Here is a 67,843-nt window from a genome sequence, read left to right as displayed (position 1 = left end):
GGGCGATTCTATACGGCCCTTCCCAATTCGGGGCGAGCTTTCCTTGCTCGGTCGGTTGAGAAGCCTCGGCTCTCCTGAGGACGAGGTCCCCTACTTTGAAGAGCTTGGGCTTGACTCTGGAGTTGTAGTATTGGGCCGTTCGCTGTTGGTATCTTGCCATGCGGACCCGGGCGACCTCTCGTGTCTCTTCGACGAGGTCCAAGTTGCTCCTGAGCTGGGAGGAATTGGTGTCGGGGTCATAATGCTCCACCCTTGGAGAAGGCAGGCCGATCTCCAACGGGATGACGGCCTCAGTGCCGTATGCTAGGTTGAAGGGGGTCGCTCCCGTGGGCAGTCGGAACGTGGTCCGGTACGCCCAAAGGACATTGTACAAGTCCTCGACCCACTGTCCTTTGGACCGATCAAGCCTAGCCTTGAGTCCCTGCAAAATAGTGCGGTTAGTTACCTCAGTTTCTCCGTTTGTCTGGGGGTGAGCAACCGAGGTGAGGCGGTGATCAATGCCGAGCTCGGAGCAAAATTCCCTGAAATGAACATTGTCAAATTGTCGACCATTGTCGGATATAAGGATACGGGGTAGTCCGAATCTGCAGATTATGGACTTCCACACGAAGTCCCGCATCTTTTGCTCGGTGATCCGGGCGACGGGTTCGGCCTCGACCCATTTGGTGAAGTAGTCGATGGAGACGACCAGGAACTTTCTTTGTCCGGAGGCTTGGGGAAAGGGCCCCAGGATGTCGATCCCCCATTGGGCAAATGGCCAGGGGGCGATAATAGAAGTCAGCAGGGCCGAAGGTCGGCGCTGGATATTGGCGTTTCGCTGGCACCGATCGCATTTCCGGACGAAATCCATCGTATCCTTCTGGAGTGTGGGCCAGTAATATCCTTGCCGCAGGATCTTGTGGGCCAGTGCCCGACTCCCCATGTGATTTCCGCAGATCCCTTCATGGACCTCTCGGAGGGCATAGTCCGCCTCGGAGGAGCGGAGGCATCTAAGAAGGGGAGAAGTGAATGATCGACGATAAAGTCTATTCTCGTACAGGACATACCGGGGGGCTTGGCGCTTGATTCGGCGAGCCTCCGTCTCGTCATGAGGTAGGGTCCCGTCTTGGAGGTAGCAGACGAGCCCATCGATCCAGCTTGGCTCGGAGTCGATGCACATGGTAGGCTCGGGTTCCTCCATGCTGGGGATCTGAAGATACTCGAGCATTGTTCCCTTGGGAAGCTCGCTCATGCGGGAGGTTGCCAATTTGGACAGCTGGTCTGCCCTGAAGTTTTCCGCCCTGAGAATGTACTGAATATTGAAAGAATTCAGGGCAGACGTAAGTTCCCGCACCTTTTGGAGATACTTTTGCATGGATGGCTCTTTAGCTTCAAAGTCTCCTTGGATCTGGTTCACTACTAGCTGGGAGTCGCTGAAGGCCGTCAGGTCTTCCACTTTCAGTTCTTTCGCCAGCTTGAGCCCGGCGATGAGAGCCTCATACTCGGCCTCATTGTTCGAGGCCGGGAATTCGAGGCGCAAGGCTTGCTCGGCCACTACTCCGTCTGGACTGGTGAGGATGAGTCCGGCTCCGCTACCTCCCGAGGTTGAAGACCCGTCCGAGTGCAGGACCCATGGCTGCCTCGGGGCTTCCTCCGCAGATACGGGTGGCAACTCGGGGTCGTCCGGCAGAGTACACTCCACGATGAAGTCAGCGAGTATTTGGGCCTTGATAGCCGGCCTGGGCCGATACTCGAGGTCAAATTCCCCGAGCTCAACCGCCCATTTGGCGATCCTCCCCGCACGATCCGACCTTTGCAATATTTGCTTCATAGGCTGGTCGGTCAATATAGCTATTGTGTGGGCTTGGAAGTAAGGCCTGAGTCTCCGAGCCGAGATGATGAGAGCGAAGATGGTCTTCTCAAGTTTAGAATATCGGGTCTCAGCATCCCTGAGAACCCGGCTGATGTAATAGACCGGCTTTTGGAGCTTGTCCTCTTCCCGGACGAGGACTGAGCTCACTGCAGCTGGGGAGACGGACAAGTATAAATAAAGGACCTCGCCCTTCTGGGGCTTGGTGAGCAGCGGGGGAGAGGCCAGAAGGCTCCGGAGCTCTTCAAAGGCTCGCTGGCATTCTTCTGACCACCGGAAGTCTTTCGGCCGTTTGAGGCTCTTGAAGAAAGGAAGGCAGCGCTCGGCTGATCGAGAGACGAACCTTCCCAAGGCGGCAACTCGCCCTGCGAGCCGCTGCACCTCCTTAACTGTCTTCGGAGGCGACATCTCTTGCAGTGCCCGGATTTTCTCCGGTTGGCTTCAATTCCGCGCTGGGTCACTATGAAACCCAGGAACTTGCCCGAGGTGACCCCGAACGCACATTTCGCCGGGTTGAGCTTCATTTTGTATCTTCTGAGCTTGACGAATGTCTCGTCGAGATCGGCTATGTGGTGTTCCGCCGCTCGGCTTTTCACCAGTATGTCGTCCACGTAGACTTCCATATTTCGGCCGATCTGGTCTTTGAAAATTTGGCTGACCAGTCTCTGATAGGTGGCCCCAGCGTTTTTCAGGCCAAAGGGCATCACCTTGTAGCAGTAGGTGCCCTTGTCGGTGATGAAGGCCGTCTTCTCCTCGTCTTCTGGCGCCATTCGGATTTGATTGTACCCTGAAAAGGCGTCCATAAAAGTTAGCAGTTGGTGCCCTGAAGTAGAGTCGACGAGCTGGTCGATGCTTGGAAGGGGAAAGCTGTCTTTCGGGCAGGCCTTGTTCAGGTCGGTGTAGTCCACGCACATACGCCATTTCCCGTTGGCCTTCTTTACGAGGACTACGTTGGCGAGCCAGTCCGGGTAGGAGACCTCCCGGATGAAGCCGGCTCCGAGGAGTTTGTCCACCTCCTCGGCCGCAGCACGTTGCCGTTCCGGGGCGGAGCCCCTTTTCTTCTGCTTTACAGGCCTGCTGGTTGGCCTCACCTGGAGTCGGTGAACCATGACCTCAGGGTCAATTTCCGGCACGTCCGCAGGCGACCAGGCGAAGACGTCAGCATTGTCCCGCAGGAAGCTGACGAGGCGATCCCTCTCGCGGGCGCCGAGGCCGGAGCCGACCTGCACGGTTAGCTCGGAAAAATTTTCTTTTAGTGGAACTTGAACAAGAAGCTCACCGGGCTCTACTTGCTTCTTCCAGAGGGTGTCCCTCGCATCGAGGGTTTCTATAGGCAATGAAGGGCCCGTTGGCTGAATTGTCGCCTCGGTCGGTTGCTTTACTCCGTGGGCCGCCGTGTAGCATTGCTTGGCGACCAGCTGGTCTCCTCGGACCTCGCCTACTCCTTGGCCGGTGGGGAACCGCATGAGCAGATGGTGGGTTGAAACTACGGCTCGAAGGGCATTCAGCCCTGGCCGCCCAAGGATGGCGTTGTAGACCGAGGGCAGTCGGACCACCAGAAAGTCCGTCCTCACAGTGCTCTCCCGGGGGGCGAGGCCAACTGTGACAAGGAAGCTGGTCTCACCTTCGACCGGGACCGAATCTCCGGTGAACCCGACCAGTGGGGCGTTGATCCTCCAGAGATGTCCTTCTGTCAACCCCATTTTTTGGTAGGCATGATAATACAAAATGTTTGCTGAGCTCCCATTGTCAACTAGAACACGCTTTACATCAAACTTATTTACAATCATTGAGATGACCACAGCGTCATCGTGAGGGGTCTCGACCCCTTCTAAGTCCTCGTCCGAGAACGAGATGACTTCATCAGTGCGTGGGCGTTTCGGGGGTGCTCCCGGGGCGGCTGCTCCTGCTGAGGCCCTTCCAATCATGTTGATGGTGCCGGCAATGGGCCTGTTGTCGTCCGGATTTTCGGTTGGTACGACATCCTCCGCCGGCCTCCTTTCCTCGCGCCGGTTTCTCACGAACCGGTTGAGTACTCCTCAATGGATGAGTGCTTCTATCTCGTCCCGGAGCTGGAAGCAGTCCTCCGTGTCGTGCCCACGGTCTCGGTGGAAGCGACAGTACTTCCTGGGATTACGGGGAAATCCCGTGTCTCGCATAGGCGGCGGGGGTCGGAAGAAGTCCCGACCCTCGATTTCCATCAGGATCTCGGCCCGGGGGGCGTTGACGGGTGTATAGTTCTCGTACCTCCCCGGGTACATCCGAGGCCGTGGTGGGGACCTCGGTCGAGGAGGGGTCCTCTGCTGAGGTCGCCCCTGCTGACGGGGCGGGCTCCTCAGTCTGGGGAGATTTTTCTTTCGACGGGGGGATCGACTCCTTTGTCGGTCGCGCTCCTCACGGCGCTTCTTCTGCTTCTTAGAGGCGGGCTCAATTGCTCCCCGCCTAGAGGCAACTGCCTCCTCGGCCTTGGCATACTTTCGGGCCCGGGCCAACATTTCGGTGAAGTCGGCCGGGAAGCTCTTCTCGATGGAGAAGAGGAATCGGTAGGAGCGAACCCCAGTCTTCAGAGCCGACATGGCTATCGACTGGTCTAGCTCGCGAACCTCCCATGTGGCGGCGGTGAAGCGGTCCAGGTATTCCTTGAGGGACTCCCCCTCTTTCTGTTTGATGTCGAGGAGGGAGTCTGACGTCCGTCGCTGGCACCGGCTGGCAGCAAAGTTGGTGGCGAACTGCCTGCCGAATTGCTCAAAAGAGGACACCGTGTTCGGCTTCAGTCCAGAAAACCAAAGCCGAGCGGTCCCTCGGAGGGTTGCTGGGAAGGCCTTGCAAAGTATGGCCTCCGAGGACCCTTGTAGGGCCATGAGGGCCCGATAGCTCTCCAAGTGGTCGAGAGGGTCGGTGATTCCGCTGTAGGGCTCCATCTGAGGCATTTTGAACCTCGCAGGAACCGGCTCATCCTCGATCCGGCTGGAGAAGGGGGACTTGGTAGTGAACTCAAAGTCTCCCTCTTGCCTCGCCTTCTTGCTGTGGAGTGCCGCGATCTGGCGCTCCAGATGCTCAACTTTTCGGTCGAGCTCCCCTGCCTGCGGAATTGTTGCCGTGGTTTGCACCGGCTCACGGCGGTCCGGAGCTGACTCAGCCTCAGAAGGCTGGAGTCTTCTGTCGAGATCTTCCCCCGGCAGCTCTCTTTGGGGGGAAGTCCGCTCCTCGTTATTGGCTCTGGAGGAGCCATGTAAATTCTGGCCGGGGAGAACCGGGCCGTTGGGAGGAAATTCCGGCGGGAACTGGGCCCGCGGGGGAAGCGTTGGTAAAGCTTCCTCGCGTCGCAGGCCCTGAACGGCGGCGGCCAGGGCCTGGACTTGCTGTACTAAGGCGTTGAACTGTTCCGGCTGGACCTGAGGAATTGGGTCAGCCGGAGTTGGAGAATTCTGGACGGAGCGTCCAGGACTTTGCGGGGGACGCCGGGAGACGTTGGAGGCTCCCTTACTTCTCAACTTCATGACTGCTACTCGGGCCCTTCCTCTAGCGCCAACTGTTGCTGGAAATTGGACCCGGGGGCAATCTTCGGTCGAGTGAGAGGGAGCAGCGGGTCACCACGGCGGGGCGGCGACCAGTCGGCGGGCGGCGTCCTCCGCTTGGGGTGGCCGGAGAGAGGGAGCTGGGGGTCCTCACGGCGGGGCGGCGATCCGTCGGCGAGCGGCGTCCTCCGTTTGGTGTGCCTGCAAACAAGCCGGTGGCCGGGTCTTCCGGCGCCGGCCCTCCGACGCTCAAGTCAGGGAGGGGGCAAATAGTGTTGAAGAGGAGATAAAGTGTTTGTAGAGCGTGTAATTTTCCCCCCCCTGCCTAAGAAGCCAAGGTTCCCTTTTATAGGCGGGGGTCGGTGTACCTGTGATGTAACGGGGCGAAGCCGTAGTACGGCTTGGCATGTTGTCCAGGTCGGCGCACGGTCAGGCGAATTATTACATCGATGTCGGCGGTGAGGTCGTCGTACGACCTGAATTGGGGCGCTGCCAGGCGAATTATTGCATCGGTGTCGGGGGTATGGCCGAGATCGGGGACTTATCATGGTTGACTAGACTCTGCTGGGCTAACTTGCCGTGGAGAGCCGAGGATCCGTAGATGTCAGGAGCCATGCGCATTAATTGTGGAGTAAGCCGGAGATCCGCATTAATTGTCGAGTAAGCCGGAGATCCGCATTAATGGTGGAGTAAGCCGGAGATCCACATTAATTGTAGAGTGAACCGGAGGGTTACAGCGGCTATGCGCAATAAATGCTGAAGCAGTGGCAGGGTATGGTCCTCAGTTGGACCTCGGGGGAGTACGGCCGTAGTAGGTGGCTGACAAGGGTAGACCTTGAGCATCAAGATTTTCCTAGGTCGGATGTCTTGAGGTCGGGCGTTCCGAGGTCGGACGCCGACTTCGGCTGTTCAGGGTCGGCGATTGTGCGGCTTCTTGGGGGCATTCGTGTCACTTGGGGGAAAAATCTTATTCCCCCAACATAAATCAATACATAATTTTCAGAATATGTTGTTTGTCAATATACAATACAGGATCGGGTGGTGCATACTTAGCAAATTAGTCATCTACCGACCCAAAACATACCTCCAAACAAATTGATATACAATTTTCGGAACATCATGTTCATCAGTATGCACTACATAATCAGATGATATACACTCGTCGACTTTATAATACATACCGCAAGCTTTTTTTGATATACACCTAGTAATGTTCCAATACACACTTTCAAATAAGTCGATACACTTTTTCGAACATATTTTTTACCAGTACATACTATATGGTCAGATGGTACGCATTAAGCATATTAGTCATCTAGCAAACCAATACGCATTTCTAGATAAATCAATGCAAAGTTTTGAAAATATGATATTCATTTGTACTGGTATATAGTATATAATTTTCTAGCTTTGTCTATATATATATATATATATATAGCATTTTTTAGATTTTATGAACGCTTAGGTGCAAAAATTCTGAAAAGGAGATGGATTTAGAGGAGAAAGAGAGTTGGAAAGGAAAAAGATCTCATGGATGGAAGAGATGACTTGATGAGAAAAAAAGACAGATAAAGAGGCTTGATGAGAAAGAAAAGGGATGACATGCGCGATTTTTTTTTTAATTTTAATCATTAGAATGACAACTTTGTTAGTAAGGGAAGTTCCTAGTTTTTGGCTTTTTTAAAATAAATACTAGAAATACGGTAAAAAAGAAAATCTGACTTATATTATTTTGTTTCACCAATCATGGCCACCGGTTCATATGATCTTGCACCTAGTGCATGCTTGATGAATGAGGCTCACGGGAATCGGCAGCTATTGGCTACAAACACGGCCACATGGTGCATGTTGTGTAAGCAATAATTTCTCCTAGAAATGATCCCGCATAACTCTAACCCTACCCGACAGCAAATACATATTTCACTCCGTTCCTCCCTAATAATCCCGGCATGCGCAGCCAAGGAGAGGAGGCAGACCCCTGCCCACTTATACCAGTCTTCATCCTCTTTTCAGATTTCTTGGCTGCAACTGTTAAGCTCGAAAAAAGGCTGCGCAGGTGAAAAACTCTGCTAAAAGACTTTCCAAAAATGGCTTGAATCTCACAAAAGAAGGAGAGGAGTAGGCCACTGCCAGGGAACAAAAGAAACGATCGATCCTGCTACTTCGGTTGAATCTCACATGGCGGACCTAGAAACTATTGAGGAAATAGGGGCAGAACTGGAGGTTCAACTTTACCAGTGTCGATGATTTCGACAAAGGAAGCACCGGTCTCGTTGTAAACAATGGCTGCGATTAGTTTGACAGAAGTTTTCAGTTTTTTGATTTTTTTTTTTCCAAGCAAGACTCTCCCAAAGATATTATTTGAATGCTTGGCCCTGTAAACAAACCAGAGCATGCCTACATAAACTTAGATATCACACCTAGACTCCTAGATATCGAGCAGCATGCAGTCACAGACCTGGACATCAATGAAGGCATCTTTTGCATCTACAGTATCAACAATCAAGGCGAGCAATACCAAGCGAAGCATACTTGTTTCTAAATGCCATCTGCCCCTGATAACAAGCTATCATCCATGGCCCAGTTCAACCTGCATGCCATAAGAATCATATACAAGCAGTCGCCTTCTTTTACAGGAGGAAAAATTTCACGGACAAGAAAAACCACCCTACGCAAAATGGTCCGTAGCAAACACCGCGCCCGCCCGCCCCATCCACAATTCTTTATCCGGACCCACCAGTCATAATGACTACCAGATCCCGTCGTGTTCGACATGGGTAGATTGCTGCATCATTTCTCTGAAGTGATTGATGCCGACTCAAACGGCAATTCAAAAAAAAAAAAAAAAGTAAATAAATGAATGCTTCACAGACCTGACAGAATCTGGTAATAAAATTATATCATTCGGATAGGGAAAAAAATACCACTTCAGCAAAGGATATCAACCAATTGCTACAACATATTGATTAACCAAAAGAAAAGGAAAAAAATTCTAACATTCCCATGATGATCTTAACCATGTCATTAAGGTGGCTGATGATCGCATACCTGCAGTACCTGCTCCGATCAGAGACTTGCAGACTGAACTGTTAAAAATCCTAGTAATAAGTGGCAACCAAAAAAATGCAGAGGTAGCCCTGTATAAAGGAATAACTCGGAAATCACATTTCATTGCCAGCATTTAAAAAAACACAAGATGATGGGTTTAATAGAGTGGCATCAAAAACAAGATTATTCAGAGACATCAACATTGGAGTCACCACCTTTTTATACCACTAGACGCACAAGCTGCAAGATATTAGTTTTGCTCTTCATTATTCCTTAAAAGTAAAAAAGATTGGCAAATGACCATATCTCCACTGTGGAGTAACCATTATTCTCCACCAGACGTGAACAACAATATAGAGCATGATCTACACAACGGCTCAATCTAAATCAAACAGACCTGCAGTAGAACTGAAGTGAGGGGATCAACTGTCCTCCAAAAAGATCATCTCTGTGCCGGCTCCACTGTCCGCACATTTGGACCAGTCATTCCTTCAAATCTGTCCTTGGTTATCTCCACAAAATGACCGATCATTTCATGAAACTGCTTCAGACCAGACAAGGGAAGGATGATTGATGAGCGATCTGCACCAGCAACCTGCATTTGTATACGGCAAGGAAGTCATGATGTTTTGTCACTGGTAAAAACAATGAAATTGATAATAGCTATTCATTGAATACTCCAGGTACCTCAGATATCCTCAAGAAATGGCCCCTATTATTGCTACCTAAATCAAAGAAGAACCTCTTTTGATCTACCCTAATTACTTTAGACATCCCCATGCCTCCAATATCCTCCTGAGGAGGCAATTCAACCAATCGGTCAACATTTAACTCTGACCCAGAGGCTGACTGTGCACTATGGCCTGATATAAATCCAGCCCCAACATCATCTGAAAGTCCTGGAAGTCGCTCTGGTGGTTCCATATGTTGCTGTTTTGGTATTATAAGAAACAATTGACAAAAGTAAGGAGAAGCTCAGAAAAAAACACCATGCAGGGAACCTTGGCACAAAACCATTCACTCAGCATTTACCTGATTTGGTACAATGAAAAGTCGGGAAGCTTCTTCATTAATCTCTAGCAAAATGTTCCTAAATGCTGCCCATCCTTCTTCGCCTGAGCTTCCGGCTGGAACAATGATTGTACTACGATTTCTGTTGACAGATGCCTCTGAAATCTAAACAAGAAGTAAATATATTAGTTTTATATGATAGATTGTATAACCTCTATCAAATCAACAGTTTGGATGTCTGTTGGCCTACCCAGGCACACAAGTATCCTCCAGCATGTCCATTAGAAATGAAGATGATGCTAACTACAACCTTGAAATCATATACAGCATTTCCCATCTCACAACTAGGATATTTATATTGGATAAGGTTTCTCATTTCCCTAGGGTTATGGGTTCAGAAAAGGTCTGAGAAATCCTACAATAAAGATCATTTTTCTGATATTATTTGGCTGAAAGGGGGGCGGAATTCCATAAGCACAACTTAGTTTGTTGCTGCATAGACCATGGACGGTGACTCATACTGTCCCCACCAACGCAATAGCATATTTTAAGGGGTCCCTCTAAAATTACTTAGGTATCAGAATATGCTTTAAAGCATGGTAGATTAAGCATGAAGCAAAGTTTTCTAACTCAGTTTTGGTAGATTGAGCATGAAGCTAAGTTTTGTAACTCAGTTTTGGTAGATTGAGCATGAAGCTAAGTTTTGTAACTCAGTTTTGGATTCAGTCCTCCTCTAAGTATAGTTTCAGTTTCAGCACTTCCGCTCTGAGATCCGGAGTTCCAGCCAACCAATCTTTATAATTTTTCTAACTTGCTTTTTTGTTGCTAATTTCCTATATTTGCTCTGATGTTTACGTCCAACTAAACTTTTTACTAAGCATATTTCATTTTATTTTAATAACTCGTCTAAGCAAGAAAAACCATTTGAGAATATTTTATGATAATCCCTTTTAACAATCCATTTAAGCAAGAAAAGATAAATCCACAGAAAAACACATTTATTTCACTACTTCGTTTTAACATATCATTTTATTCTAAAAGATGAGAACAGAAAACAAATTTAAGCAGAAAAAGGATGGTAGGAAATTAGAAACACACAACACTTTCTAATTAACAAAGATACACATCAAGATTGCATCTTGCTCATTATAACAACAAAGCTTAGCCAATAAATAAATAAATAAATTTGATCATTAAAAGACTTGGATAATTTTGTTATTAGATAATATTAACAAATTTTAGAAAATATTAGAAAATATTGAATAATCCACTGTTAAACAAAAAAAAACAAGATAAAAATTTATCAGTTTCGGCCAGAAAATCGACCGGAAGTGCCCAAAATGGAACAAAATTGGAAATTTTCCGCCAATTGTTAACCGGTTTCGGCCAAAACTTCAAATGATGATATGAACACAATGATTTGCAAAATGATAGAATCCTTTAAGAAAAATTGGTTCAAAACAAGAGAAAGAAAAGACAAGCCTAGTAATGGCAAGGTCGTGCTGATTTTCTTTTTTCCCTTCCAGTTTTTTTGGATTCACTAGCAATCAGGCACATGCAATGGACATTGAATATAATTGAATTACAGCATATATAAATTATAAAAATGAAATTAAGAAATGATATTATAATGGACTGTTATAAGAGAGAGAGAGAGAGAATCAAATGCATGCATAGAAAAACTCTTAAATGGGAAATATAACCATAGTAGGATGGAACATTGTAAATGCAATATTTGCAACAATCAAAAATTTAAAATTTAGATGATAAATGATCTTGAATGATTTAATTATGGGCGGCGATTCGGTTGGCTTAGGTCGGATGCGGGTTGAGTCAAAAGTTTGTTAACTTGCACCTGACATGTTTATTAGACGTTAAAAATTCAGATCTGAACCCGACCTATTTATTAAATAGGTAACCCGACCCGACCTGCATAATAGCTTATTAAACAAGTCAAATCAGGTCAAAGGGCTTAAACAAGCTAAGTGGATTTTTAACAAAAAAAAAGATTTTAAACGGGTTAAACAAATTAAGCGGGTGAGGTTAAGCGGCATAGAAATAGGTTAGGTAGGTTTTAAATGAGTTAAACTATTCTTAAACTAGTTACAACGGGTCAAGTCATGACCTAACCCAGGTCTAGGCAAGTTGACCCATTTATGACCCAAACCTATTTATGTCAAACACGAATCTGCTTAAAGCGGGTTGTTTGCAGGTTGATAATTTACCTTTCCAAAAAGGGAAGGGTTTTGTTGCTTGGCAAATTTCTATTTAGCTAATATTCAATTGAAGGAAGACCAATGATTTTGATAAAGATATAAGCATATTCTCATCCGAGAAGCTGACAGATGGGATGTAGAGAGAATCATGTGGAAAATCAAAACTGTTCTCTTTTAAAAAAAGATAGAATAGATAATGGTCCATTCCAATGGCCCATAAGGGTTTAAAGCTTGGCGGACTAATAAATCAGTTCTCTCATGCCCATTCAACAATAATTGCACAGAATATCAAGAAAAACTTTTATGACTGACTTCCCACTAACATGTCAGATTCCATATAGGATACAACATCGCACAACAAACATGGTGAAATATAATGGCAGTCAAAACATTGTAAGGCCTTCATAAACTGTTTGGAGAACCTTCAATATACAGACGTAATGAATATGTAATTAGCAGTTTTTATGCATTATCCTGTTATAAAGACCACCATATAATGAGAACAAAGAGCATCTTTTACATGTTACTGATCATCAGATTAAAATAATATTAGTATACTTCCATTATGCACTTCCATAATGGGCAAGTTTATGTTCTTGCAATGATGGATAACCAAACTTCAACAAGAGTTGCCTTAATTTAGGAATGACTGTAAAATACTTCCATTAGATCATTATTTGCCTAAATTTAGCAATGACTGTCAAACACTTCTATCAAAATCATTAGATAAAAGTGACTATGATAATGGAATATTAATTTACATGTTCAAAGATTTCGCTATGTCTATCAACATCAAAAGAACCATAAGTGAGACATTTATTATTGCCTACTTCTCATTGGTAAGTTTATTCATACAATCTAACTTCTCATAAAGAACAATGCATGAAGGAAAGAAGAACAGTTTAAAAGAAAACAATCATCAACAATGCAGAAAAGCAAGATTAGTTGTATAGAAAAAAATTGAAGAAAATAAAGCCCATGAAAAAGTGAGTTCAGTTTATATAAGATTAAAAATCTCGAATATGAGATTATTTTTGAAAAATAAGATTATGCAGTTAGAATAAATTTATCATCTAGGGATAACCAGACAAATTGCATCTTATCCATCTTCATAAGACTACGTTCAGGGTCAAGGGAGCAGCAGTAGTGGACCTAAGATTGAAGTCAACTAATGTAAAGCAATGTAATGAATTAGATATCCATTCATCTTCAATAACAGCGGAATTATTGTACACACAAAGGCAAACACCAAAGTTAATTATTAGCATCTACAGAAAATTGCAAACAAAACAACATGCTATGACGCTGGTATCATGGTGAACATCAACAAACTTAAGACAACACTATATGTTTGGGATGAGGCAACTTTTAAATATTGAACTTCTTTCATTTGAATTTATGAAGAAGACTTGCTAGAGTTATGCTAAGGTTTGCTCAGGGTTGTCAAGAAGGGTGAATGGTTCATATGAGGTGGAGATCCTAACTGTCTGGTTAATGTTCAGGAGGAAGAAAAAGGATTTGTACTATCATTGGCATGAGAAAACAATAGAAAAAAGAAAAACAAACTTGCAAGTCATATAGCAAGTTAGACAGCAAAGTTATAACTAATATGTTAGATGGAAAGACAATACAAAACCATCATCAACAAGCATTACCCCATCAATTTTGGTCAACTTTATGAGTTATCTTAACAGCAATTTCTATGAAGGTTGCATAATATATATAGAGGAGTTAAACTGCATGTTAAACATATTAGATGAAACAAGGGAATTGTATGACAATTCAATTGATATGCTGATGATCTCTGGTCAAAAGATGCAAAGGAATGGGCATGGGGCACCTCAGGTTGACATCATCAAATCCTGGGTTTGATCAAGAATTGGCCCTCACGCCAAAAGATAGAAAAGTTTAACTGCACCAAACTTAACATGCAGCCCAACAGTAAATGAGTGAGTGCAGGTGTATGCGTGCACACTCACACAGACATTATGTTGCTTGATATATAAAATGTCTACGAAATGGGAATGGAAGTTTGTATGTGCACGTGACATCATTCATATATTGGCAAACTTAGGATCTGAGCAACGATGTTTTTTTTCTCTTTTTTTTGTTTTGAGAATAGAAAATGAGCCATAATCTTGTTTCATTTTGCACCTTTTTGAAAAGGTTAAACATGTTTGGCAGCAACAATTGTTTCATAAACAAGAGACATGCAGCAGTAGTATTGGTGACAAGGGAGGTGGTATGACGGCGGAGGTGGTAAAGGTGGAAAAAATAGTTTAGTTGATGCTGGTGGCAGCAGTTTTACCAGCAACAACATTAGAAGCAGTGTGGCAGTGCTAGATTTGCATGCAGAAAGCAAAAGCCCAAAAGTTTGGAAGTATACTCTTTTGTTTTAATTTAAAAATGCTGCTGAACTTTTAATTTCTTTTAAAATTGTAAACCTGGTAAAAATAGTTCTACAATATGTGTTTTAAAGTATTGAATACACGAGATTAAGTCAGAATTAAAAAGAGTCTGGAAGAATTCTGACAAAACCTAAATATAAAGTTCAAAGTTATAGGTGGGACTTTTGAAGAACAGTTAAAATCTTGATGGATTTTAGGGCAGTATTTAGTTAACCAAAATGAAGATTAGCTTCCTTCCATCTAGGCTACTTGGAAAACATACATCATTACCCTTTCTTTCGCTTCTCTTTGGTGACATGTATGTGAGATTGGAGATACAGTGTAGTCATTTTACTTTTATATTTTCTTTAAGAGGATACCTTTTAGGAATCCCTCCCAGTGTTTGTTCTATTATATAAAGAGGAGGTCAGAAAATTAGCTATTGTACAAGTATATTCAGAGTTAGTAATTGTTATTTTTCTCCCCTCCTCTCTCTCTAGTACTCCTCTTCTTCTTCTTCTGCTCTCTGCTTTCCTCCAAACTTACCAGCCCAGAACACAGAAGTGTCACGGATCTGTCATAAGACCATACCTCAACAGTTCCAAAATTAGTCATTCGTATCAATTTAACTAATTTAGTGCTCTTGTAAACCATACTACTCATATTTCTTAAATGCAAGTTCTATAACGTTGAACACCAATACCCCCACCTCCCACCCCTGTTTTCTCTTCAAAATTCAATCAACAATACCGCATAGATTTGTTACTAAATCTAATCCAGAAGGATCATTGGACTCGATGTGGATCACTTTGGCTACTACGAACATCCAAGAGAATCATCAAACTCGATGTAGAATACTTTGGCCACTACGAGTATTCAGAAAAATTACTATACTCGATGTAAAATACTTTGGCCAATACGAGTATTAAGAAGGATCACCGGACTTGATGTGGACCACTTTGACCAATACAAGTATTCAGAAGAATCATCAGACTTGATGTGGACCATTTTAGTCATTATAAGTATCCAAAGGGATCACCAAACTCGATGTAAATCATTTTAACCATTATAAGTATCCAAAGGGATCACCAAACTCGATGTAAAAAACTTTGGCCACTACGAGTATTCAGAAGGATCACTAAACTTGATGTGGACTACTTTGGCCACTACGAGTATTAAAAAAGATCACTGGACTCAATGTGGACCACTTTGGCCATTACAGAATTTAGGAGGATCACCAGACTCGATGTGGATTACTTGGACTACTACGACTATTCAGAAAGATCACTAAACTCGATGTAGAATACTTTGACTAGTACGAGTGAGGTTAGACAAAGTTCAGAAACGAGATCCGCTACATCAAAAAGCCGTGTCACAGACCAACCTTCAGAAGGCCATAATTTGGTCATGCGATGTCCGATTGAGATAATCTTTTTTTTTTGAATAAAGCATCTTTTCGAGATCTACAACTTTAGGCCAACCTCCTAGGAGGTTGAATCGGGCCAAAATTCTATCGTTTCGGCCACGAAATGGGCTAGTTAAATTAAAACATTTTTTTTCGGATAAGACTTTGACCAGATGTAGCTCTCTATTCGAGAAGAATCAGGCGAAGCGACAGAAGGCAGAATTGATGTAGAAGTCGAGATTTATCACCTCAAGAGTTTTAGATTTTTCTAGAAGATTTCTATGAGAGATGTTTATTTTAAAAAAAAGAGTACTACTAGGTTTAGGAAGAAAAATCCAACCTACATTGTGTTAGAGCGGACCCCACATTATTATAGAGGCTATATACCTCATTTTTTAAGAATTAATGAAAAAAAGGAGACTTAAAGTCCTACTTTCGAAACTCTTTTATCTTCTTCTAGTTATCTTCCAAGAGATTCGAGTTGAATGGATTGAAGAAAATCTTCCTTTTCCCCAATCGGATCAAGATCTAGCCATTTTGGCTCAAATTTATGAATAGGCACTAATGATCCATCGTATTCTCTCCAATATTCATAACCAATCAAATTACAAGATATCTCTAATTGTCGTAAATCTAAAATCCAACTTTGATCCCATTCACTACCATCCCAACAAGGACAGGGCTAGATGTCCCATGCTCGAAGACCTTGAGAATATGCGTATACCTCCCAACCTACCCTTACTAATACCAGTATAGAAAAATATATGTTTTCCCATATTCATTTATTGATGCAGTTATGTGAAGCAGTATAATGGTAGGAATTTGAATCACCCAAGTTGGCTTAGTTTTAGCCTTTAGGAAAGCCCAACGCCAATAAGATGCCATGCAACCCAACATGACTCAACAAAAGAAATGATAGAACCTTATCTCTCAGCCTAAATCAGACAATTACTTGATATAAACATACAAGCAACCGTAGTCAAAAGTTTTACATTGATAGATAAATGCTGGAAACATTAATCCCTGTCGAAAACTAAATAATTAACCAAAACCATAATACTCGAAACAAGCATCTCAGTGCAATTTAACCTATTTTGAGCAAAATCTAAAGGGAGCCTTCAGCCACCTTTAAACACAAGATAAGCATATGTTAAGCTGCGATATAGAAGTACATTCTTCATATACATGTCCATTTGAACAAACTAGCAAATTTTCAGGTAATAAAAACCAAGAAGACATGCAAACATGTTGATACACTAGTTGGATTTTCACCATCCTGTTAAGAGAAATCAACAAGGTAGAGAATATATAAACATTTGTATGCTCAAACCAAACAAGTTCAAGCCACACTTGTTAAAAAAAAAAAATTTAGTGTATTGCATGAATGCTGGGCTAGACACAATTTTAGGATGGGGATATTAAATTAACCAGCCAGTTTTTATTCCATCAGGAGGCGGAATAAACTAAATCTACATGCAAGAAATGGTATTGGTCCATATAAGCATCAATAGGTCACAATTTTCCTAGATGCTTTGACCTCATTTAAAGAAAAAACAATTTATGAGAACATATAACAAAAGATTTTACATCATCAATCAGAAATTTATAAAATCAAACGATTTAGTAGGGTGGTTTTAATTGGAGAATACAAACCTCTTACTTCAATCTTTTTATGAATTATATCGGGTTAATTGTATACAAGATTCACCTTCAAGGTCAATAATCAATTAAGTTTTTTTTATAGAACAGATAGAGAGACATAATGAATAAAATTCAACATCTTTAGCAGACAATGTAATTCTTGAATATTTTCACTGGTTCTCTATTTCATTATACGATTATACAATATCTAGTGTTTATATTGACAGTCAACATTTTTCCTCCTTTTAAGCATTTTTCAAAATCTCCGAAATTGTAATTTTCTTTTTTCAATGTTTTAGTGATTCTATACCTTTTTTATTACAATTACTGTGCAACACCTGATGCGGACAACATCATACTTAATACCCATTACATTGCAAAATTCGAAAATAACATATTCAGCTATGTGGCTTAATCTTCGGGTAAAATTGATCCATGATAATAAATATATATGCACCTATATATGATGAAAAAAAAAATGAAAAAGCAAATAGAGATTTACAACCAGAGGTTCACAAGATAATCTTGTTCTCTATTATTTCGCGTGGATGAAGTATGGGAAATGCATCGTGTCTCGGATTTCAACATGTGAAACATGATTGAAAATAATAGCCAATGTAACTTTGTGCATGCAATTGCAATGCTTTCAAAGGCCCTCTGTTATTACATGCGCTTGCTCAGCAAAAGAGGTCATGAAAATCCATTCACAGTTTTAAAGTGAAAGGCATGACCCTCCTCCAATTTCCCAGGCAACAACAAGGAAACTCCCCAAAAACTTATGCCGGTTCACATATTCAGTTGTTAACCTGTCCTACACTTGTGCATGCCTACTTAACTTTCTGAAAAGCAACCTTTTCCACTTTTGGCAATGTTAATGTATCATCATTACGAGGCAATTCAAGATGAGACTACTCCGTCCAATTCCCAGAAGATCAACCCCCGCAAGATCTTAGCTATATCCGATTCAGGTCATAATAGCACGAAACTGAACAAAAAAAAGGCATAGCTACCTCAAAAAAGTAGAAGTAACATAAGCAATCATACGTTATCGAAAAAGGTGGAGAGAAATAATGAAAAGCAACGGCAAGGCTCTACCTTCAAGAAGCGCCCCCTTTTATTCTCCCCGATATCAAAGTAAAACACCTAATAACAACAAAGAGAGCATCAATCAGCACAAAGTCCCAGATCCAAAGTATCTAAACAACAAGAACCCAACAAACCTAGACCAGGATAGAATTTTTCCGACCTTGGTGTCGAGCTTGAGCTCCTTGCTGAAGGCATCCTGCTCGTCAGTATTGACATAGTAATTGAAGAGGTCGATGAACCAGGCGATGCCGTTAACAGGGACGATAATGGTGGACCTCGTCGCCGACGTCTTCTCCGAGATCTTAAGGTACCTCCCACGGGGGTTCTCCTTCAGATCGAAGTAGAACAGCTTGTGTTCGAACTGCAGCGTCTTGGACACCAGCTCCACGTCGTTCCCACCCGAACCGCCCTCCATCGCCCCAACCTAAAAACCCCTCCTTATTCTCCCCAAATCTAGATTCAAGCAACAAGACAAAAAACCCTAGTTCTTGCTCCTGCTCCAACGAAAACCCTAACCCTAGGGGAGCAAATTCCTCCAGTGCCGGGCACGAATCGATTAGGGAAAGGTTGGCAAAGGGTTGGTGATTTGGGTTTGGAATTGCTGGCCTCCGCTGCCGCTGGTAAGCTGTAGCAGATGGAGATGGTATTAGGGTTAGTAGGGTTGGGGTTGGGGTTGGGGTTGGGGGCGGGTCTAGGGGTTTGACCGGAGGCCATGGTTTGGAGCCGCCCCTTTTTAATCGAGCCCCCGGTCTCCCTTCCGAACAACCCGCGGGTTTTCACGGTGCGGACCATTACCGCTGAAGGATTACGCGGGTAAAAACTCTGCGAGCGGTCGGCGCTAACGTGCGCACCAGGAATGCTTTATGGGCCTAAAGCCCCAGTTCAGTGCCACGGCACTGGGATCTGTATTAAATGCTTTGGTTTAATATTGGATAGATTAAGGATTTGGCAGAAAGGATTTATTATTATTGTTATTATTATTATTTGAAAAACTCATATTTAAGTATGTGATGCTTGAAAAAAATAGTTTTTATATGTTTGATTGGCAACCGATTTCGGAATGGTCTATGATTAATTGAGCATCTACTTTGAGAAAGTTAAATAAAATATCAGTTACGCTTTTAATAAAAAAAGTATTTTATCTTATACTATCTAAAATTTTAAGGATATTTTTTAAAAAATAAATTATTTTAATTTTCAGCCAGAGAAAAATAAGTTTATTATATTCTTCGTAAGTTTTTCTTTTCTATAAAATATGAGAATATTATTTTCACCGAAATACATTTTTTTATCTTTTTTTTGAAAATTTTAACCAAATATGGGATATTTTTTAATTTTTTCTATTGACGACACTTTTTTCCCTGCTATTCTCATGAACCAAAAGAGTCGAAAGTTTGCTTGCTGGAAGGATCTTTAGTATATATGTAATGAATTATTCAATAAGTTTGATAAATTATTCTTATAGCACAGCATGTGGCATTTCATGATAAATAGAAAAATTGCATGTCAAGTACATGTTTTGGATAGCCATGGAATGGGTTAGGCTCGAGCAAAGATTTGGGCTTCATTTTATTCAGCATGCTTCCTTTGGGTTGGTATGAGCTAGAGTAAGACCACCAAACCTTACCCATCAATGAGATTGGCTTTATGAAACCATTTTAGTAGCAATTTGGATCCATTATGTCATGGTTCCATATCTTTCTGCGAGTTGAGACTACCGGTTAATTTAATATTAGCACCACCTTTCTCATTAGGTTTAGGTTTAGCAAGGCCTATGTATCGTCGTGGCATGAGCACAGCCAGCTAAATCAGAATCAAACAAGCAATACAAAGCAAAAGGAATGGAAAACTGTTGAGTACAAAGAAACTCTCCAAATGGTATGCAACGAAAGAAGCGACTCGGTCAGCAACCTGGTTCGCCTCTCGAAGGACATGTCTGACCTAAAGAATCTGGCACTTTCATAGCATCCGACGAATGTCGCACAGAAGCAGGTGCTCCACCTCCTTCCGTCTCTCTTCCCTAAGGCGCGCCATCAGGGAAGCTGAGTCTTCCTTCAGAATGATACAACCAGCCTGTAGAATATATCTCGCATAAGAAAATTCCTTCCATGCTGTCCTAAGCTCCGCCCCAAAAGTCGAGACCTCGAAAGAGCGACAGCCCCAGCTGCAATCCGTCTGACGCCATGATCTTTAATAACAAAAGCCACTCCTGCCTGATCGGCACCGTCGGGCAAACTACCATCAAAGTTCATCTTTAGATGGCGAGGGGGTGGGGGCTTTCAAGAAATAAGGATAAACCTTTAGATGGCCGAGGAAGGCTAGTTGACAGTCCATCTAGATTTCTAGAAAAATCACTATACATTGGTTGTTGACTGCAATAGAGAGATTGGAGTCAAAAGTCTTGACAGTCGTATCTCTAAGTATTTGCATGCTACTCGCGGGGGACGAGAAACGAGTGTCTAGCACCATGAGAGCACCGTGAAGACAAAATGCTCCACTCAAACCCATTCCTCCTCCAAAGCCATGCTCCGACGATTTCTTTCTCCCCGATTCTTCTCCTCCCTCGCCTTCCCTTCTCCATCTCCCATCAAAGAGAGCACCCATCTCACTCCACTCCCTCGTCTCCTCTACCTCCTAAACCACTCATCCACCTTCGAACACATGGCCCAGATTCACAGCTTCATGGTCTCCCGAGGCCTTGACGGCGACAACCTCCTCCTCGGCAAGTTCATCCACGCTTGCTCTCTCCTGGGCTTTAAAGACTACGCCTTCTCCGTCTTCGGACGCAAAGACCAACCCGATATCTATCTCTATAACACCATGATCCGAAGCCTCTCTCGAACTGATTCAGCTTTAGATGCCATTTCTCTCTTCAACAGAATTCAATCCGTCGGTCTTCGACCCGATACTTATTCCTTCCCTTTCGTACTAAAGGGGGTTGCTCAACTGACCATGCTTGAATTGGGCCAAGGGATTCACAGCCAAATTATCCGAGTTGGGCTGGGTTGTGATGTTCATATCTCCACCGCTCTTATTCACATGTACTCAGCTTGCGAAGATATCGAGGATGCCCGGCTTCTGTTTGATGAAATTCGTCACAGAGATGTTGTATCATGGAATGCAATGGTTGCGGGATATGTCAAGGTTGGGGATATGGACAATGCGCACGCCCTTTTTGAACGGATGCCCGAAAGGAATGTGATCTCGTGGACGACGATGATCGCCGGCTACGCTCAGATGAGCCACCCGGGTGAGGCAATTGCTATTTTTCGGCGGATGCAGCTGGAGGACAGCGTTGAGCCAGATGAGGTCGCACTGTTGGGAGTTCTTTCAGCTTGTGCTCAGTTGGGTGCATTGGATCTGGGAGAATGGATCCATGGTTATGTTGACAAGCATAAGTTATATAAGACTGTTCCATTAATGAATGCATTAATAGACATGTACGCAAAGTCTGGCAACATAGAGAAAGCATTGGAGCTCTTTGAGAATATGAAGCACAAGAGCGTCGTAACTTGGACCACGATGATTGCTGGGTTTGCTCTGCATGGGCTTGGAAATGAAGCGCTCAACATGCTTGATCGAATGGAGGGGGAGAATGTCAAGCCGAATGATGTTACTTTTCTAGCCATCCTATCCGCTTGTAGCCATGCTGGGCAAGCTGATATGGGTCAGTGGTATTTTCACCGCATGCGTTCATGGTACAACATCAGACCTAGGATTGAGCACTATGGATGTATGGTTGATCTACTTGGTCGGGCAGGCTTTCTAGGAGAGGCATGTGATCTAGTAGGAGATATGCCATTTGACGCAAATGGAGCCATATGGGGAGCTCTTCTAGCTGCTGCTAGGATCCATGATGATGTTGAGCTAGGAGAGCAAGCCTTGAGGCATCTCATTGAAGTTGAGCCCCAAAATGGTGGGAACTATATCCTTCTATCTAATATTTATGCAGCACATGAGAAGTGGGATGATGTTGGAAAGCTGAGGAAGCTGATGAAAGATAGGGGAGTAAATAAAGTGCCGGGAGGGAGTTCTGTTGAAGTTGATGGCATGGTCCATGAATTTACCTCCAGAGATGGATCTCATCCTTGCTTGGAGAGGATATACAGAGTTTTGTATGAGATAAATGGGCACTTAAAAATGATTGGTTATGTTCCAAGGCTTCACGGAGGACTTCTTGAGTTTGAAGAAGGATAAAAAAACAACCCAAAATGGAGCTTGGTATGCAATTTGGAAAATGAAAGAATTTTCACCTTAAACTGATGCTTTATTGGGCTATGGATATAATAAATGTGTGATGATGACAGATTTGTGTGAAGCAAGAGATCAAGAGGCTCTGTTGAGAACTATACAACTTGCAAGATCAGTCCTCTTGTCAGCAGGGTCTTTGTGCAGGAGTTTAGTTCCTGCAATTATGCACTTCAATTCAGAAGTGCAAGTTTCTGTTGGCCTCAAATATATATTGGGGCAACAAGAGACCAAGTGAACGTTCATTCAACTCAGATTCCATTTGCTACATCAATATTGAAAACTGATTCTTCCTATTTCTCATCTCCTTCATCTGCCATGAGCAAACACATAAAACAAGTTGCATCGCAGGACACTCATGGTATGCCAAATAAGGCCAAGATAATGGCTTGTCATGGAACGGACACAGGATTTATCCAACTGAACCACACATTCATATATAACACAAGGTGAAAGGCAAGAGCACCAATCCATCAACAAGTTTGACAGGAGCAACAAAACAAAATACTATATGCTGTATAATGGCAGGTGTTGAAGGTGAGTTGGGGTCTACAACGCTTCGAGCATCTTGCAATGATCAGTTAAATTGAATTAGCTATGGACCATAAATTTTTCCAGGATCAGTCCCTGATTTTTGGCCATCTCAATTCCTGTCCTGTTCTTGTTGGTTGCAAAACACTTTCGGATTCTTTCTATTTGTCCTGTATACTTTTTCCTTTGCAATGAAGCTTCTGCCACCTGTTATTTCATTGTTGTAGGGACAAAGAACTCCCAGTGTCCTCATTTTATTTTTAATAAAAAATATTTCATTGAATGATCTTATTTTACTGTTTCTCAAATGAGAAGATAAAAATTCATGTCCCTTGGATTTATTATGTATGCTATCTTCCATTTACTCTAATATTTAATTAATAAAATTGACAATTTGAGAGTGGATTTGTGTGCAATGAAGGTGTACACCTTGGAAGCAACAACACAAGAGCTTTTTTGATGTACTTTTGTTGATCGTCTAGCATGTCTGCATCGACTATTATCTTGTTCTATTGACATATTCTGCATGCATATGCTTAATATTTTTACTTCCATTTGATTATACAAGATTTTATCTTGATCTACTCATTTCCATTTCATGTGTTTTGATGAAGGATATGGTTTGGTGGTTGTTTTGTTTTTTCACTCTATCAAGCACCTAGAATTATATATAAGTCCTATGAGAGAGGACTGCGAAAGAGATCAGCTTTTGCAAACCAACGCAGACAAGAAAGAATATATATTTGAGAAGGAAATTGAAGCTTGGAAAAAGCTCATCAAGATGGAAATAACCATAAGACATCCTCATTAAAGGTAAAAAATCATGGAATACACATGGATGTAGTTGAGTAAATTTAACTACTCAGAAACCGAAAACATGCATGAACATCACTTTTTACATTAGCTAAAACAATAATAATATATAACCATAAAGTTAATCTCTTCTCAAACTCAAACGAGATCCTCACAAAATAAAGATCTAGACCTCATTTGTGTAGCACAAAATATGATCTTCCATAATGATAGAACCACTAGTCTGCTAAAGACCCTACAGTCTCCAAGAAAGCTTTCTCCTGCTGGTGGTTGCATATTGATACCTGAAGTGATACTTAGCTGTCTAAGTTGATATACTCATTTGCATGATATTCTGAAGGATGAATTTGAACCTTCACTTTGCCAATTGTGCCTTGTCTTGTAGATATGTGAAGAGGCCTAGCTCTCATGTACTGCTACATCACCCTTTTATGCTTTAATCTTAGGTTCTTGACATGCATGCACTTTCAAAACATGCAAGCCATCACATATGTGTGGACTCACCCAAGCACATGCATGCGTACTTGAATGCGCTTGCGCAAGTGTGCTTGTGTGCATGTGTAAGAGAGACATAGAGAGAGAGAGAGAGAGTTGAAATGCATAAATAATACTCAAGAGATAGTTGAAGCATAATTTTAACATTTGTATTGGACTTGACATTTTTGAGAAAAAGCATAGTTTTGTATTTGGAAATTATGATGGGTGGTATTTGATGAGCTGCACCTTGTTACCTCTACAATGTTGCAAGTCTGAAGGCTCAGTTTTGGTCCTAACCACCTGGTTGGGAAAGACAAAAATAAATGCAACCATGAAAAATTCTTTAAAACATTAAACCATGAAAAAAATCATGCCCATATCCTAGACTGTGAATTCCCAGCCCTAGAAGAGCACTTGCCCATAACATCTGAAGAGTCTGTTGAAATTGTTGATGTATTCCTGAAGAGAAATCAAACAGAACACAATGTAAGGCATTAAAAAATATTGCTAATATAGATTGGTGCAACCAAGTTCCACATAGTCATATAAAGAAAAGCTAGGACAACTATGCAGAGAGTAGCTTAGTGGATTGTTGATGTCTTCCTTCTGACAGAGAAGATGTAAATGGGCTAATGGTATTTGAAACATGGTTGCCGAGTTCTGTGTAATGAAGTGCGGTTGGTAATGCTAATGCCTTTCTGATTCTTCAGACAAATCTCGATATTTTTTTCTGGATAATGATTAATATTTAATATAGAAATCTATATTGCTTCAGAGAAAGTCGTTAAAAAATTCTGCCATCATCTTGTTTAGTTTAAGAAAGAAATATCCTTAGCTATTATTATGCGCAAAAGCCTCTGGTCCTTGGAAATAAATTTGGACGGGATATTCTGGAGATATCCTTGGGAATCTGAAATGGAGACATGTTCGATTTCTCTGATTCCATAAGGAGTTGGATGCTATATTAAGTTGAATCAAAAGGTGTTGATATTAAGGTGTATAAATTGACTCTAAATGCTCTTCTAGAGCTATCACATTGTGGAAGAGTTCCCATTGGAAGATTTATTTTTGCTGGGAAAGCTTTCTAATTACATATCTTGTGCATACATCTAAAGGGAAAGTGATGGATTATATAGTCAACTGAAAATTTGATAATCTTCATAATCTATTAAAAATGTCCCTGTGAGAAAACAAATGGGTGCTCTCCCTTTTTTCGCTTTTTTCTTGGGTTGGATTCTTTTGGTGCAGTTTGTGTATAGTTTAAACTTTAATCTGCCCTGCTCCTAGATTGTAATTTTTTGAAGTATTGATGCCTAACCTGCAAATTCATTGGGATTTTTTTTTTGGTTGTGATCTCTTGAAATGGTCGTGGCTAGAAAGTTACCTGTGTTACCTGTGTGGCCTTCTTCCTCTTTGAAGCTGGTAACATTTACCGCTGGGTTTTCCATTGCTGCATTCTTATGATCAATTGTCGGAAGATCATTGGTTGTAAATAATGATCTTCTTGCTCTTCTAAAGTATAAGCATGGTTCCCCAGCATCTTCCATCTTTTGTTGAGACCCACAAAGATCTTGAGTGTAGCTTTCCACTGATATTGTGTTTTCTTTGGATACAGGAGTTTGTGCTTGTGTTACAGAAGATTCATTATCGACCTCAACTTCAGCGGTGTTTTCAGTAAATTCTTCCTGATGTTCTGGGTTTAGTTTTAATTTTTCAGCTATTTGATCATAATCTTTGTTGTTATGGTACTTGGTCTGTGTCATGTCAAATAACGAATCAGCCAGAAAACTGTCTCTTCCATCCATTGCCATGTTCTTCAGAGACTTTTCAGTAGGCATAGCTTCACCAAATTGCTCTGTCGTATCATAGAAGTTAAGATCCTTTGCAAATTCATTCACATGCTTTTTGCTGACTGTTTGTTTTCTGGTATTAACACCACCTAGCATTTCTGCCTGGTCATTCTTCCTTCCAGGGTTCCGTTTATTGTATCTGTCACTTCTTTTCTCAATTGGATTAGCAAGGACTCTTTCACCCTGATGAGTATGTGCACTTATTTGCTCTTTCATTTGTAGATGAAGCCAACTGTCGATGACTAAGTGCTTCTTCTGGTCAATCTTTTTGGCCTGAAGACTTTCCGACTCACTGACACTTCCCTGGGAAAGAGAAGTCACCAAACTTCTTGGGGACTTCTCCTGTTCAGGGAAAATTACCTTTTTGATTTCATAATCTGAGGCACCCTGACTGCATTCTGTTCCATCGTCTGTATTATTTCTCCAGTTCATATAGCTAGTTGTGGATATACTATGTTCTGAGCCACATTCAGACTGCCAAGCAACATCCTTTGCTCGGGAAGTTACAGATTCAGCATAAACAGAGGCTGGCCTCCTCTTTGGGGGAACTGGTGGTTTCTTCCTAGTACTTAAAAAATTCTGGTGATCTAAATCAATCTTTTTTTGACTGGAAACGGTTGGCCTCATATATCTAGGCAGGCTAGCTGAAGTTCCTGAAAAATCTGTGACATTCTGCGCATTTATTTCCCCATTAGACTGCATCTCTTCAGTGGATAAGTACGAAAATTGCAAGTGGCAATTATCCAGTGATTCATATCTTGTCAAAAGTCTCAGTTTCTCATTGAGACTCTCCATATCTCTTCTGACTTGCTGACGTTCATTCTCTAATTGTTTCACCTTTTGTAACAGTTCAGACATTGCAATTTCTTTCTTAGCTCTCTCTTCCTGTTGAGAGTCAACAGTTAGCATCCCTAGAAAAGAACATTAATGCACAGTCTAGCGAAAAAGTGATTACTATTCTAGGAAAAGTGCAAGTCTAGTTTGTGGTTTGTATGTATGCCTGAGAGTTATTAACTCATGGACTATTGACATAAATATTTCATACATGAACAATTTGCAGGCACTGCACAGATTCATAGAAAAGCTGGAGAAAAGCAGGAAAAATGTATTATATAGTATCTAAATTTTTTCTTTTTTTTGAATGTCATATGGAATTATGTTTACTTGGATGGATCACCATTGTTATACTAGAAATAGTTCACTATAATATACTAAAATGAATTTTCAAATCTTACTGTTGGCTCTTCACTTTCCAGGCAGATACTTCTCACCCTTGTAGCAAAACCTAAGGAACAAATAGTTTCACACAAATCTTCTTCTTTGGGACTGACATGAACAAGCATCAAAGTTTTCGAGTCAGACCCTGTAACCATGAGAACATGAGGTGAGAAACATTGATAAATTTGATATACCAGTTAACAGTAGAAATAATAACCATGATTGTACTTGTTGAGGGAGATGTTGTAAAAATTACCAAGGGAATCTCTAAGTACTTGTGTAAGCTTGCTATTCCTGTCAAATATGGAAAATTTACACTCAAACTGTATTCAAAATAAAACAAAACTCAGTTCACTAGAATGAATTCCATCTTTTTTCTGAGTTCTTTAAATTGGTCCTCTAGCTAAATAAACATTTTGTCTGAATGCATGACCACCGCATTGATCTAATTTCGTTAGAAATTCAACTATAGGTCATGCGAAATCATACAATCAATGAAAACTTGCTTATATTGCAAGTAAATGGTTGCACTCATTTCAGAGCTCAGCAAATATGAGTCTAATAACTTTGTTAAGTTCCAAATGGTCATTAAACTTTTTAACACACTTGGAAGGTTGCAGCTGGATGAGCCAGATATACATATCCATCAATTTAAAGGAAGAAAATATAAATTGATAGGTATAGGAGAAAGAACTATGCTGGTTGTATATCTGTATTGAAAGCTGTGATTATGTATATGTTATTATGATTTTGCAGTTCTTATTATAGTTACCTGTAAGGCACATGAGGTTTTTTACTTTGGAGTGCACTGATGACATCTCCAAGGGCTGACAGGGATAGATTGATGGCCTTTCCCTCTTCGAGTCTTCTTCCACTTGCTTTTGTCTTTAACAAGCGTTCACTTCCGCCTAGATCAACCATCCAAATCTTATTTGTTTCCCTTCGTCTCTCAGGTACACCAAGTGAAGTCAATGTCATGCGTATCAGGCTGTCCTGAGCAGAGAACATCAATTTCTGTGATTTGGAGATAGCTCTCATCATTCGCAGTGCTACAGAAGGCGAACAAGTAATTACCAGTGAGATCTGCTTGATGTGGAATTAGCCAGGGTAGAAGCTGTTGATCTAAACCGACTTCCCAGTTCATATAATCTTTCTACTTGCTCATAGTTACTCACTTTGATGGCTACTAGGTTCTCAATCTCGATGCCACCATTTGGGTTCATTTGGATCGAAAGTCTGTGAGCAGATATTGACAAGTGATAGCAGCATCAATTGTTGCTAAACATTCTTATATATCATTATAGCTAAGTCTTGTCTCATGACTGCAGCATTCTGAGGCCATTATTGTCTCAAACATAAGGCATCTAATTGGCATTGATATGCATGGGCTCAACAATCTCATAAGTTCTAAAATAAATACTCACCTTGGTGCTTTATGAAGCCTCAGCCTTTTGCTTTTGGGAACAAGCAAATCTCTTAGATTGCCCATATAAATCTCAAGCATACTGAAAGTGAACTGGAATCTAAAGTTGCTTTCTGATGCTTGTTGAAATAGTTTCTCAATTCCACGTTGCACGACACCTGCATTATCTGGCGTGCCCTCCTAAAGCATTTGAAAAATAAATTGGCGAGACTAGGAGGATTATATTTTACGAATTCTGACAGTAATTGCCTACTAAAAGCATTCAAAACATAATAAGAAAAAATAAAATATGGTCTTACCATGGTATAAGTTTTACCGGTGCCTGTCTGGCCGTAAGCAAAGATGCAAACATTATACCCATCCAGGGCAGATTTGATCACTGGTTCAATTTCAGAAAACACTCCTTCTGAAAAGTTTTAAGAATGCAATATCATGAACATATTCTTTCTGGAACTATTCCTTTATCATTACTCATATAAGAGTATATCGATTCAGATACCTTGTGTAGATTGTTGATGGAAAACCTTGTCGAAATTGTATTGTTTACTCTTACTCTCTGCAATTCTTAAGAAAACATTACTTGGATCCGAAGTTAGCACCGATCTCTCATAACCACAATTTTCTGTAGGAAGAAATGGCCTTATACGGCAGAAGACACGGATATTCCCTGCAATAACAATATTAGAATCACATCTGCTACCACTTGACCACTCATCAGTTTCACGAGACATGCATTTCTGAAGAGAAAAATGAAGAACCAAAGGGGTTTAGGATCAAAACTGTTACCTTTTAAATCCAAAAAATCATTCAGCGCCTGTCTCTTCTCTAAGTTTAATTGCTTTAGTTGGGCATTAAGAGAAGCAAGCTCATCTGTTATCAATGAAAAAGGTAAGAATCCTTTTCTGAAAAACATTAGCTAGTTTTGGAAGACATGAAACAGAGTGCAATACCTCTAATCTTCAAAACAGAAGCATCTGTTTCTGCATCACTGCGACCAATATTTTCCACCCTATCCAAAGCCAGGCCTTTTTTACGCGAATCACCGGCTGGTTTGGCGGATGACAAGTCCTTTATTATCCGAGAAACTGATTCGACCCAACCGGGAGTCAGATTTTTGTTGAATCCCACAAGTGATTGTATGGATTTTGACAGACTTCGGATGGATTTACTTCGTTTTTTCCCTTCACAAGACTCATCCATGATTAAACGACTTCAATATTCTATAAACCGATACTCGATAATCTGGAAGAAATAACAAACATTCACAGAATCAGGCCATGTGTAGCTCAAAATTTTCCACCTTCCCTCATCAATCAGATAATCCGCTATTTCACTATTTTATAGTATATTGTTGCTGCTTTCTTCCTTCTTTTATTATCTATGATTCTTCTGAGCAACGTAACTAGTGCAGGAACTTGAACAGAAGTATAAGTGAAATCCAAAGCATAGAAATTTGGACCGTTGAAAGGAACAAATAAAGAAACAAGAGAATAGATATGAGCTGCAGCGAGAACTATATTTTCTGACCTTTTTCTTCTGCCTGAACTGATCTCTTATCTTAGCTTTACTTGCAGTGAAACTCACAAAAAACAGAGAAACAAAATGGAGATGGGAACTACCTTTCAGGAGCTCCATATAAATAATTCATTCTACTGCCAGCTACTTTCCAACAAGTCCCCGGGAAGTCGCTGTCTTCCTCTGAAGAAAAGGTTAATTTCTACTCCAAGGCATCCGCTTCAGCTAACACATTTATCCATTATTTTCTCAGTCGAAGTTTGGAATGTGACAATCCCTTGGGGGAAAAAAAAAAGAATGAATCAAATGAGAGAGAACAAGGAAGTCCAATGAGGAAATGCAGAACATGAATGAGAAGAAAGCTGAAATATTTTTTCCTTCAAAAGAGAGAGAGAGAGTTGAAATATCACAAGCTGATTGATATATCTGATTCTCATATCAGTCAACAAGCGACATCAGGAACACATTAGGACAGTGGCCTGCAGCCTACCGGAACAACTCTCTATCAAGATTTCTCCAGGAATTTCTCTGTTCCATAAGATGTGCTCTCAAGTTTGGAGCCTTTGGGTCTGTCTACCAAATATCAACAAAAGCCGGCACGCTGTGGGTTGCAGAGGAAGAGTTGCCTAGAGCAATCCGAGACTTGTTATTTTTTGATTTTATTAAATATATGCATACTGTATAAATCATCCGTTTTAGCCACACAAAAAAATTATCAACAAAAGCATTAGAATAGAATCAATTGCTCTATATAGCTAGAAGAGATATAATTTAGAGCTGCAGAACTCGCTATGCAAGTGAAAAAATAGGGTGAGGCAGAGAACAATTCGGAGAGAGTGCGAGTGCACGTCATGGATGCTAATATTATAGAAATAAGCCCATCATATGATTAGTGGCGTTCATATGGCACTTATTTTTTAATGGTGTGATGATGTTCTGTAGGTAACTGAAATCATTCTTTCGATAGCTGCCTTTAGGCTTACCTACCATGTATGCTGCTTATTCTTTCAGAATTATAGATATTCCCGCGTGCTTAAGTTTCTGTGATGACAGTAATATGTAACAAGCCACCTAAGTACCTGATCAACCCAAAGAAAAGTCAGAATAAGAAAATTCCCTTCCAACTTCCTCAATTCTGATGACCGCATCATCTTTCATGACCACAACCATCATAAAAAATATGATGTTCCTCCTTCCAATGCAAATGACACCAAACAGAGGGCCATTGGATGGATGACCCATGAGCTAGAACCAGTCCACCTTCTAATTATCACTTCTTTTGAGCAAATATAATTAGCGAAATTGCTCATTGTTTTGGATCATCAAATTCCATAGTCCGGACTTGGTCTAAAAGTAATGTTGAAAGGACTGATAGATCCTTACAGAATTCATGTGCGTATATATGGCTTCTCGTTTAGTATATGGCCTATCCGAGGGACATGGTTTGAAGCCCTGTGTGGTCTTTTCCGGCACAGTGCCAGTCCCATTTATCCTTAGTATTTGGCTTCGCATGGGCTCATGAGGAGAGAGTTCATGTCATGCGAGGTTGGAGTGGGGGTGGACCCCATGCTACCAGAATCAACCGTGACCACTGGGGCCCAATAAACTGGAGGGGCCACCAGAGCTTTTGTGGGATCCCACCAACTCCAAGGGAAATGTACTCCCAGAATCATGACGTCGGCTTTTTGTTTGCATTTCTACTGGGGCAGATGGGTTGGTGCTAAGCTTTTATTTTGCACCAGAAGAGTTACTTCACTTGTCAGCCAATCCTATATTTATTTCAGTCATAGAATTTTAAATTGGAGCAATTAGTAGAGATCTCAAGGGGTCGTTTATTCTGGCTATTGAGAATGGAGCAAATCTGGGCTAACGGGAGATAAATTAGTGAGTGCAAATTAGTGGGGCGTCTTATTATTTGTAGCTTAGTATTTGATGGGCTCAGAACCAGGGGCAAGGACAACTGTTGATGAACAAGGTATTCTGCCAAATAGTATTTGAGTGAGGAACACAAGGAGAGAAAATGGAGGGATAACCTGCATTTAGTGTGCATTGAACTTCACAATAATTTAGTTTTTATCCCAAAAACTAAATTGCTCTATCACCGTTTTAGAATGTTTGAAAAATGGATAAGCTTAATTCGCGATGGAATAGACTTATACTATGGCAAGAATATCCTGGACCTGTATGAGCACCTATTCTAAGGTGTTTGGCAGGAATTTGGAGGAATTCCACTACTTTAGGAGATATGCCTCACTTGTCCGCAATCAAACATCTTTTTAATTTTCATAAAATCAAGTTCTCTAGAATTGGCTACGTGCAAGGAAGGTTCCTTTGGATTACCTTGGAAAATCCTATTATCTTATATATTTTACTAATAAATCGACAAAATATGCATATATTTCTCAAAAATAACTATTTGCGCGCGCGCGCGCGCGCACTGCTTTCACAGTTATCCTTCTTGTTATATTTTTGGCCAATAATGTTAGAAAATATCTATTTTGAGTATAAAATTATACATATCAAATTATCCTATTTTCGGAATAACCCTTCTATTTAGATTTTTGGCTGATAGTGTTAGCAAATATCTATTTTAAGTATAAAATAACTCTATTATTCTTTTACATCAAGATGCCTAGGAAATTTTAAATTCAATTTATATCGTAAAGATTTATTTTGCATAAAATTTTAGAGGTATTGTTGCAAAATGATAATAGAATCATTTATATCTAAAAGAATTACTTACTAAAATCATCAGTCAAAAATATAATAGTAAGGACAGCATTGCAAAAACAAGATGAATTGAGATAGATGCAAATAATGATATTTGATCAAAAAATAATGTACTCCATATTTGCAAGGGTATATGTGCAAAAACCCTAACAAAAAATTTGTATATTTGTTGGCCTCCTATTATGAACCATATTATCCTACTTAATGTATCATGAAATTGTTAAAAGATTCAACTCCAACTCTTTGATATCCATTTAAAGTTTTCCATTCATTCACATCTTTTTTCCCTTTTGTTTCCAGATAGATTTATATCTCTTCAACTCTAAAATAAACTGTAAGCTTAGAGGTGCCATGCAGCTTTTGTCACGACAGCATGCTTGATGTTTTACTCAGAAGTTATTGTAGCTTTTCTTTTTTCTGTTTTGAGTAAACAACAGTCACTGCCACTGGCTCCTAGAAATTCTCAAGGCAATTGATCCCTATTCATGTCTAGCATCGAAATTGTTAAGGCTAGAAAGGATATGAATTCCAATAGTTAGTTCGATAGTAAGAACAGTTTGAAAATTATTCTAACATGTTGAATGATTTCAAGAATGTTGATCGTCGATCACATTATCTTATTCTCGTTATTATTGCCATAACTAGTTTGCCTTCGAAAGGTTAGGTTACTTCATCATGGATTTTAGAAAAGCTGGATGGTTTCTCAAGAGCCATAATTAGATTAGCTTCAACGCTACGTTTTTTTTAAAATGATATTCTCTCTTTTAGATCTTGATAAAAATGAAATTTTAAGACTTCTATAAGATAGCTGCTTAAAATATTTTCACTCTTCCTTCTTGTTCTCCTTTTTCCCTAGAAGGACGTCAACATTTAGATGTGCACAACCTACATTAACTCAAGCTCACCAAGAATTTAAAAGGGCCAGCAACAGGGCCAACTGTAGGTTTTTGGCTCGTTTCTATGTTATGAAGAAAAATGTTATTGTCTTTGAATTAGACTTTTTTGAGAATTAAAAGAACCTCAAACAGATAGTCTCCAATGTTAGGTATGACTCAGACTTCAGAGATAAGGTGGAAAATGACACTGGGAGGCTCAAAATCTAGGTATTCTTCCATGGTCAAGCTTGTCATCCATTAACAGTAGCAATGTGAAGGGAATGATCAGTTCAAATAGGTATGTTCAAATATGCATTGAAGACGCTATTATTGCCAACTAGGTTTGCTACTATGATTTCTCTCCCCAGAAATTAGCTGAATGCTGAATCTGGTTCTCTCAATTGCATCTCCTAGCTATATTTCTCACCAGCTTCACTAGAGTCTCTCTTGACCTCTATAAGAATATTTTCCAATAATGATGTGTTCTAGCTATTGATTAAACTGCTAATCATTTGAATCACGCAAAGCAAGCTTGGCTTTCTCTACAAAATACGGGACCAAGTATTGTATATATATGACATGATTGCATGTGAGCAAGTGCTGAATTATTGTATCCTTGGATACCACCACTAAGCTTCATGTTTTAAGTACTGAATAATTGTTCCAGCTGCTTGATAATCTATCTTTTTGAAAGAAAGGGAAGGAGACTCATCCGAGAAGAATTTATCCTGATCTGTAATATTTTATGACACATCTTCGATCTTAGATTTTAAATTTGGAACCTCCATCATGCAGAGTAGGAGTTTGATCATTGAACTATTGCCCCAGCTCATACTGATTAATCTTTTGCTGGCTAGAAGGTTAGCAGCATTCCTCAATATGCATTTGTGTCTTTTTCTTCTCTTCTTCTTCTTTTTTTGTTTTAGGGAAAGCATAAGCATTTCTCTCTCCATGAAAATTTTTTGAGCTCTTTTACAGCCACTAGGGAGCTGCTCAAACTGCTAAATGAGCCATCATCAGCTCCATTCATCAGAGCCCTAGCTTAAGCATTTCTATTTTCATTTATAATGGTCGAGTGCGTTGTTTGCACTATAGAGTTCGATGCAGCGCCCGATGGCCGCCCATCGAGAGATGGATGGCCATCAAACAATATACGCAGTGTATGACACACAAGGACATCTTGTTTGATAGCCGTCCATCTTCTGATGGCAGACATCGAGCGCTGCACGGGATTTTTTGGAGCTAACAGTGCATCGCAGAGGATCATGCTCGTTCAGCTTGTTGTCAACCCTGGCTTCCACTTCCAGGCTTCCATTCTGGGCCCGCTCAAATTAACACAAAGGCCCATCCTAGATCAGAGGCATAGAGCACGCATCAACATTAGAAGTATACCAGGCCGATCGAGTTCCTCACACAGAACTTGGGATAAATCAAAATAAGGAAACAAAACTTCAATCCCACTGCTATGCTCGGAATAATGGGCTTCAATTGAAACGAAGGTCCATCATGTTTTTGGACATGTTCAATAATTCTACTGCTCAACGCTAATCAGCCCACAACGCGCGTCATATAAATTACTGCCCAAGCATTGCATACTACCAATCATAAAAAGTTAATATCAACCATAGCTCATGTTCTTCTCACCACTAAGCCATACATGAGCATTACATTGTAAGCAAACTAGATCATAGCCCGGTTTTCGCATTTTTGAAGGAGACTACGAGTTTGGACCTCGAAAGATAATCTTAATTGGCGATGCTCCTATAGCTATTCTTAAAAGATAACGAAAAAAGGGGAAAAAAGATGAAAGCACATGAAGTATACATAATGCAAGTGACATCCAATAAAAAAAAGATTAGCATGGCTTATGCACAAGGATGACACGTACATATATATCGAGATACAACTAGTGCATGGTTCATTTATTAATCCTTTTTTAAAATTCCAAAAATAGTATGATCGATCTCATCCGATTTTCTTCTTGGATCAAGTAAAACTTAATATTAACTTCCATATCACATTTAAAAGGGAGAAACGAACCTTCATCTTATTTACCTATTCTAAGCTATAGCTCTTTTATTACTATTATTATTTTGAGGGGATAATGGAGGAAGCGAAAACTTCCCCCAAGTTATTAATAAGCGAAAATATTTCCCTATTCCAAGCTCCAACTCACTAGATGGATTCTCCCATCTGGTTTTTCCAAGAAGCTGCCATCATATTCAACACATTAATTGCCCTTGAGAGGGATATCCACATGATCCACTGATATCAAGCAGAAGTTGTCCTAAGAATCTAGGCAGTATGGTTGCCCTCGCAATAGTTCACCGATCAAAAGTTTATTTCCAAAAAAATTTCAAAGCTAGCATCAGTGAGGAAGTATCCAAACCATCCTTTTCATTTCAATAAAGCACCTGGTACATTCAATGTAGCGATTAAGAAAATATGAAAAGATTGATCTGGATTCAGCAACAAACTCACAAAATGCATAAGAAAAGATGATGGTGAATACTGCAATAAATGTTGAGCTGTATTCCTCTGCCTATTCCATAGCTCGACTCCATATTATGGACTCGTTTTGTTCGCAATTTTTTTTTTTTACCAAAATATTTTTTTAAAAAGCTAATTTCTAAAAATATGATATCTGAAAAAATAGTTTTGGTATATTTGGTTGACCATAAGAAAGTGATACATTTTCGAGTAGCTTATATTTTTCTAAAAAAAGTTGTGTGAAATATGAATTATACCATTAATAAAAGAAAATACCTTATTCATGCATTTTGATTGCTTAAGGATAATTTTGCCAAAAAAAAGATGTCAATTTTCAACCGATGAGAAAATAGCTTTTTATATTCCTAATAGATTTTTTTCTCATAAAATATATAAAAAAATTCTTGTAAAAAATGCTACTTTCTTTTTCTTTCTTTTTTTTTTTTCGGGTTTTTTCATTGCCCACTTTTTCTCGAACCAAACAAGGTATATATGTCGTCCGCTATCCTTATCCAGCCGTATATAATCTCTCTCTCTCTCTCTCTCTCGCCCTCTCCCCCAAAGCAACCAATCACTTTGTTCAATTAGGAAAAAAGGAGTTTATTGACTCACAACTAATTCCCGGAGGAAAAGAACCTTTTGGCTATCATATCTTGCATTGGAAAAATATATCTTGCATTCAAGAAACATGCATATATAAATGGTTTCTATAAAAATTGAGAAAAGAAGAAAACAGTAACTAAGAGAATATTGCTATTTGGCTTACGAAAAGAAAACTATTCTCTATCTTATGGTGTCTCTTGATTAAAAGTTAACTAAGAGAATATTGCTATTTGCGTGAATTAGTTTTGCAGTGAATACTATGGCTAGACATATACAATGAATGTGATAGTGTCGTGCAAACTTGCAACAAAGTTTACTGAGATCTCTGATACTTCTATTACAACATTTTCTGATGTTGTGCTAAGCATGCGTGTGGTGCCCAGGACTGAGATATGACTAAATTATGGATCTATTAATGCTCGAAGACTAAACCATTTAGTTTCTCAAACCTGTCGTGGTAAACAGCATCAGATGGGACACCATGTTCAATAGACAACCAGCTACAAGTGCAATGTGATATCAAATACCAGAAGCAAAAAACATGTAGTTAGTAGTTGTTGGGAAGGTTAAAAGGTACCTTGTCTGCTAGAAGAAATGAGAGTAGCAGAATACACCATCTCTCTCTCTCTCTCTCTCTCTCTCTCTCTCGCTCGCTCGCTCTCATACCTGTCTGAATAAAAGAATCCATATGCACATGTAATGAATCCCTATCACTGACAAAAACAAAATGTACTAAAAAGGAATATTATATACTACGAAGGGAATGTGAAATCACTGCATGAATATATGAATGGTCATTTAATTATCCTATTGTCACTAAATAATGTAAAAATGGTAGATCATCCCGATGAAAGTAACACATTATTGTCGAATTTTAACTGATAATTAAAGAAAAGGAAATAATAAGAAATGGCTATATCAGTCAGTCTCCAAATCCTTATTATGCCACTAATACAAGAAGTCAAGAAGTTAGAAAATGGAACTAATTAAGTATTGTAAAAACCAAGAGCTGGAAGAATCCAACAAAAAGATCATATCACAAAGATCACAGTGTAAGGTGAGGTAATATTTGAAAATAGGACTCCTACATCAACCAATGCTCCTCTTAACTCCTATTGTGGCATCCAGCAATTGTACGTCATAAGCACTCACACATTACCACGAAAAAAAAAAGAAGAGAAAAAAGTGGGCATGATATAAGTCCAAATCCCTCTTGTCAAGAGCTTCAAGAAGCAGTGAGCTGTGAAACTGTCACTTCTCTAGGAGCTTCAAGAATCGGTGTGCTGTGAAACTGTCACTTCTCTGCTTGTACTCCTAGGATTATTTTTAGTGGAATAATCAGTACTCCAGTGGGATAGAAGCAGCGATCTTTCCCAATGAAGGGGTAGTATCCTGACCTATGAGCTAAGGGATGTTTGTTACTTGAATCTCCCTCAACTATGTTTTCTAACTACAAGATCCTAATTCCAATATCTATATTGTTCTACTTTGCGAGGTGATTTTCGGATATGTTAGCACGCAAATCAGCACATATTTCATGTAACACAAAAAAAGTATATATCAGAATAATAAGAAACGGTACGTACATAAGCTGAGGACAAAGCTGACGACAACACCCAAAGCAGGTAGGCAGCTCCTTGTTTCTAATGTGTATATATATCAGAGGATTAATGCAAATATATATAGAAAAAAACTTTTAATCCAAGCACTGTAAATCCATGGAGTAGAACGTACACTAATGTAGACTCATGAATTGAGAACACTTAACAGCCGCAATAGGCGATGATTGAATTTGAACTGTATCTCATGTAGCTCTATTGTAACATGAATTATATTGAGCTGAAGGGAACATATGGTTAACAGAAAGGAGAAGCTTGAGAAACTGTATTTGACTTGTTATTGATACAGCTGCAAAACATGATAAAGAAATAGTGAACATTTTTCACTCTGATACCGAACTGCTGTTACATTCGATGAAATGCCTAAAATGTAAGAAAAACTTCACTTATATTGCTCAGAATTTGGTATCGTATAAGCAGTATCATCACAGGCCTCACATCAGGAGCAGGAAATAAGATGTAGCCAAAGACAACTTGCCAGCCTCTTTCTCTAAAATTCCTCCAAAGGAGGCACAAGAGAAAATTCTATCGAAGGGTCGGCAAGTCATCCTTGGCTGCACCATACTTCCTGAGCCCAAGGTGAATCCATAGATGAGAAGAGAATAGCTGAATTTCCAACGGCTAGATTCTCCCAAAGCCTATCAGAAGGCATATATATAGGACAGAGGTATAATAGTAGTGGTGCTGGTGGCAGTGATAGAAGAAGAAGAAGTTGAGGATGAGAAAGAGATGGGAACCCATCAGCAAGAAAGGGAGAGGATGGAGATAGGAATTAGGGGGTTCAAGGTTCTTATATAGAGATGTGTGAAGTGGTGGTGATTCAAATTGCTGCAGTACTGCATCTTGGAGCATTATCTCCAACCGAGGTGATGAGGACAGCTTTTAGAAGAAGCTAGGTTTGGCCCAATAAAGTAAAGAGCAAGTGATAAGGTCTCATCATCATCATCATCACATTTCTCTCTCTCTCTGCTTGCGCGTGTGGGTGTCTAGGTGTGTGCATGTACCAACTATGTACCACTTTTCCAACTTTCTGTAACTAAGTTTAATACATGGAAGAAGATACAAGCTTGGAAATTTTGTTGCATTAGAGTGGAGATTATCCACATTTAACTACTAGTCCTCTTAGTTGTTTGCTAAGATCGAGCACGTGAAGGAGAAAACATCTTGAAAAAGATATTATAGCTTCATCAAGATTAATTTTGATGGGTCGATGCTGAATGGAGGCACAAAGGATGGAGCGGATTTCGTTATTAGGGATCTGAACTCTAGGATTGTGGCAGGGAAAGGTTGTCAGTTATTTGACTGTACAGTTTCCAGTGCGGAGCTGAGGGTTGCCTGGGTGGGTCTTTGACATGCTCAGCGTGTGCTATCAGCTAGTTCAGTCATCTTGGAGGGTGACTCGGCTACGGTCATCAGCTGGATCCAGGGGGTTTGAGGGTCACTACCGGTGACTATCCATTACTTCATGACATCTGGATGATGATGAAGGATGGAGGAGTTGTCCAGACTAAGCATGTGTTTAGAGAAACCGATGGGGCTGCGGACTAGGTGGCCACTTACGTGGCCAACCATGCCGACAACACCGTATGGGCAGACGATGGGGAGCTATCTCGGGAGTTTCATGATATTTTGTTTTCCAACTTTATTGGGTGTATCCGTACACATGTTGTATGTAGAAGTGCAAATGGGTCGGATCGGGTCGGGTCTTGAGTGATCCCGATCCGACTCGATTTTTTGTTCGGATCCTAATTTTGGACCCAGACCTGACCCGGTTGAAGATCGGGTTGGGTCGGGTCGGGTCCGGATCCGAGTCGGATTGGGTTCGGGTTCGAATCAGATCCATTTTTTGTGCTTTTGGGAAAGAATTTTGGGCAAATCTAATTTGGCCATATCATAACTATGAGGTGCTGGGTGACCCATGACTTGAAAGACTTGCAATTGACCTCCAGTCAGAACAGATGACCTGTGACGAACTAAGTAAGTCCGTCTACAAGCCAAATTTCATATCACACTATTTTTTATCTATATGACTGATTGGACGGAACTTGGTGTCTCCCAGCTCCCCTCTCAGGAGGGCAAAGAAAATCCCAGACCTTCTTCCAAAATCCAATTCCATTGCAGAAATTGGCACATGACCCATATTCAGGTCAGCGTTCCCTCACTTTCTCCCTTCAAAAGTTAAAAGAAACAAAAACCAAAAAACAGAAGGAAAAAAAACCCAGCTACCGAGACACTAGAGGTTTCAACAGTATAACAGATCGAGAGAGAATCCGAGCTTTTCCTCTTTTTTTTCCTTCTCTCCCTCTCTCTCTCTTTCTCTTTGGGTCCATTCGGGTCGGGTCAGGTCCGTTCGGTAAACCCAGACCCGACCCAGAAAATGATTCGGGTCCAATTTTTGGATCCGACCTGGATCCGCGGGTCCTAAAATCTGGATCGGATCGGGTCTACGCGGGTCGGGTCGGGTCACGGATCGACCCGACCCATTTGCAGCCTTAGTTGTATGAATCACCCGTTGTAGCAAAAAAAAAGGTCAATTCCTTACCAGTAAGCTAGCAACGAGTCTTAAAATTTAGTCATTCAATAGAATTATTTAATGGTAGATATGAGTACCCATGCGAGCATACATTTAATCCCACACATTGGTTGTAGACATTTCAAAGATGTCCAAAAAATCTAAATAATACTTTCAACTAGTTTTTTGAGCAAAATTCTGAATTGCTACAAATGTTATCACGATGGATTTGGTTCACTGCCCTTGTATGTTTAGGAAATATCGCAATACAGGACCTTTGGGGATTGACTATAGGTTGATTGTAGTGTTTGTGATTGGAAATTACTGGGCTTAAATATTTAGCCTGGCAAGGATATCAAAGTTTAGAAGGAGTATGTGAGAATCCATACAAGTATGTGTTTAGTCCCACATGAGATGTGGAGAGATTTTGGTACTTATATAGAGTCAAAAAAATCCAAATGATACCTTCTTGATTAGCTTTTTTGCTTGAGGTCATGGATCTTTATAGTAGATCTTGGGATGTCAAATTCCTAGATAAGTCATCTGCCCTTTCTTGATAACTATTGATTTTAGATTACCAGTGGTAATGAGAAACTGTTAAGTAGTAGTGCAGTGCAAACATGCATGATACTCTATAGCTTTGTAGCATCCTTTCAAGTTCACCAAAGGCGCATAAGGACGACAAACAAAATAAAAGATAAGATAGTTAGCAAAGGATAACATAACATATGGATCCTATTACTATCGCAATTTTGTTTTCTCTTGACACCTTCAAGGTTAAGAAAATGTCCTTTCTTACATGCATATGGAGGGGAGAAAGGAATTCATCTAGGTAGAAATGAGATTACTAGAGGTAAAAAAATCTAGGGAAGAGAGGGACTCGGCAATCAAGGCCTTCTGCTGCATTGGCTCTTCATTTCGATACATCCAATGCTTGTTTTATTCCTTTTTCTTTCATAAGGGCAAAGTAGAACTGTTCATGCCTCTTGGTTTGCCGAAAGAATGTAAAAGATGGAAGCCATTTATTGTCATTTTCTTGCTTGTATCACGCGTTTGAATCCTAATATGGGTGACCATAGGAGTCATAGCTTCCCAAAGTTCCTGCCTTTGTTTTTTTTTGGGTAAATCAATTAAATTAAACCAACTAAGAATAAATACATCCATGAGATTCAGAAAACAAAATGTCTAAAAATTGAACTCCAAAGTCTACTATAGAGTTGTAGTCCTAATGTGATTGGCCACATAAGCAGCCATACTATTAGCTTTTCTATAAATATGAGATATCTCGAGTGAAGGCACGGCGCACATTATTGGCCAACAGTTCTGCACAAGGGGATGTGGTATGGCAATAGAAAATGAAGGATTTGAAAGCCATCTCGATAAATCCCCCTCCAGACAAATGTGGGAGGTTCTCAATGTCTATCCAGGAAACATCAGCCTCTCTCATGCAGCACCTCAGTTCCTGCTTTTGAGTCCAATACCATGCATGCAGTCCATAGGTAGGTTGGACACATTATCTGCACCTTATCCTTAAGTTGGGTCTCACAAGGAGGATGGGCTTGTGAGTGGAATAGAACCAGATGCCCAAAAAGACAATCTCTTCTATGGATTTGGTACTGAGGGAAAAGTGGAAAGGGAGGCCAATTTGGAGAGGAGAATAGGAAAGGACATGCACTAGTAGATGTAGAAGAGACAACGAAATAGAGGCGGGTTGGTACTCCGGCACACACAATGGTAGGGCCATACTTTTTTTTTTTTTTGCCACCAAGGTGGTAGTATAATTAGAACGAGGCTTTGCTTCCACCGGCGTAGTCCAAGTTCGAAATTGATTAAATGTTGGGACCGTATACATCCTACTTGGATACGCTCAGTGGGAACGCTATCTAGTCCAGCTGGCACTGAGGTGGTGCTGGGATGACGTACTCATACTGGGGTGATCTATGGATCGGAAAGGGTATAAGCAAATTTCTACCTGTATCGAACATTCTCTGGTGGAAGGAAGGGCCAGTGGAGGCTGCTACGCGGAAGAGAAGTAGCAGCGAAAAGGTATATTTTTCAGAAGAAAAAAAGAGAGGCAGAAACAGATAAAAGAAAAATACTGGTGTATGAGTTATCCTAGATGTTGTCTCTTGGTGGAAAAACGGGTTTTTCTTTTTCACCCAAGAGAGAAGCTTTTATTCCCCTTTTTTCCCCCTTATCCAAGGGAGCAAGTAGGTGGCTTTCTTTCTTCAGTTTGAATTTCCAAAGAATCATGGTAAGAATACTTATGAGATGAAGATGAACACATCTTGAGGAACTTTCAATGTGGGTGCATGGAAAAGGGGATTTTGTGCTATTTTCATCTAAAAATAGCTGCGGGTCTCTTAGATCTTATATGGGGAGATAATAAAATATGTCAAAATTAGAAATTTCTTGGAAAGAAGAAATAAATTGGGACATATATATATTGAAATTAAAATCTATATAATTTATTTTCAAAGATAAATTACTTCAACTAATGCGGTCGAGATTCGTGCTAAAATTTTGATATGGTACTTAAGATTTTGTTTCCATTTTAATTAGTCGACGCTTTAGAAAGCGTCGGCGGAAAAATTACTGACGCTTATAAGCGTCGATATAGGCTTTTAAAAAGCATCGAAAAAGATAATTTTTTTTGTAGCGTCTGCTTAGGCGATAGCCAATAAAAATTTGTCTCATGTCATTTACGGGAAAAAATATTTATTACATATAAGGCGTGCTAAAATTTCTTGCAACTACCATTATATAGGATACTCCATGCCTAAAGCATAGGCACATAGCTTTTTCACTTTCAAAAATGTAATTTCTTATTTATAGTCAATGATAATAACTTGATTAAAATTTTTGCTCTTTATAACATGTCTTCGGTTATATTGTAGATGGCTCCACGCTCCACCAAGTGCGAGAGAAAAGACCAAGGGCCAAGCAATTGTGCCTCTAGATAAGATATTCTAGTATCAACTTGCGGTTGGCCATGACTAAAGCGAGAAAATCATCATCTTGAAGATAGCAATTTTGCCATGCAATCTTCCAGTGTCCTTTCTTCCTATGTTCAGCTTTTGAATACATGCAACTTGATGAGATTACCTAAATCTTCATCTACTAGCACTTTTAACCTTTTAGTTGCCAAGAATCCAATGCCCATTTTTTACACGTAGTAGCATGGTTCCAAATAGTGTACATTTAAAAAGCCACGGCATCTTTCAAGAAGAATAAAATCATATGTACTAATCTTGCATGTATGTACATGTATGTACGATGAATGTCACGTTTTTTTCTTTTTTTGATTGAATGTCGTGTAATTTAATCCAACTCTTTCACTAACCCCTCTTTGCTTGGCTTTAACATCTTTTCTAAGTTTTCATTTGTTCCTCCGTATATCGATGTCATTATTCATCCACAGTGTGTAAGCAACAAACCTAGCACGCAGGCTTGCTATCCATGCGACACGTAAGAACCTTTTTACGAAAATAAGCGAATAAAAATAAGTAAATCTCAGGGAATAACCAAATGACCTCTGGGATCCTCTTCTCTTCCTCAAAAGTATAACAAGATAGGCCTGGACTTTGGCCATGGCTTTTCTCAAACCTTTATAGACTAGGTTCGAGGAGAACGGCAGAAGATGATGGGCTCGTGGGGTCCGTGCGGGAATCTTGGCATGAAGAGCACAAAACAGGAAACAGGCAGGCAGCAACGAGCTTAAAACAAGGAAAGGTGGCTATATATACGGCAAAGTTAGTGCATGGGAATGTCATTTCCACCGGTAGAGACTGAGGCCGCGCCGAGAAAGGAAGCTGCGGAGGTATGAGATTTGTTATTAGAGACTACGATGCTAGACTGGTGGCAGTAAGAGGGCGACAAATCTTCGACACGTCCGTGGTGTGCGCCGAGCTTCATGCAGCATAGGAAGACATCACTTATGCGCGATGGGTGCTAGGCGCAGACTGCATCCTTTTGGTGGAGGACTCGACTAAGTGGGGTCGAGGTAGATGAGGCGTGACTGAGGAGCAGCCGCTGCTTTATGACATCCGCAGCCTACTAGGGGAGTGTGGCTCATACCTAGCCACATATGTTTATCGAGAGGCTAACTGTGCTGCTGATTGGGTTGCCTCTTTTGATGCTCATCACTTGAAGGGTTTTATCTGAGTGGATCATAAGTTTGTGCCAGAGCCTTTCTGTAGTTGTATTCATACCCATCGGATGTGAGCCGCCGTTGTACCAAAAAAAAAAAAAAAGAAGACTGAGATTCAACAGTAGTTTGTGGCCGTGAGGTTGAAGGACTTTGCCAGTCTCTGCTTTGGTTTGTTGCTCGGCAATCATAAGAGGTGGCATCATGCTGGCCATATGATCTCCTGCATCTGATTAATAAGATGATATGTGGTTTGCCAACATACCGGCCAGTGGTAACAAAAGAAGCAGCTCGCTTGCTCGCTTTATCTTGTGATGTACAGGTGCTAATGAGAGTGGTAATGACCAACAAATGGAGTCAAGGCTTATTCACTTGACATGTTAGATCTAATCCTATAAAAGTCCCAAGTTTCACGAGCTGGGCTTACTTTTATCTGTCCATTTTCGTAACACTAAATTTTTGCATGTAGGAGAGGGATAGGGGTTATATCTTCCGAGCGAAAGAATAATTGTTCTTTTCTCGTGATATCGACTGTTGGATCACATACTGCATGAATCTCAAAGCAATCCGAACTCCATCTATCCATTTACATGGATCTCGAAGTAACAATTGCACAATCCAGCGTTGGATTCATATGAAGGGAGGTGAATCCTTCTTCTACACGAAAGATATAACGCTGTTCGAATCAGAGAATTGTAGACCCTCTAATGAAGCAGCTCACAATATGGTAGTCTATTCCAAAACACCTTCCACCAAAATACACCAATTCCAAGTATGAACTTTCAGGTTTCAAAACCAATAAGATGTGTCATTTGTATGACCTTTGGCAATGTGGAATAAGTTTTTATAGTTCTCTAGCCATAGGCAAAGAGGCTCCACGAGGACGCCAAGTCAATCTGGCCAGTTTATGCCAAGGATGGAACAATGGAGCCAGTAGCTGGGCATCCCAACATCTGCTACTGAAATTAGATCCACCATTTTCAATCCTTCAACCCCATACACAGGCATTTTATCAAGCGGTGCCGGTATTAAGATGATATGGGGGTCATCGGCAACAGAAATATTTAGCATTAGCGAGAGAAGACCAGAGATTGTTTGGATGGAGAATGCTTTTGATGATGGCTTTGCCACTGATGCATCTCTACAGAGAGAATACCGAGACCACCAGAATGTATAGATTGGAGTATCAGGTCTGCAGGTTGGAGTGCCATCTGTCCAACCATGAGTATGGATCCTCTAGGAAGACCCGTGTAGGCATATTGGGCGGATCTTGGATCAAGAGCGAATCCAATCCATGCTCAATATGGATCGAAAAATGCTCGAACATAAACTTTATTTGAATTGACCACGAGCCAATTATGGTATTTGTAGATATATATTTAGATATTTTGAGTGCACGGCCAAAAAATACAAATAATATTTTTCAACTAGTCTTTTTTCGATGGAATCTTGGATAATTATATTCTCCATGCCTGATGCTGATAAAATTGGTCAGCATATTTTTTTAAAATTTTATTTTGAGAGAGATGATTGAATTAATTTTTCTTTTTTATTTTAGATTTTATTGGACTATAATGCTTTTCTTGTCATGACTATCTAACAACACATACATACTGATATCTTGATATTTTTCTTTTCTTGTCATAGCAATGGCAAACGGCCGTCTAATGTGGGGGCGGAAGAGAAATAGATGATGTAGATAAAAGAAGAAATATTCGAGGAAAAGCTAGTTGCAGACAATGTAAGTAGAGATGCATCTTTTTTCTTGCAGAAGACTATGCAGGGTAACAAAAAGATCAGGACATTTGTCGTTTCAGAGGAGACTTGCCAGATAGCTGGAGTTGATTGAGAACACAATGGTGGTAAGAAAAAGATTAGGCCTGCTGCTAAATGAATCTAAGGACCTGAAAGTAGTAACCATATGCATGGAGAAAAATGTCACCTGGCAAGTGAGCCTGGCTAAAGAAGAGAGTAGGGGAAGTTAGTGCAAGCCCACAACTCCACATGTTAGGACCTGATAGGGGCTAATTGTTTGGCTCTCAACCAACAATTAAATATCCCATTGTGCCATCCAAAAGGCAAGCATAGCAAAGGTGATCATGAAACCAGCAATTTGCCGACTTTGGCTGTTAGTTGGCCAAGGGATTGCAGCATTAGCCATCTAAATTATGTGGGAATCTCAAATCTCATCCATAGCCACAAACATCTTTCTATACTTTTTTTTTCCTTATTCCTCATCTGCTTGCACCTGTACAATAACCTACCAGTTATTTATTATTAAGAAAAGGCACGATGCCTCGACAATATATCCTAATATCCATGTACTTAGGAAGCTATTGTTTAAAAGGGTATCCCAACAATTAATATCTCTAGACTCCAGGCAGAGAGAGTCCCCTTCTTGGAACAGAAATCAAATGATGTAGCGGGCCCATCCAAACCGAACCGGCTATAGTGCACACCTAGTGGGCCTCACAAGACACCATTAATTCCAATACCCCTTGATTTGTTACAAGAGCTGCACCAAAGCTATCCCACTGTAGCAGGACCTCACCTAATGGCTAGCTAGAAGGTATTATTTTTACTCCTTAAGTCTATATAAGTATCCAAGATCTATCCAGTAAATAACCAATACCACGATCGGCCCGTGGTCAACCTCGATGGATCTATGCTGCAGTGTTCCCTAGTCCACATAGGTTATAGGCCGGATCTGCTTTGATACCATTTGTAACAACCCAGGATCTCACCCAAAATGGCTAGCCGAAAGTTATTATTTGAGTTTCTTGATTTTGTATAAGTATTCAAGATCTACCCAGCAAATAATCGATGTGGGATTAAACACATGCCCACACGGGTCCTCACACCCACAAAAATCCACTTGAGCTAGCTTTTAGGGACTCATTTGTGAATCTCTCACCTAATACTATGTACTTAAAAAGAATATGGCTTTTAATCATGGGCTTTTTTTCCTAACAAAATTCATTCGTCGGAATATTAAGATCGCTTGATCGGAAAAAAGAAAAGAAGAGAAATTCACGATCATAGCAATAATGCCATTTTTCCATTTTAATGCCGGAGATAATATGGTTGCCCAGTATCATATTCAATATAATAGTGATGGTTACTCTTTAGGACTAGACTTAAACCTTTTATTGAACATTTTGGAACAAAAATAAGAGTAATCATGTTGGCAATTACCAGACATTACAATGAAAATAGTAGACATGTCACTCAAGGTTTTATGCAATATTAAACGAACAAAAGAAAAAAAATAATACACTGGTTATTTTGAACAGTTACAAAGGTTGGGCATTGATTGTTACTGCTATCATGTAAAGGCTGTTATGATAGAATAGTGACAAAATATTATGTATATGTAATTGTGTGTCGCATTTGAATTATTGTGGTAATATCATAGTAGTTAAATAATCCATGGTGCATGCACTTAAAATCGCATCCATAGTTAGATGACACACGAGATGTCACATTCCAAATTTCGTAGAATCCCAAATTCACGGCCCTCATATCAACCCCATATGTGTCACGAGATACGCACGTGTTCTCCTCCGTTGTCGCCATCCGGAATCTACAGCGGAATTTTGGCTCTGGCGTGCCATTTGAGAGAGAGAGAGAGAGAGAGAGAGAGAGAGAGCGCTCTATCGTCACTCGGGCCTTCTATTATTTCCCCTTTTTTCTCTTCCTCCGAGGCCTCTTACCGAAAGCTCGGGCCTTCGTGCTCTTCGGCCGCCCTTTTTCCTGTTGACACTTCCAAGCCCAAAATTTCGCCGGGTATTTTACTCTCCATCTATTGCATCAAATCCTGCTTCTTTGGGCGATTTTTGCTGATGTCTTATCCACTGTTCCATGCGAAACATGTGATTTCGTGTCCGCTAATTTGGTTTCCCTAATATCGTTTGCCCCAAGATTCGATTTTTATCTTGCAGGTTGGGATTAGTTTGTGATTTATGGTTTTCCTAGTTACTGTTATTCGTTCTTTATTGTATATACTGACATCTGTTAGTTTGAAGCGCATCAAGGTTGCATTTTGGATTGATTTATGTCATATTGTGTTCGTTATTTGATTTTTCCTCCCCATTTGGGATTCCCCTTTCTTTCCTTAAGATGCCTATGATACATCGGTTGGTTTTATAGGGTTGGGAGTTGGGAAGATGGAACCCTGGAACCTTTTGTAATCATGTGGCTAGTCGGAGAATGAAGAAAAAACCATATAGATGGTTGAAGTGTTGTCTGCATAGCTATTTTTCATTGGAGCACATATTTATGGCGTGGGCAGAACTTATAGATTTCATTTTGTGAAACAATGAAATCAATGAATTGGTCTAGTAATCTTTGATTTCTGTTTGGAAAATTTTCATGAATCAATCTTATAATTTTAAGTTAACGAGCAAACTTTAACTGCTTCAGGATTGTGAACCGAGCATGCTATCGACCTTACCTCTACGCTCCTACCAGATAACTTGCCATTTTTTTTTTAGTCGAAGGAAATGCTTAGTGTGACATTTTATTTAGTTGACACATCGAAAGCACATGTTTGGCTTTGATGAATGGATCAAGTTCTATATGGTTCATCTAGCAAGTTTATTGCTTTGTTATGTAAGGTATCCTCAGTGTCAGTGTTTTGGTGCAAAATGGGCATGATTTCATTTTTACTTCCCCACTTGAGGGAGGATTTTCCGGTTGAAATTTTATCCTGTGACAGAATATTTAATCTTGCAATAGAACAGTGAAAAATCTCTTGCTGAGTAGAATGCTAGCATTCAGCACCCAGCCGGTAAGTTGTCCCCCTCCTATAAGCTAAAAAGTTATAAATAGTCAGGCTAACTTTTTTTTCCCCTTTGGCCTTTTTTTATGCCGAATTTAGTATATTTCACCATGGCCCATCCAGATAAATGTGATGTTTTTTGGGCAAAAAGTAGATAAACTACATAAACTTTTAATTAAACTATGTTAATTATAAATGCTAGGATTTTAGTGTAGTTGATGATTGTTCTTTGAGGTATTTAACGAGACATGTTAATGATTTATCTCTAACCTTTTCTTAGAAGGTTCATATGCCTATGTACTTCTATATTTACTATGCTTGTAATGTTTATTATATCTAAAAAAATGTGCCTCAGAAATTTTAAGGAGATTGTCATTTATGTGCCTCAGAAATTTTCATGTTGCTCGAGTGGTAATTTGTCTCTGCAAGGGGGTAAACAGGTGCATGATTACTGACAGGTGCATGATTACTGGAGTGGAGTCGCTGTTCATGGATATGAAAGTTTGTGATTGAATGTATAAAGTAGTAGATATGATTGCTAAACCTTAATGATACCACTCCTTTTTTGTTCTTTTTTGTTTTCTCATTTGCAGATGAACAATATGACATTCTAAAATCAGGGAAATGCTTAACTGCAAAGTTTGAAGATCTGATTGAGACAGGACATTATAATAGACACTTTTCTGACTCCATTTTAATTGAAATATTTTTTGCGAGCCTATTATAACTCTGGAGCTTCAATTATTGCAACAGGTACTCTTATCAACATGTCCCATCATCAATGCTGATTCAGTGTTTGATGCATGATGTCTTACCATTCATTTTGGAGTGAAGATCATAAATGATTCCTATCGGAAGGAAGCTGCAACTGTGTAAGGCATAATTGCTTCCATTGCATCTCCATGCCATCACATAAAAATAGCTAAGACGGGTGCTCTGTGTTGTGTGGCCACTGGGCCACATGGATCAAAATGCAAGACAGCCAGTAGAGACTGTTCCATGGATCCCAGTGAACCCCATTGGCGAATGAGTTCAAGCTTCTCCCCTCCTTTGTCAAGGAGATGGGACTGTAGATTTCAATCAGATGGATTATCTCATAGGGTTCATGAAGGTCCCATATATGGGTCATCGCTATCATCACACAGTAAGGGAAGTAGAAGTGGTGTCAGCAGTGACCGGTACCTAAATCATTACCATTCAGTGTCTGATGGGGCACTTTCTTATTTAGGGAGCCCTGCTGATAATATCCAGGCACCTCGATGGACACCACCTGGTCAAAGATATGATCTTGGCGAATTTACACCTGTAGGAGGTAATACATGCTGTTTAATTTTCTGATGGTTAATTTATGACAATAAGAAAGAACTACTTCAGTTTTTTTTTAAGCTTAATGTGATAGTCCTGTTTCTCCATTCATTTTTGTTGTGGCCAGTGGCTACAAAAATTCTCTCTCTGTCTACTCCTTCTGAAGGCTGCAACTTTGGAGGTTGGATGGCTGACCTTTACAGTGGAAGAGAAAAAAATCAAGATAGATAGGGTAAAAATAATTTTTACATTGAGATAATACAACTGAATATTGTTGCATTACTATATTTTGGATGGGAAAGAATTTTAGATTGAACTGAATATGATCATGAAGGTTGATGTAAAGGTATAGGTCTTAGAGGCTTGCTGATGATTGACTCTTTGGAAAAGGCTCAGCATCATGTTGTCAGAGGGAAAGAGGTGTAGGAGGCAATAGATGGACATGTGAAGGAGCAAGAGCGCAAATTCTCTTTTCATCTTTCTGACATGTAATTTTTTATCATCATTGTGCTGCAAGTATATTTTGGTCTGGATTTTGTTTCACTAGACTACTGGCCGCGGAACATATTTTTGTGCCCCTCTGACTTAGGAGGTAACCTGCTATATCATCTAGTGAGTGCTGGTTTTCTAGGTCATAAAGATGGCCAAAGAATTTGTAGTGATTTTGGGTTACTTTATTGTGCGCTATGCCTTAATTCTCAATCCCTTTTGATGGTGGAAGGTAGATAATGAAAGTCGTCTTGCATGTGCAAGTTAATAAGCATAACTTTTGTTACATGATATGATGCTAAGGCCAATTTCTACCAGTTTAGGATGGTTCTTTTGCAAATTATTGATCATTTTCATGAAATGATATTCATCATGCATTTTCTTATCTATTTTATGCAATGGTTTTGACTATTTAGTATGTTTATCGTGTGAAAAAAATTATTAGTAGCTTCTCATGTTTTATGAAAGAGAAATTATAATGTTTTTACCTAGGTTGTGAATGGTAGTAATGACAAAAAAACATGCAGTTGATTAAGAGGAGAATCAACCGACTTGTCATAGTCAGGTTTATAAGGATCGAAAGAACGGAGGAGGAGAAGGGCATGCTTGTGTTTGTGTGCATGTATGTGTGGATCTTTGGGTTTGTGGTGTTTGTGAATGTATGAGTGTGTCCATCTCTCTCTTTTCTTGGGTAGATATTGGAGAAGTGATTATGGGGATTTCGGGAGTTGTATTACTGGTGACCTTTTGGAGAGGCCTTAATTTTCAAATATGCTTCAAAATTGACATCAAAGTTGTGAATGTGTATGTATGCACTCATGCACATTTTTGCCCGTGCCCTTTCATTCTAGCATGCTTGTGTGCGTTTATGTTTTCTGCTTGGGGTAAGCATGAGAAAAATAACACAAGCAGGAATTGGTGAAGCTGGGTCACCTGTTTGCCACCTAGTGCTTCAGGAGAGATATTCTGATCCACAAATTTTTGATTGCTTCGGAATGACATCACAACAGAAAACGCTATGGTCTATATGAACATTATTAAGGATATATAGTGGCACAATCTACTTTTTGCCATTGATTAGCTTGATCTCATTATTGTGATATTTTGATTAAGAAATATTTGGTGAATAATGGTTGTATGTGCCCTCCAAAGAAAACTTAACTTGAGGGAACTAGTCGTGGCATTAATTTTTCTTGATTGCTCTCTCTAAGGCACCTTTTTTGGATTTTACCAGGATGCATGACTTACAAGTTAGACATAGTATACTATTGCTCAATCTAATAGTTTTATACAATTTTACAGATAGGTTCTAGCCTTTTTTTCAGTAGAAAAATTTGCATGTGAGCATACGATAAGGTTTTGAGCTTTTGGGATTCTTTGAATGATAAGCTAAGGAAGGTAATGAAGAGAACTGATTGATGAATATATAAGAAACTTGTTGATGACAGACTTCCTAATGTGCAGGAGGAATGGATAAGTAGATGTATTGGAGGAAAATCTCAGGACCATTAAATCTTTGGGAGAAACACAAGGCAATCGATTGTATGAAGAGGGCGATCTATGTCAAATGTTGAGAAGCCTAAGTGTGGAAGGCAATTGGATTATGAGAGAGGACATTGATTTTTATGTAAAAGGGAAACATGATGCGACCTCTAGTTGAAGGTATTGATACCGTTTCCTAATTTGTGTTGTTAAGAAAATGTTGTAAAGGGCGATAGTTGTGAGTGTTGTGAAGAGAATGCAATCTTTAAATCATGCAGTGATAGTTCTTCAAGAGACACAGGTTTAACTTTGGTTATCAAGAATTATCTGGATCTCGCTAATGATGGTAAGGAGGCGATTTTTGAGCCTTAGGGTTGGACGATTGGTTTGAGTTAAACCTTTACCTGTTATGCCACTAAGATGGGAAGGACAAAAGAGGTGAGGGATTTAGGCTGAATAGAATGAATTGGTAAAAATGGAGGTTTTGTATATACTTTTAAAGGCTTATTTTGATTATGATTTAATTATACATGTTATATTTCTATCAGGTAGGATTGGGGTGAGTACTTTATTTCAGATCTCTGTAATGCATGTAACTCTTCCTTTCGCCTTCATTCTTTCTTGTCTTCCATATTCCTTCTTTATCTCTCTTATCCTTCTTTGTTTTCTTCCCATACGCTTCTCCTTTTTTCTCATTTCTCTATTTTGTAATACATGTGGAAATCTATGTACCCTGAAATTAAGTTAGAACTAAACCTATTTGAGCCTTCTTTCTTGTTTGTGTACCAAGAGAAAATAATTGTAAGTGTAGTGCTATCTGGTCACTTCAAGGTTATTCCTCATCATTCAACTAATCTTAAATTTCTTCTACATGATTAGGAACAAGGCCTGAGACTTCTGTATGTTCTCAGTCTGATGAGGTACACTTTTGAACTCCCATTTTACCTAATTTTCAGTGTCCCAAGGCATTTTTCTTCAAAATGTTAAGTGGTGGCTTCACATAATACGTTAATTATGAGCATCATTTTTTCGCATTTCTGGTCGCAGAGGTGTTATACTGCTGGAAACAATCATGGCTTTGCATCCTCACTTTCAGACTCTAGTCAATGGGCATCCACTAGCAAGCAGCCAAACTTCTTCCCACCTTGCAATTTTTCGGGCAGACGCTCATTCATGTCGAAACCTGTTTATCCGCTTGTTTCTCGGAATCCTTTTTCAGATACTGAAGCCTTTGGGATGGCTCAAACCAGTAGTGGTGGCAGGAGGACACCTGGAGATGATGTCAGCACTGACCCTATGTGGCCCGAGAACATTTTGAGCCCAGACCTCACGTTTCTAAAAACCCTAACTGAACTCCAAAAGATGGAGGCTTCTCCAGAACCAAACATAAGCTCGAGGGAAGCATACAGATGGAGTAATGCCAGCAGTTACGATTTTGGATATGATGGAGATGTAATCGACATCACAGACCACATCAGCTTAGAGAACCAAAGGTGTCTTCATAATTCAGCAAGATATCAGAAATGTGGGTTATGCGAGAGGTCGTTGTGGCAGAAGTCTCCATGGAGCTCTAACCGGATTGTCAGAAGCAGTGATATGCCGATTGTTGGGGTACTCTCATGCCGCCATGTTTTTCATGCAGATTGCTTGGAAGAGACCACTCCGAAGAGCCGAATCCATGAGCCTCCATGCCCTTTATGTCTGAAAGCTTTTGGCGATGAAGGATCGACGCCATTTTCAGAACCCCTGCAGGTGGCTCTAAGATCCGTTCGCAGAAGCCAGGGAGTGAACATTTCTTCCAACAGTTCAGGGAACTCATCTCAGAATGTAGGTGATCTGAGGCGCAATCAGTCTCTCCCAATGCCACGGCATGGAGGTTCCTTAACTAAGAGCCATTTCAAGAAGCGGTTTTCCTTCAAGGGAAGGATGGGGAAGGATATCTTTGGGACAAAATTATTTAGGAGGACTGGATCGTCCTCATCTTCATTACTAAATGATAACCCCAACCAAGCCGGGCGCATGAGACCTCGCCAATCCTCAAGGTAGATGGGATTGTAGACATGATCATATATCCAGTTGCAGGTCAGTCTTGTATTTGAATTTTGTCAGTCAGTGATAGAGGGCCCATGTACAGTCTCTACTCTAGAATTTGAAAATTTTAAGTTATAAATCTTTCATAGACTTAATAGATAGCTACTGAGAGTTTGGTACTTCCCACCAGATGTATCAGTGCATTATATCTCTGTTTGGTGTTGTATGGGTCCTTCATGACATCTTGGTATTTCAGTAATCACATGAAAAGTTTCAGGGAGTCTCTCATCTATTAATGTTTTAGAGGAACCCAAGGCGGTGATTTTTTTGGTTGAAAGTTAATGCTTGGCCAGTCGTTGGATTGCAGAGCCATGGTGTTGGTTAAAAAGCCACGGGATTGATGTGGAGACTCAGTGAAGGAACTTGTGAAGCCTCTCTTTTTCTCATGTGATTGTTGTAATAACCATTACGAGTCCACCTCGCCGGCCACTTGGGTCACGCTCAAAGTCAGGTTGCTACCTTTAATTCCTCCAAGCCGCCCGTCTCTCATCACCTTCCTCCCTCCTTCACCCATGAAGGACCTCTCCCTCTTTCTTCTCCAGAACTCCCTAGCATCCAAGATGAAGAGAGGCATCAGAAGCTTCTGCAATGGTGTCGGCTCCACATCAACTTTAAACCAGAGGAAAGCGGAGTGTGATGTGTCTTGCATTGCTGCTCCATCTCCTGTCGGCTCCTGCACGGAGGAGAGCAACGAGATGAGAAGCTCGCTAACTCTGGAGGAGATGATCTTGCAGCTGGAGCTGGAGGAAGAGGCGGCGAGGAGGGCCAAGCTTGATGACTATAGTGAGCTGCACCGCCGGAGGATGTCTTGCGTGAACAACTCCGATATCCTGAGGTCGGCGAGGAATGCGCTGAATCAGTACCCCCGGTTCTCTCTCGACGGGAGGGATGCCATGTACCAGTCATCCTTCCGCAACTTCGGTGCAAGGACTAGCGGATTTGAACGTGGTCGGAAGTCTGTTTGTTGCTCCAGTGCATGCAGGGGGTTGTCTTCCAGCGGCTATGAGGTGGACGTGGAGAGAAGTCTTGGCTTGCCTCCAACTGTGGCAGGAGAGAGTGTAGTCTGGTGCAAGCCAGGTGTTGTGGCCAAGCTGATGGGCCTGGATGCAGTGCCGGTGCCGGTGAGCGGCAGGCGTGGAAGGAAGGCATTGAATCCTTTGTTTAGTAGGAAGCAGAGCCTAAGGAGGATGGGGAAGCATGAACTAGAGAAAGAGAGGCTTTTTATGGGCATCAATGGTTGGAAGGGGAGGATGAGGAGGGAACCACTTGGCTCGTGTTCGGCTGCTGGTTTTCGCTTGGCGAACCCAATCTTTGCCGAGCCGGCAAGGGGCCGGGAGGATTGGCGATTCGCACGAGCACGTTAGCTCGCCATCATTTTGTTATGATGATATGAATGTATGAGGATCCTTGTTTCTTGATTTCTCTTTTCTTTGTGAGCCCATGAAACTCCAAGAAGGTTGATTGTAGTAGCTATGTAAATGATGGTGTGATCATAATCTTATAGCTGCAGATGAATTTTATGGTTCATACCTTGAATAAAAAGTTTATTTTAGGTCCTCTTGCCCAAGTTTTAGTTCCATCTGTGAATAAATTTACAAATGAACAGAACAAATAGGCTATATACATCTTCTAAAATATGCAATTATAACAATAAGTACTTGGCTGTCCAAAAATATGGTTTGTAGATAATAATATATTACATGGTCCATCAGTTTTCTTGTACCGACAATTTGTAGATAATATGTCAACAGAAATTTATAGAGAAAAGTGCAATCATACTTCCCTCGAAAAAAAAAAAACCGGACAGAGGCACCTGAGATCCGTTTTAGGAGAACAGCTGATGCGTAAAAGCAAATCTCTTGTATAAATGCAAAAATAACTGTATGGGAAATATGTGGGTATTTGCTCGCTCGGGTTCGTATTCGGAATTGCCTCCCCAAGAAATATAGCACAGGAATTTGCAGAGGTCCGCACAATTGTTTATGCGGGAAAAACCGCATATAAAGATATATGCGGGACACGAATAAATATGCGGATGCACTCATAATTATTTTATGCGGACGGACGCCCGCATCTTGTTTCGTATGCGGAACTCTCTCAAAATGAATGAGGATGTGTGCATTACGTTTTTATGCGGATGAATTTCCCGATATATATATATATATATATATATATATATATATATATATATATATATATATATATATATATATATATATATATATGCTGAAATTATGTGTAGTATGCGGAATTGCCTCTCAAAAAATTATGCAGAGCAATGCATGAAGGTTTTGTGCGGAAAAAAAATCCGCATAAATAGATTTATACGAATTTGTGCATAAATTGTTTGTGCGAATAAGTACTTGCATAAAAACTATATGCGCACATTCTGCATACATGTACAAGGATAACTTTTATAATAATTATACGGTGCAGCGCATAAAATTTGTATGCTGAAATAGATCTGCATATTAAGATTTATGCAGACATCTATATGTTGGTTGGTGTGCAGAATTTCCTTAAATTTAATATACTGATGCAAGCTTAGTTTTTTATGCGGAGGTGTCCGCAAAATGCATATGCGGAGATTCCACATACGTTGTCTTCCAAAATAAATATGTGGCCATGCGCATAAATTGTTTACGCAAATTATAAATATATATATGCGAAACACTGGTCGGTTCGAATGCGACTTCAATTAAATATGCGGAGGTACGCGTAATGTTTTATCAGACGAGAATCCGCATGAAAAGATATATGCGGCATCCCTTGTGGGTTCGTATGCGGAATAGCCTCTGAAAGTAAAATAGCTTACAATTAAACTTTCGCGGCATGTAGTTGAGGTCCATGCCGAGAAACAGAGACTGAGGTCGTGAGGAGGTAATTGGTTGGTGATGTGATCTGTGTCCATGCGTACGGCCAGCAATGCGGACGTGCATGGCCGCTCCGCCTCCAATCTAATCTTCCGGTAGGCGGCCGCCGGATCTCCGGCGAACTCTTCTGTCCTCGCCGCTTGCCTCCTCCCTCGAGAGAGGAAGACCATTGCTTGGGGTGGTGTTCAATGAGCACGACGACGGAGCTGTGGCCATAAGTGGCGGGGCTTGTAAAGTGCATAGCGTCTGTTCGATGAAATGCTCGAAAGAGATGTCGATGGGTCTGGGGCCAAATGCCACAACACACACGCTATCGAGTCAATGGTGGTGCTGCCATGGCATACCCCACGGACGACTGACGGTGCTCTAATGCGGTCCATGTTGCTGTATCGTTTGTAACCGTGTTCATGTGACTGGTTATCGTGCGATGGACGCAATATCCGTCGAGCCGGCAAGGGTTAGGCAAGATATATGATTCACACGAGAATGTTAGCTGGATAGCATTGCTCTTGCCTCCTGTTCACCATCCCTACCAGCAAACCTGCATGACCAACTTTACCCAAACCCAAATGACACCATCAGCCAAGGGCCAGAATGCAGATCTTACCAGTGCATATCATATTGGGTGTTCTGATGAAGTCTAATGCAGCTTGCATCGTTTATGTCAACTTGCTATCTGAACTCCACGGCTGACCACATTTGTACTTCTGGAGAACAATATATTTACTAACCTAATGGTAAGCACCCACTTAACTATTTCTAATATCAAATTAAATGCATTTGGAGCTTTTGCATGGCCTGTAAAAACCAAAAACTGCTTAAAAATTTACTTTTTTTCCTGCTTCTGCTGCTGCTTGTATTACGCTGCCATTATTTGATTCTTCAGTGAATTGTATGGTTTTACAATGTGGTATTTTGACAATTAATTTTACATAGTTGATAATATATGCGTGCTTCCATTTCATCTGACTTCAAATTTATTTTGTTTTGCTTTTGTTCATGACAATTTGAAGTGCTATACCTGCTAGAATTCGGTAAGAGCAGCTTACTTGATAGAATATAACAGTGCGCTATGGATTAGTATGAGGACATAATTAGTGGTTGCAATTGTTTCCTCTCAGGCTTAACCCGGTGCAAGGACTTTAGGAACCTAAATACTTTGAACACAAATTGGCGAGTACTTCCATAAATGCACATGTGGTGCATGTGAGTTTGCATACGAGATTATCGGTTGCTGGGCTGTTGAGGTCGTGGATGTGCATTGCACCTGTTTGTGGTGCAGTGAGAGAGGAAAGTTGAGGTGGAGTCTGATGGCCTCTTTTCTTTGGAAAAGGAGGGCAGAGGTTTGAGGGAGAAAGTTACAGTGGAGTTGAAGCGGCTCTGGGCCCCGTGGCAGAGCAAACCAGGGGGTGGTCACACCGCCTAGAGTTACAATTGTATAGTCATATTGATATAATTTTAATTTATTACTAACCTGTCATGTTACAATTGAAAAAAGGGTTAATTCATCCACTGTGGTTCGTGACATCTTTCTTCAATTTCTTCTCTCTTGTCTCTCTCTACTTTTTTTTTGTGAAGGACATCTAAAATTTTCATTGTTGGACTGAAATGATGTAAGAATGGCCTCTGTCAAACACTTGAGGAAACACCTCCATAGGTTCGAACATGGAATCTCTCTGATTTGAAGGATGGATGCAACTGTTGGGCTCAAAACCGAGTTTGCTATTGACTTTCTAGATGAAAATAACTAATATCTGATGGACTTTCTAGATCTTGTTTATGGGGGCATGCTTGTCTCTTTAGTTATGACTGACCTTAAAATGAGAGATGGATTCGTTTCTGAAACCCTTGTTAGTTCCTATTTTCCAAATTTTAGCATAAGGTATAATGATCAGGAAGTTTCATGATTCTAGATTTACTCTATAAACTTTTGGCCCATTTCGAACGAGTTACCTCGAAGAGGAGTTGTAACCAAGTACATAGGAAGATATGCGCGCCAATACTAGAAAGAAAGCCTTCCGTGACTGTTAGGGAGTTGGTTCCATATTGTTGCCCACTTCAAACAAATTTTTGGATTTCACTGCCTTCTCGTATTATTCGATCATTCCAAAGTGCAAACTGAATTGTGTTGAAGAATCTTCATTCACAGGCTTGCAGAAATTAATGGTCTAGATATCAATGTTATGACTAAGTGTAGTAAAAGTTCTACTAAAGCTTGATAGGTAGAATCAGGTGAATCATGATTGCTTTTTTGCCTAGGACAAGTACTTTTTTGGGGAATACCAAATTTCAAACTCTGACAGAAGCTACAATGTCCAGGTGCTATTGCCGAGGGAATAGTTGGAGATTTCTTCTGTGGAAGATTTAAAAGTGCATCTTCTCGGTAAGAGTCTTAACTGAGATATGTGCATTCGAAACTTTCTTCTGATAGTAGTCTAAAACTCATCAACATTCATCAAGTTAATTAAAACTGGTTAACTGTAACTACTACTGTAAGTGTCATTTTTGACGGTTGAAATTGTGGTTAGTTGCTGTATATATCATCCTTCGATGGTGAACAGATGATCGAGGAAACATTTTATAGTTCTATGGTGATTTAGTAAGTTGTGGTTCTGTAACATTTGCCCCTTTGGGTTGAAGTAGGTTTATCATTATCCAAAGGCTTACAAATTGATAGTGGATCATGCAGAGTTTTTTTTTTTAATTTACAGACCCTGGTGGCCTTTGTGCATGGGCTAATAATTTGTTTCAAGGATACTCTGAATTCACTTCATTTGCTGATGGCACTTGCCTGTGTGTTAATGTGGTCTTGATTCTTCCATCGAACAATTTTTTGAGTAATGCTTATGATGTATGACTCCAACCATGCTTCATCATCGCCAACAAAAGAATTCTTTTCAAAATACTTTGTTCATATATACGTGGTTAAATTGGCATGGTCATGAATGCTACCTTACCAAGCAAGGGTCCTCTGAGCACATCCCACAACCTTAAAATGCTCTTGGATAGAATATCCTCATCCTTGTATTATTTTTTCAGCCTCATCCTTGCATATCAGCTACGCTATGCCATCACCATCTTCCATCATTATCGTCGTCGTTATCATTGTCATCATCTCTATCATTATTCTACAACTGAGTTTCTACTTTTAGTTTGCTACGTTTCGGTGGAACATGAAAGGTACGCTACACCGATGGCTAATGATCTTGGCCTTGATTATCCGCATCAAATGCATATATAACAATTCTGGAGTAAAATATAGCAATGCTCATAATCATGTCTGATAGAATACAACTGTTAATTCTTTTGTATGATGTATGTTAAACAATTGTCGTTGTCATTGTTATCGTCGTCCTCAACATGTTCATTGTAGCTGTGCTATAATACTCTTCATCCATATAGGACATTGATTCGGGTGATTGAATTTTTTTTTTTTTTTTTTCCTTTCCTTTTAGTCTGATGAGTTGAGGTTCCAACAACTGAAAAAAGAACTTTAAGAAACAGTTCCTTCCAGCAACTTGTCTGATAGAACCCACTTGGGTGATTTTAGCTCCGAGGCTCTTTGTTTATAGCAAGGAGATAGTTGTGAACCACTTAATCATGATTCCAAATTTAAATTAATATCACAGGAGACTTCTTCGCCAACATTGTCTTTTGATGACTCATGCACCATGAAAGCGTGCAAAGGTGACATAACGGACGAAAAATACCCATGTCATTCTATAAGAGCAATGGTGGAGTCGTCACCATCTTCTAGGCTTCTCGTGGGTGCTGGAAAGGAGACCAAACATTGAAAACTGGAGACATGCCAAACTCTCTCCTTCGACACTTGGACGGACAGAGTTCAAAGTAACGACATAACTGACGATTTTAATGCTTCCCTAGGTGCTGTCTCTCTTAAATCTATGTAGGATTTCGCTGGAAACAAGGAATTATTTGAACGTGGGAGCAAGTCAACAATCGCTGCGCACTCAACTTGAATGGTGCATGACTTGTGGCGAATAGATAAAGAAGGATAGCCAACCTCTTTTTAACCTAAAAGCTTTGGCATTTGAACACGCATGGCTTGCATGGATCTTTTAACTTTTTCTTTCGGCCGGGAGGAAGACGTTATCTTTTAAAGAGCGGCCAGGGTTGTTTGTGATCTTGCGTGGAAGTGGAGCTAATCCAAGTAGATAATAAGTAAACAAAAGAAAAAAAAACTTGGTCACCTTTCGGTGGGTATGGCTGAGATGACAAGAACAAATGCCTGTTGGTTGTCGAATTTGGAGGCTAGTGGCTTAGTGAGTTCATAAAGATGATCGTGAATCTGAAGTATTACAGGGATGAGGACTGCCGCTTTTTTGGAAACAGTTGAAGTGAGAAATATTTCGCCAGGGATGAACTTTTTATAACCTCTGATCTTTAGCGAGAATAGCATGGAGAGTCAGCTATATGGATCGAACTATGAGTTGAAAAGGTTCTTAGAATTGTCTCTTAGAAGGATGCTAACCTTACAAATAGGGAAAAGTTCTTGGCACAACTTTGGACAAGAGAGAAGCTTGCGAAGAAGCGGCTTGCCCGCTTCATCAAAAAAAAAAAAAAAAAAAGCTTGCGAGGCCATGCCATACTTAGTAGCAATCATAACGTTTTTACAGGGCAAGAACAAATAAATCGGGAGGGCGAAGAAGAAAAAAAAGAGAGACTTTGATATAACAAATTATATCCTTTATGTTATAGCTGGAATTACTAGATATGATAATAAGATGATACAGGAGGATCACTACTGTATCTATTGTGGACTACTATGAGAATAGGATTTAAAGATAAGATCCGCCACATTGAAGATTCGATATGAACTTTATTTTCAGAGGTCTTAATTTTTGCTTCCGATATTCATATTCAACATACCAAGTGCAAAAACAAAGCTATCAATGAATACTGTGAAGATATGTCTAGTCAAAATAAAGTCTCCTTCTAAAAAAAATTGATCGGTCAATACTCTCAATTTAGAATGAATTAGGTATAGCAAATAAAGACAAATTGATGTAAGAGTTGGAAATTAGCTTCAAGAGAATTCTAGTTTTTTCTTAATTACTTTCACCAATCATAGTTATTTTGGAAAAGTTATACCTCATGCAACTAGAAAGGAATCCAAATTGCATCTTATTAGCTAGAAACAAGGATTTAGAGTCTTACTTTTGCAATTCCCTGATTTTCCATTATTGTCAATAATTAGGTCGGAGTTGATATGGATTAAATAAATTGTTTAATTCTCTTTCTGATTGGATCATAAAATTAGTCTTCAAAAAATTATACGATCCTATCTTGTACGTGCCTAGGAAAGATGTCGATACATCCCTCGAAAAAATCTAATCCCTTGTTGCATCTTTGGATGAGATGTTAGCCAGAACTTAAGGCATATTATGCCCTTGATTTGTTCATCTCTTAAAGTTTGAAGAGCTTGTTTGAGAGAATTAGTCCGATCTAGATGACTCTCCACCATCATCATTTCTATCTTTATTTTTTGCATGTTAGTATATTGTTGCTGTGATCACACAACTGAAGTTATAATAAGTTGCCTCTCAATCGTATGACATAAATATGCTGGAACCATTGATTCATTTTGGCTGAAATGACGAGGCAAGACTCTTCCTTTCCAAGCCCATAAAGCTAAGGTAGATTGGATGTACTAAAAACCTTTATGAGTTTTAACACTCTCCATTTAAACTAAAGTCCTATGCCATCGTGCAATCCATTAAATTTTCCTTTGCAAGTGTGGCTCAGGCATGACTGGAAATAGTACGAGTTGCACCAGGCCTGTTGCCTGCCACATAAAAAATAAGCTGCCAAAGAACGCGTATGTGAAATTATAAGTTGTTTTGTGTCTAATGGCTGGGCTAAGCATATAATTTTTTGGGGGAAAATTCAACGTACACACCAAGTTAGCATCGGTTAAGTTGGAACAAGCTGGCTTTAACTTGATAGATACTATGATGTGCGCCTTCTAACCTTTTGAATTTCTCGGGTATTCTACTTACCGAGCCTAAGTTTATGCTGGTATCCACTCAGACCTACAAGCTCGAATTATACCATATATTATTGTGCATCCCTGGATAGTTATCAAAAAATGAATGACCATTAAACAAAACAGTCCACGAGCACATACAATGTCATACACGGCATACGTTATTTGATGGTCGTCCGTCACTCTGCGATGCAGCCTGCGTACTGCAACGCATCTTGGTTCACATTAAATATAATAATGGACAATAGCACCTGCCAATTATAATTGTTTTCAATGTCTTTGAATACTTCAAACTCTTCAAATCACGGCGAAGTTAGGATTTGAATACTGAATTATCTGATAGATATAACCATCAAGAAGCTGTATTGGCTTGATAAGCTAACAACTTGGTTCATCAACATTATTGCCGTGTGGTTGGTCCGTCCATTCATATAACACCAACCTAAGGCTCAAAAAAGGCGCACCAACCGTTACGGGATTTGTTTCCACTTCTCTCAGCTCGGTCAAGGTTACAACACAAGCTTTTTGTCTCCGTGGGGACCGCTTCCTCCCCTCTACGCCAACACCCACGCAAGAAAACGAAATCGTCACAAGAAGGATGCTTGGCTGCTTCTCAAAACCGCTTCTCTTATCCGCCAAACAAACGTCGCCCACCACCCACGTGAGCCCCAGAAGCCGTTTCCAACTTCCCCTGGAACGAGGAAAAAAAGAAGTCTTTGAGCTCTCTTTTGAAAGCCCTTTTTTTTTTTGTTTTTTTGGACTCATGGGGAAGAGCTCCTCCCAAACTCAAATAAACGGGCCTGCAGCCTCTCACCTCACTTCTGGCTGAACCCATAATGCCGTAAAGCCATGAAATACTCTGGTAAAAATAGAGAACCGAGGCTTCTGCAGGCTACATTTATGAGTCCCATGGGTATGGTTTAATTCCTTGTCTCTTCTGCCATCCGCCGAGTCCTTTAAATGGCGATGCTAGTTTGGTAGCACCTTCAGCATTGTAGATGGAGTCAAACAAGTAACCATTATTGCCATTCATGCAAGCAGAGAAAAGATATACCTGCCTCAAAGAACTAAAACAAAAATATATTAGAAATAAGAACTTTTTTTTATGTTCTTGTTCATTTATGGGGATGGATTTTGGCAGGAGGTATCTTTTCACCAACCTGTCAAACAGTCTTTTCGCTGCTTCTCCTTTTCCCTGTGAAGCTTTCAACAAACCCTTATTGAAAGTAAGGTGTTCAACACCATGATTGCAGTGCTGTGAGCCAGTTTTCAGTACCTCTGAGAACCAATGACTCTGTGAACAAAGAAAACAAGAGCCCTTTCCTTGCCAACTCCTTCCTTTTCTCTTCCCAAATATGGACAGGAGAATAATGGCTCCCACCTAGCCTTCTGTGCCCAATCAGCTCCAAATCCCCTACCAATGGGGCTGTTACCACAAGGAGGAAACCCTGTGGGCAAGTGACATGATGTCAAATTATGAGGACAGGGAGTCTCCACTGTTGGCTCACTGAAGCACTCAGGGCTCAGATCCTCAGAGGGAATGCTTAGGCTCTCCTTTTTGCCCTTCAGAAATTACTGCATCCCTTCTAGGGGAAGGGTGGAACTGCCATTTCGGAAGCACTCGGAGGGGTAGTTATTGTGGCCGAAACATTGCATCTGTTTTGATGCCTTGCAAGACTTGAACTTGGCTTGAACCCAAGTGCGACCACTTGTGTTTAAAGGTTATTTAGGTGAGGAATTAATTTTAATAAAAGAATGTATAAGACACGTTATAAGTATCATAAATGGAAGAAGACCATTCACAACGGCTTTAAATCATGGTATTTAACCATTATAACAGTGTTATAACAGTTTCGGCCGCCTCTGTCATTATAACATATTGCAATCAAGAAAATATATCATTTTATCCAGCAAAAAAAATATGTTTTAATACCATCATAACGGCTATTATTTCAGTGATTATTTTACTATTAAAAATTTGAAAAGCTAATTTTTAGATAAATAACGACTGTGATAGTTATTATAATTGTTCGAAATATTCTCAAACTACCCTTGGTGATACCTATAATGGCTTTGATTAGAATGAGCTAACCAAACATCATGACTTGGTGCCGCTCTTAGGGGCTATGATGCTGCCCTTAGCAGTTTGACAATTGGAAGCATAAGTTGTAAACATAATGACCGAAAAATTTATCAAGTTATAACCATAATTGACTGAAAAAATTATCAGATGATTTGAATTGAAATCCATGATCAAACAGAACTTATTTTGGCTAATCGGACATCGATTAGCATCATTTCATTTTTACGGTAGATGACGGAGCTCGATAGCGATTTGAAGACTGCATAACATTATTTCCCTTGATTCTATCCAGATGGAATTGACTTCTCCTTCAAATTCAAGCTAGATAACAGAAACTTTTACACCATTCTTAGAAGTAACAATCTTTGAGACCGCGAGCCTCATATGTCAGCCACGGCCATTGAGGATCTCCTAGGTTCTCTCGACAAGCATGCATTCAGTGAATTAAGTTATAATTACACATAGAATTTTCGTTATCAAAAGCATAACCACTCTCTCTCTCTCTCTCTCTCTCTCTCTCTCTCTCTCTCTCTCTCTCTCTCTCGCAAAATGGTTGGTTTGCTGAAGGTATAAAACTTCATGAAGTCGAAGTTGATCGAGTCCTGCATAATTAGTTCATACTGCCATTATGCTTCTAACGAGCCTAATCTGGACTCATAGACATAGAGCATGATCAAATTTGCAGTCAGTAAGATTATCACAAACTACTGAAGCTTATGAACCTGGTTACTAATTGTGGAGATAATTGTAGAAATAGACATGATGCATCCGCAGCCACATCCAACCCTAGGTGCAAGGTTTAAACTGCTAATTGGCAAGCCGTACTAATCTCAAGGTGCATCGGGAGAACAGGACAAAGTGGACCTCTATAGACTCAAAAGTGGCTGGAATTTCTCATGAGAAAACTATAGAGATTTCTTGGCTCCAACAAACATCTAAATAGGCTACCCCACCTCAGTAATGTTTTACGGGTGACCATCATCTGTAGAAAATTGGAAATGCCATTTCAGGTTTCCAGGGGGCCTCGGAAGTTAAATGAGCACCAAGATAGTCCTATGTTGGTGAAGAAGACTTCTTTTGAATTGAAATGGACTCAGAAAAGAGAACTAGGAATGAATGCATTGACAAAGGATCCAATCTCTTAATCAGATATAACCATGAACATAGAATTATTCCAACTGGAAATAAATGCCCTTGTGCCTTGCTAAGCAGGGATTTATATTCCAGTATAAGATTATTCACTTGTATTGAACTCGGATGTAGATGATCTAATTTTAATATTCATTAGATAATTCCAGCATCTATGTGACTAAAAAATCTATATCAGAGTTTCCGCGTTAGTTCAAGTCAATGGGCAACAAATATTAAGACGAGAGTATGACAAGGAATGCAGCAGAATACAGCATCATCTCATTAGTTTAGAAAATAGAAGCAGAGGTCACGGCATTAGTTTACTAACAACCTCATTGAGAATAGTTAACAAGAGAGGATTAAAGGTTTTAGCCAACAAAACTAAGGTGC

The 67,843-nt window shown here is 40.3% G+C and overlaps 6 protein-coding genes and 1 long non-coding RNA gene across 19 annotated transcripts in view; 4 read left to right on the top strand and 3 right to left on the bottom strand.

The window, feature by feature from the left end:
• Positions 1–7,826: 7,826 nt before the first annotated feature.
• Positions 7,827–18,869, bottom strand: LOC103709664 (transcription factor Pur-alpha 1-like). Of its 5 annotated transcripts, none has more exons than XR_003386174.2 (7): positions 18,322–18,869; positions 18,171–18,218; positions 9,448–9,591; positions 9,103–9,345; positions 8,813–9,010; positions 8,416–8,504; positions 7,827–8,184 (listed from the first exon to the last, which is right to left on the bottom strand). XR_003386174.2 is itself a non-coding variant. In XM_026805656.2 (6 exons), exons 1-5 carry the CDS (start codon positions 18,574–18,576, stop codon positions 8,858–8,860), a joined length of 843 nt encoding a protein of 280 aa, XP_026661457.1. In that variant the 5' UTR covers positions 18,577–18,869; the 3' UTR covers positions 7,827–8,504; positions 8,813–8,857. The 5 variants fall into 5 exon arrangements, 2 of the variants coding, with proteins under 2 accessions (XP_026661457.1, XP_008793346.1); XR_003386173.2 differs by having other exon boundaries at positions 7,827–8,165; XR_003386175.2 differs by having other exon boundaries at positions 7,827–8,152.
• A 1,660-nt stretch (positions 18,870–20,529) lies between these two features.
• On the top strand, positions 20,530–28,688 carry LOC103709663 (pentatricopeptide repeat-containing protein At5g56310). Of its 5 annotated transcripts, none has more exons than XM_039132931.1 (4): positions 20,530–22,946; positions 27,337–27,464; positions 28,252–28,364; positions 28,489–28,688. In XM_039132931.1, exon 1 carries the CDS (start codon positions 20,685–20,687, stop codon positions 22,356–22,358), a length of 1,674 nt encoding a protein of 557 aa, XP_038988859.1. In that variant the 5' UTR covers positions 20,530–20,684; the 3' UTR covers positions 22,359–22,946; positions 27,337–27,464; positions 28,252–28,364; positions 28,489–28,688. The 5 variants fall into 5 exon arrangements, 4 of the variants coding, with proteins under 4 accessions (XP_038988859.1, XP_026661454.2, XP_038988860.1 ...); XM_026805653.2 differs by having other exon boundaries at positions 28,252–28,405; XR_005514535.1 differs by lacking the exon at positions 20,530–22,946 and adding an exon at positions 26,945–27,185 and having other exon boundaries at positions 28,252–28,405.
• On the bottom strand, positions 24,376–30,934 carry LOC103709713 (kinesin-like protein KIN-14B). 2 transcript variants are annotated; one of them, XM_039132930.1, is made up of 12 exons: positions 30,249–30,315; positions 29,672–29,963; positions 29,508–29,591; positions 29,221–29,388; positions 29,021–29,127; positions 28,723–28,901; positions 28,373–28,534; positions 28,071–28,286; positions 27,555–27,592; positions 27,316–27,443; positions 25,615–26,965; positions 24,376–24,689 (listed from the first exon to the last, which is right to left on the bottom strand). In XM_039132930.1, exons 2-12 carry the CDS (start codon positions 29,919–29,921, stop codon positions 24,574–24,576), a joined length of 2,799 nt encoding a protein of 932 aa, XP_038988858.1. In that variant the 5' UTR covers positions 29,922–29,963; positions 30,249–30,315; the 3' UTR covers positions 24,376–24,573. The 2 variants fall into 2 exon arrangements, with proteins under 2 accessions (XP_038988858.1, XP_026661452.2); XM_026805651.2 differs by having other exon boundaries at positions 29,672–30,934.
• A 17,907-nt stretch (positions 30,935–48,841) lies between these two features.
• Positions 48,842–55,579, top strand: LOC103709662. The gene is made up of 4 exons (XM_008795120.4): positions 48,842–48,998; positions 50,746–51,304; positions 54,148–54,188; positions 54,316–55,579. The coding sequence occupies exons 2-4, from the start codon at positions 50,992–50,994 to the stop codon at positions 55,312–55,314; spliced, it is 1,353 nt and encodes a 450-aa protein (XP_008793342.1). The 5' UTR covers positions 48,842–48,998; positions 50,746–50,991; the 3' UTR covers positions 55,315–55,579.
• A 139-nt stretch (positions 55,580–55,718) lies between these two features.
• Positions 55,719–56,926, top strand: LOC113462891. Of its 2 annotated transcripts, XM_026805649.2 has the most exons (2): positions 55,719–55,810; positions 55,902–56,926. In XM_026805649.2, the coding sequence occupies exon 2, from the start codon at positions 55,920–55,922 to the stop codon at positions 56,721–56,723; it is 804 nt and encodes a 267-aa protein (XP_026661450.2). In that variant the 5' UTR covers positions 55,719–55,810; positions 55,902–55,919; the 3' UTR covers positions 56,724–56,926. The 2 variants fall into 2 exon arrangements, with proteins under 2 accessions (XP_026661450.2, XP_026661449.2); XM_026805648.2 differs by lacking the exon at positions 55,719–55,810 and having other exon boundaries at positions 55,829–56,926.
• A 1,131-nt stretch (positions 56,927–58,057) lies between these two features.
• On the top strand, positions 58,058–61,016 carry LOC113462890. The gene is made up of 2 exons (XR_003386172.2): positions 58,058–58,969; positions 60,552–61,016. It is a non-coding gene; the product is annotated as an uncharacterized LOC113462890 (long non-coding RNA).
• A 6,684-nt stretch (positions 61,017–67,700) lies between these two features.
• The window catches only part of LOC103709661 (transcription factor CSA-like), a 2,675-nt gene continuing 2,532 nt past the window's right edge, over positions 67,701–67,843 (bottom strand). For all 3 annotated transcript variants that reach the window (XM_039132929.1, XM_008795119.4, XM_008795118.4), the window contains exon 4: positions 67,701–67,843. This exon is cut by the window's right edge and continues 398 nt beyond it. The gene's annotated coding sequence lies outside the window, so the exon portion shown is untranslated.

Source organism: Phoenix dactylifera, chromosome 13 (assembly GCF_009389715.1).
Source record: "Phoenix dactylifera cultivar Barhee BC4 chromosome 13, palm_55x_up_171113_PBpolish2nd_filt_p, whole genome shotgun sequence".
NCBI classification, from domain to species: Eukaryota; Viridiplantae; Streptophyta; class Magnoliopsida; order Arecales; family Arecaceae; genus Phoenix; species Phoenix dactylifera.
The sequence above is the reverse complement of the archived record's forward strand: the minus strand, read 5'-3'. Positions and strand labels throughout refer to the sequence as shown.

Coding starts and splice junctions, on each gene's coding strand:
- LOC103709664 (XM_026805656.2), bottom strand. CDS start 18,576: ATGGAGGGCGGTTCGGGTGGGAACGACGTGGAGCTGGTGTCCAAGACG. Junction 9,592..18,170: donor AAAGGGGGCGCTTCTTGAAG/GTAGAGCCTTGC, acceptor CTTCTTGTTTAG/ATTTCAGAGGCATCTGTCAA. Junction 9,346..9,447: donor TTTTCATTGTACCAAATCAG/GTAAATGCTGAG, acceptor ATACCAAAACAG/CAACATATGGAACCACCAGA.
- LOC103709663 (XM_039132932.1), top strand. CDS start 20,685: ATGCTCCGACGATTTCTTTCTCCCCGATTCTTCTCCTCCCTCGCCTTC.
- LOC103709713 (XM_026805651.2), bottom strand. CDS start 29,921: ATGGATGAGTCTTGTGAAGGGAAAAAACGAAGTAAATCCATCCGAAGT. Junction 28,535..28,722: donor AGGCTTCATAAAGCACCAAG/GTGAGTATTTAT, acceptor ATCTGCTCACAG/ACTTTCGATCCAAATGAACC. Junction 26,966..27,315: donor TGGAAAGTGAAGAGCCAACA/GTAAGATTTGAA, acceptor GACTCTCAACAG/GAAGAGAGAGCTAAGAAAGA.
- LOC103709662 (XM_008795120.4), top strand. CDS start 50,992: ATGGATCCCAGTGAACCCCATTGGCGAATGAGTTCAAGCTTCTCCCCT. Junction 51,305..54,147: donor CGAATTTACACCTGTAGGAG/GTAATACATGCT, acceptor CTACATGATTAG/GAACAAGGCCTGAGACTTCT. Junction 54,189..54,315: donor TATGTTCTCAGTCTGATGAG/GTACACTTTTGA, acceptor TTCTGGTCGCAG/AGGTGTTATACTGCTGGAAA.
- LOC113462891 (XM_026805648.2), top strand. CDS start 55,872: ATGAAGGACCTCTCCCTCTTTCTTCTCCAGAACTCCCTAGCATCCAAG.